Raw genomic sequence first — 72089 nt, 5'->3', positions numbered from 1 at the left:
GCAGGTACCATCACGAATTTGTCATGCTCAAAATTTTTTAGATGTATTTTTTTTTGTTTCTTACTTTTTCAAAGTCACTGTGCATTTGGAATATGTTTTAATGGGCAGGTACCATCACGAATTTGTTTATCGAATTTGTTTATGTTTCCTTACTTTTTCAAAGTCACTGTGCATTTGCAATATGTTTCAATGGGCAGGTACCATCACGAATTTGTCATGCTCAAAAAATTTTAGATGTATTTTTTTTTGTTTCTTACTTTTTCAAAGTCACTGTGCATTTGGAATATGTTTTAATGGGCAGGTACCATCACGAATTTGTTTATCGAATTTGTTTATGTTTCCTTACTTTTTCAAAGTCACTGTGCATTTGCAATATGTTTCAATGGGCAGGTACCATCACGAATTTGTCATGCTCAAAATTTTTTAGATGTATTTTTTTTTGTTTCCTTACTTTTTCAAAGTCACTGTGCATTTGGAATATGTTTTAATGGGCAGGTACCATCACGAATTTGTTTATCGAATTTGTTTATGTTTCCTTACTTTTTCAAAGTCACTGTGCATTTGCAATATGTTTCAATGGGCAGGTACCATCACGAATTTGTTTATCGAATTTGTTTATGTTTCCTTACTTTTTCAAAGTCACTGTGCATTTGCAATATGTTTCAATGGGCAGGTACCATCACGAATTTGTCATGCTCAAAATTTTTTAGATGTATTTTTTTTTGTTTCTTACTTTTTCAAAGTCACTGTGCATTTGGAATATGTTTTAATGGGCAGGTACCATCACGAATTTGTTTATCGAATTTGTTTATGTTTCCTTACTTTTTCAAAGTCACTGTGCATTTGCAATATGTTTCAATGGGCAGGTACCATCACGAATTTGTCATGCTCAAAAAATTTTAGATGTATTTTTTTTTGTTTCTTACTTTTTCAAAGTCACTGTGCATTTGGAATATGTTTTAATGGGCAGGTACCATCACGAATTTGTTTATCGAATTTGTTTATGTTTCCTTACTTTTTCAAAGTCACTGTGCATTTGCAATATGTTTCAATGGGCAGGTACCATCACGAATTTGTCATGCTCAAAATTTTTTAGATGTATTTTTTTTTGTTTCCTTACTTTTTCAAAGTCACTGTGCATTTGGAATATGTTTTAATGGGCAGGTACCATCACGAATTTGTTTATCGAATTTGTTTATGTTTCCTTACTTTTTCAAAGTCACTGTGCATTTGCAATATGTTTTAATGGGCAGGTACCATCACGAATTTGTTTATCGAATTTGTTTATGTTTCCTTACTTTTTCAAAGTCACTGTGCATTTGCAATATGTTTCAATGGGCAGGTACCATCACGAATTTGTCATGCTCAAAATTTTTTAGATGTATTTTTTTTTGTTTCTTACTTTTTCAAAGTCACTGTGCATTTGGAATATGTTTTAATGGGCAGGTACCATCACGAATTTGTTTATCGAATTTGTTTATGTTTCCTTACTTTTTCAAAGTCACTGTGCATTTGCAATATGTTTCAATGGGCAGGTACCATCACGAATTTGTCATGCTATAAAAATCTTGCAGGAATGTGAAATTGACTGGCCCGATGAACTCGGGATGGCTTTGCAGTGATTCTGGGTCATCTCAATCGCTCGTTTGGGTTGATTTCAGAATGTCGCTTTTGGTGATGTTTTTTCACTATAGGATCATATTGCAAATGTACAAGAGTCAAGTGGACAAGAGTCCATCAGTCAATTAGATATCATTCTGACCACCAAACTGATACAAACTGACACCAAACCCACTTTTTCCAACTCGTTTAGTAGCCAACTATTACATACTTCAGAGCTGGCCCAAAATTCACAACGCCTTCGGTTCAAACCATAAAAAAACCATAAAACACGTAGTTACGTTCTAGCTGCGGGTCCATTTCTTATGTTATGTGTTGGCCTAGCTGAGGCGACCCCGAATCCCAAGTTTCGGCTCGATAGGTCATTTGGTGTCCGAGAAAAACCCTAATTGGTGCTGAAAATCCACTATTTTCCATGACTTGCTACGGGGTCCTTGAATGAGCTATCGGACAGAAACGTTGGGGTCTGTCTATATGGGCCGAGACGTTCGCAATGCACCTAGTCTTGCGACTCTGGGACATTTCTAAATGTCGTCATTTTCGTGATGCAAAAATGAATTGAAGTTATTTCAAATGTACGAGGCTGTTTCTCGGTCCGAGAACCTTCTAGAGCCACGTAACTCACCACGCACCATCTACGGGAGGTCTAGAACAGGTTTCTAAAGTTTCGGAACTCTTGGTCCGACGGTTCTTTTTTAGCTCCAACAAAGCTAACTATTGGAGCCACTGTCTGTCTCTACGCACCCCAATACGTCCCTCCATCCAAGTTGTGTTTTAGTGCAATTTTTTTTTCCTTTGATTTTTTTTGGGAAAAATGACTGATTTACAGTTCATGGGGGTTGCCTAATCACACATATGAAGTTTTGGAAAGATCAGACTTTTTTAACCCTTCGAAACAGCCCCTGAGACACCAATTATGGCACTTCCGGTTGGCACAGGAAGTTATAAATCAACACATATCCTCATTGGGGTATGCTGTTACAGAATCCTGAGTTTTAAGTCCTTACGTTAAGAATTGACTGATCTACACAGGGTTGAATGCACTATGTCTATCAAACTGCATGCAGTGTATGGGTAAACACTTTTAGGGGCATTTTAACCACTTCCGGTTGGTCCAGGAAGCTTAGAATCAACACAGGTAGACCTCATAGTGGCCTGATGGACTGGTACCGAAGACAGGTTCATACGGCATTCATAACCCACATAGGCCTCAGGTTGAAATTAGGGGTGCAGGCAATGTATTCCTATGGGGAGAGATGACACTGTAATCTGTGAGATCAAAAAACACTGTTTTACTGTGAAGGGTTAATGCCACACGGTCAAGGTTAGGCTTGTTGAGATCGGGAGGACCTTAGGAACATTCAAGTGGTGGAATTTTTCTTCTCACCCTAACGGTTCTCTCACTGTCACTCAAAAGCAAATGACATTGTGGTGCAGGCTTCATTTTGGGCCTTCTATTCTAATGGTTGCTGCGCCTAGACCGAGCGAGCTACGGTCAAGCGGGATAGCTCGTTGAACTCAGAACAGTCTGGAGACTATGGTGATGCCATTTTTTGTGTTGATTTCAGAATGCCATTTTGGTGATGGTCCCTCTCCGTTTAAACATATTGCAAATGTACAAAAGTCAACTAGCAAGTCAGTGTCCATCAGTCAATTAGATGTCATTATGACACCAAATGGATATCAATTGACACCAAACCCACTTTTTCCTACTCATTTAGTAGCCAACTATCACATATGTCAGAGCAGGCCCATAATTCACAGCGCCTCTAGTTGAAAACATAATAAAAAGGTAAAACACATAGTTACGTTCTAGCTGCGGGTCCAGTTCGGACATTATGTGAAGTCCTATGTGAGGCGACCCCGAATCCCGAGTTTCGGCTCGATAGGTCATTTGGTGTCCGAGAAAAACCCTAATTGGTGCTGAAAATCCACTATTTTCCATGACTTGCTACGGGGTCCTTGAATGAGCTATCGGACAGAAACTTTGGGGTCCGTCTCTATGGGCCGAGCCGGTTTCAACGCACCTAGCCTTGCGTCTCTGAGACTTTTCTAAACGTCGTCATTTTCGTGATGCAAAAATGAATTGAAGTTATTCCAAATGTACGAGGCTGTTTCTCGGTCCGAGAACCGTCTAGAGCCACGTAACTCGCCACGCACCATGGCCCGGAGGTCTAGAACAGGTTTCTAAAGTTTCGGAACTCTAGGTCCGACCGTTCTTTTTTAGCTCCAACAAAGCTAACTATTGCGGCCACTGTCTGTCTCTACGCACCCCAATACGTCCCTCCATCCAAGTTGTGTTTTAGTGCAATTTTTTTTTCCTTTGATTTTTTTGGGGAAAAATGACTGATTTACAGTTCATGGGGGTTGCCTAATCACATATATGAAGTTTTGGACAGATCTGACTTTTTTAACCCTTCGAAACAGCCCCTGAGATACCAATTATGGCACTTCCGGTTGGCACAGGAAGCTATAAATCACCACATGTCTTGATTGACATGGCCACTTACAGAATCCCGAGTTTTAAGTCTTTACGTTAAGAATTGACTGATCTACACAGGGTTGAATGCACTATGTCTATCAAACTGCATGCAATGTATGGGTAAACACTTTTAGGGTGTTTTGAACCACTTCCGGTTGGTCCAGGAAGCTTAGAATCAACACAGGTAGACCTCATAGTGGCCTGATGGACTGGTACCGAAGACAGGTTCATACGGCATTCATAACCCACATAGGCCTCAGGTTGAATTTTGTGGTGCAGGCTATGTATTCCTATGGGGAGAGATGACACTGTAATCTGTGAGATCAAAAAACACTGTTTTACTGTGAAGGGTTAATGCCACACGGTCAAGGTTAGGCTTGTTGAGATCGGGAGGACCTTAGGAACATTCATGTGGTGGAATTTTTCTTCTCACCCTAACGGTTCTCTCACTGTCACTCAAAAGCAAATGACATTGTGGGGCAGGCTTCATTTTGGGCCTAATATTCTAATGGTTGCTGCGCCTAGACCGAGCGAGCTACGGTCAAGCGGGATAGCTCGTTGAACTCAGCACAGTCTGGAGACTATGGTGATGCCATTTTTTGTGTTGATTTCAGAATGCCATTTTGGTGATGGTCCCTCTCTGTTTAAACATATTGCAAATGTACAAAAGTCAACTAGCAAGTCAGTGTCCATCAGTCAATTAGATGTCATTATGACACCAAACCCACTGTTTCCTACTCATTTAGATGCCAACTATCATATATGTCAGAGCAGTCCCATAATTCACAGCGCCTCTAGTTTAAAACATAATAAAAAGGTAAAACACATAGTTACGTTCTAGCTGCGGGTCCAGTTCGGACATTATGCGAAGTCCTATGTGAGGCGACCCCGAATCCCGAGTTTCGGCTCGATAGGTCATTTGGTGTCCGAGAAAAACCCTAATTGGTGCTGAAAATCCACTATTTTCCATGACTTGCTACGGGGTCCTTGAACGAGCTATCGGACAGAAACTTTGGGGTCCGTCTCTATGGGCCGAGCCGGTTTCAACGCACCTAGCCTTGCGTCTCTGAGACTTTTCTAAACGTCGTCATTTTCGTGATGCAAAAATGAATTGAAGTTATTGCGAATGTACGAGGCTGTTTCTCGGTCCGAGAACCATCTAGAGCCACGTAACTCGCCACGCACCATGGCCCGGAGGTCTAGAACAGGTTTCTAAAGTTTCGGAACTCTAGGTCCGACCGTTCTTTTTTAGCTCGAACAAAGCTAACTATTGCGGCCACTGTCTGTCTCTACGCACCCCAATACGTCCCTCCATCCAAGTTGTGTTTTAGTGCAATTTTTTTTTCCTTTGATTTTTTTTGGGAAAAATGACTGATTTACAGTTCATGGGGGTTGCCTAATCACATATATGAAGTTTTGGACAGATCTGAATTTTTTAACCCTTCGAAACAGCCCCTGAGACACCAATTATGGCACTTCCGGTTGGCACAGGAAGCTATAAGTCACCACATATCCTCATTGGGGTATGCTGTTACAGAATCCTGAGTTTTAAGTCCTTACGTTAAGAATTGACTGATCTACACAGGGTTGAATGCACTATGTCTATCAAACTGCATGCAGTGTATGGGTAAACACTTTTAGGGGCATTTGAACCACTTCCGGTTGGTCCAGGAAGCTTAGAATCGACACAGGTAGACCTCATAGTGGCCTGATGGACTGGTACCGAAGACAGGTTCATACGGCATTCATAACCCACATAGGCCTCAGGTTGAAATTAGGGGTGCAGGCAATGTATTCCTATGGGGAGAGATGACACTGTAATCTGTGAGATCAAAAAACCCTGTTTTACTGTGAAGGGTTAATGCCACACGGTCAAGGTTAGGCTTGTTGAGATCGGGAGGACCTTAGGAACATTCATGTGGTGGAATTTTTCTTCTCACCCTAACGGTTCTCTCACTGTCACTCAAAAGCAAATGACATTGTGGGGCAGGCTTCATTTTGGGCCTACTATTCTAATGGTCGGTTATTGTGTTATTTCAGAAAATCATAGAAAATCACAGAAATGTCGCAGAGCTCCGCAGCACACTTTAAAAAGATTCGTATGAACACCCTGCAACTGGATCTGTAACCGTTGAAAAAAAAAAAAGCCTATTTGTGACCATCACCAATTTGTCATTGTTCCGTTTCTCTTAAATGACGATAGATAAATGGCTGGTTCTTTTTTTATTGACACCGGAGGCTCCTTGGCTTTGACCCGAAGTGGAAAAATAATTTCTCTACTTCCATTTTAAGCCTTTAATCCCAGAAAAATGGCCGTAGCTCAAAAACCGTCGAGGCCTAGACGCCATCCCGTTCGGGGCCAACTGCCCCTTGAGCCAAACCTACGCTCGCCAAGTTTCGGCTTCGAAATATTTTCAGTTTTTGAGATAAGGCCCCGTCGCGATTCGTGATGTTTTGCCAAATTGCCATATGATTCCGTATGCCATCTGGTGGGAGTGTCCGGGACGGCGGAAAAACGGTCCGAAACTTGTTTTTTTTTTTAAACGGGAACCGAAAGTCCGACAAAGTTCATTCGACGACTTCCCGGTAGGTCCGGCCCTACCGCACGTCCCGACGCCGACCGCGAATTTTACAAACGATTTCGGACGTCGGGTAAGGGACCGTACATTTGCAATATGGACTTTCTCACTGATCATACACGAAATGCCGAAATGTTCCCTTAATGTATGATGACGTGGTTGTCCTGACAAGCAGCACATGGCTGAGTTCTTTAATCATCACTTCATTAAGTCAGGATTCCTATTTGACTCCTTGCCCTTCCAACATTTTCTCATCTCCCATCCCTTCTAATGCGACTAGCCCCGATGCGTTTTCCGCTTTTTCCCCTGCCCCACTACAAAGTTTCTCTATGCAGTCACTGAGTCCGCAGTCACTGAGTCCGAGGTGCTAAAGGAGCTCCTTAAACTTGACCCCCCAAAAGCATCTGGGTCAGATGGTTTAGACCCTTTCTTCTTTAAGATTGCAGCCCCTATCATCACCAAGCCTATCTCTGAACTTTTTAACCTGTTTCTCTTGTCTGGGGAGGTTCCCATTGCTTGAAATGCAGCCACGGTCGTCCTTTATTTAAAGAGGGAGATCAAGCTGATCCTAACTGTTATAGGCAAATTTCTATTTTAACCTGTTTATCAAAAGTGTTTGAAAAGCTTGTCAATATCCTGGCTTTCCTAATGTCTATAATAGTCTCTCTGGTATGCAATCTGGTTTTCCGCTCAGGTTATGGATATGTCATTGGAACCTTAAAGGTCGTCAATGATGTCACCATTGCCCTTGATTCTAAGCAATGTTCTGCTGTTATTTTTATTGACATGGCCAAAGCTTTTGATACTGTAGACCATTCCATTCTTGTGGGCCAGCTAAGGAGTTTTGATGTCTCTGAGGGGTCTTTGAGCTGGTTTGCTAAATAAAGTCAGATCATCTGCTGTCTCAGCCACTGCCTGTCACCAAGGGAGTACCCCAAGGCTCGATCCTAGGCCCCACGCTCTTCTCAATTTACATCAACAACATAGCTCAGGTAGTAGGAAGCTCTCTCATCCATTTATATGCAGATGATATAGTCTTATACTCAGCTGGCCCCTCCCCGGATTTTGTGTTAAAACGCTCTACAACAAAGCTTACTTAGTTAACTAGTTAACTTAGTTAACTTAGTTAACTTACTTAACCTTGTTCTGAACATCTCCAAAACAAAGGTAATGTGGTTTGGTAAGAAGAATTCCCCTCTCCCCACCGGTGTGATAATGTATTGTTGTCTCTACCTTCTTGCCCTTTGTGCTGTTTTTTGTGCCCAATAATGTTTGTACCATGTTTTGTGTTGCTACAATGTTGTGCTGCTGCCATGTTGTGTTGCTAACATGTTGTTGTCATGTGGTGTTGTTACTATGCTGTGTTGTCATGTGTTGCTGCCATGCTATGTTATTGTCTTATGTCTCTCTTTATGTAGTGCTGTGGTGTCTCTCTTGTCGTGATGTGGGTTTTGTCCTATATATATTTTGTTAAATCCCAGCCCATCCCCGCGGGAGGCCTTTTGCCTAATCCTGCCCGTTATTGTAAATAAGAATTTGTTCTTAACTGGCTTGCCTGGTTAAATAAAGGTTGAATAAAAATAAATACAAATAAATAAATACGCCAAAGACAAGCTAACCTCAACATTTTGGAGGGAGTATGATATTTGTGTAAAGCCAAAACAACAAAAAATGTTTCACTGTCCCAATCGTTTTGGAGCTCACTGTAATTGTATCCAAGTCATTAGGATGGACCAGACAATTAATTATACTTGTGAGCAAACATTCCATAACTACAGGTTGCCACACCCTGATCTGTTTCACCTGTCTTTGTGCTTGTCTCCATCCCCCTCCAGGTGTCGCCCATCTTCCCCATTATCCCCAGTGTATTTATACCTGTGTTCTCTGTTTGTCTGTTGCCAGTTATTTTTTGCTTGTCAAGCCTACCAGCGTTTTACCCCTTGCTCCTCTCTTTTTCTAGGTCCTGTTTTCTATTTTTCCCGGTTTTGACCATTCTGCCTGCCCTGACCCTGAGCCTGCCTACCATTATGTACCTTATCACACCACCCTGGATTATTGACCTCTGCCTGCCCTGACTCCGAGACTGCCTGCCATTCTGTATCTTATGGACTCTAATCTGGATTACTGACCTTGACCTGTCATTTTGGCTGCCCCCTGTTCTAGTAATACACTTTTGTTACTCTGACACTGTCTGCATCTGGGTCTTCCCCTGAAACTTTATAGTACAAACAGGCACTGACTGAGCCAGCAGACTCAGACCAGCTCCTCAACACCATGTCTTCACAAGGAGTCACCATTGGAAGGCACGAGGAGTTGCTTCGTGGTCTTATGGAAGGTCCTAGACCTTGGCTGAAGGCCTTGACCGCGCGTTGAACACATAGCTAGAGCAATTCCGCAGGTTGTCTGTTAGACAGCCTTCCATGATGGTAACTTCCCAGCCCCTCAGTAACCCGGCTGTTAGCAGCACCGCCTCCCTGGCCACCCCGATTTCCCGGGAACCCCGCTTACCTCCCCCGGAACTCTTCGATGGAGAGTTGGGCACCTGTCGGGCATTTCTCGCTGAGTGTTCCCTCATCATCGAGCTGCAGCCCTCCTCCTTCCCCCTCGGACCACTCTAAAATTGCGTACCTCATCACGCGGATGTCCAGGAGGGCTCCCGCCTGGGCTATGGCAGTATGGGAACAACAATGCTTCATTCTGGATGAGTTTGTGGCGGAGGAGAAGAAAGTTTTCGATGCTCCAGTGTCTGGGAGAGAGGCTGCCCGGAAGTTACTCCAGCTTCGGCAAGACCGCCCACAGTGTGGCAGACCGTGGCAGCTGAGAGTGCCTGGAACACAGAATGCTGTTCGACATATTCCTGCACAGAGTATGGGAGGAAGTAGAGGACAAGCTTGCAGCCCGGGAACTTCCGACGGATCTCAACTCTCTCATCGCTTTGACCACTCGGATCCTGTGGGTGACTACGGGAGCGAAGGAAGGAGAGGAGGTTTCCACCTCGCCTCCGAGACATCCTGGAATTCCCCGACGGCTCCATTGCTGAGAGAACCCAAGGCTACCCGAGTTCCCCCGAGAGTCTCCAAAGTCTGCCAATTCACCTCTTCCCGAGCTGATGCAACTAGGCAGAGCTAAGTTGTCCCCAGCCAAATGGCTATACAGGATTCACTGTATTGTCTGTATTGTGGGACTACTGGTCATTTCGTGGCCACTTGTCCATTAACCTCACTAGAGTACGTGGGACACTAGCGTCCCACCTTGCCAACATCCCATGAAATTGCAGAGCACCAAATTCAAAAACAGAAATACTAATTATAAAAATTAATAAAACAGACAAGTGTTATGCATTGGTTTACAGATGAACTTCTTGTTAGTCCAACCACAATGTCAGATTTCAAAATGGCTTTACGGCAACAGCATACCATGCAACTATCTCAGAGCAGCGCCCAGCAGACAAATCATTACAAACAGTTACCAGCCAAGTAGAGGAGTTACACAAGTCAGAAATAGCAATAGAATTAATCAATTACCTTTGATCATCTTCATATGGTTGCACTCACAAGACTCCCATTTACTCAATAAATGTTAGTTTTGTTCGAAAGTCCCGGTTTATATCCAAAAACCTCAGTTTTGTTCAAGCGTTTTGTTCAGTAATCCACAGGCTCAAACGCAGTCACAACAGGCAGATGACAAATCCAAATAGTATCCATAAAGTTTGTATTAACATGTCAAACGATGTTTATAATAAATCCTCAGGTTGTTTTTAGCCTAAATAATCAATAATATTTCAACCGGACAATAACGTTGTCAATATAAAAGGTAAACAAGAAAGGTGCGCTCTCGGTCGTGCGCATGAAAAACCTCTGGGACACTGTAGGGTCCACTCATTCAGAATGGTCTTACTCTCTCATTTTTCAGAGTACAAGCCTGAAACAATTTGTAAAGACAGTTGACATCTAGTGGAAGCCATAGGAAGTGCAATTTGAGTCCTAAGTTAATGGATACTGTAATGGAATTCAATAGAAAACTACAAAGATAAAAAATCCCACTTTCTGGATGGATTTTTCTCAGGTTTTTGCCTGCCAAATCATTTCTGTTATACTCACATACATTATTTTAACAGCTTTGGAAACTTTAGAGTGTTTTCTATCCAAGTCTACCAATTATATGCATTTCCTTGCTTCTGAGCCTGAGTAGCAGGCAGTTTACTTTGAGCACGCTTTTCATCCGGAAGTGAAAATAGTGCCCCCTATCCTAGTGAAGTTAAAATGCCAAGCTCACCGGTAGGAGTGAGTACTCTGGTGGGCCATACGGATAACATTTCCTCTCCCCTTACTCGCACCCCTTTTCATGCCATCTTGCTGTGGGGGAACCAGTTGAAATCTCTCTGGGTACTCATCGACTCTGGGGCCGATGAGAGCTTTATGGACGCTACACTTGCGTCCGAGCTGGGCATACCCACTCAGCCCCTCTCCATTCCCATGAAAGTTAGAGCGCTGGACGGGTGCTCTATAGGCCGGTCCACTCACAATACCATCCCCATCAACCTATGTGTGTCAGGAAACCACAGCGAAACGATCCAATTGCCATCATGGGCTGGAGCCCGTTTTGCCACGCTCATTACCTGAAGTCAGCATAGCCTGCCCCGGGACATCATCCAGGGGCTCGGAAGTTTCCCCCGGAATTCTCTGCCATTCTCGGAGTACCATGACCTCCGGGAGATGTTCAGTAAGGCCCGCGCCACTTCGCTTCCACCGCACCGACCCTATGACTGTGGGCACGACCTTCTCCCAGGCACCACTCCGCCCTGGGGACGACTGTACTCTCTGTCAGGTCCGGAGACCAAGGCTATGGAGACCTACATTGAGGACTCCCTGACTGCAGGGTTCGTCAATCCTTCTGCCTCCTTTGCAAGCGCAGGTTTCTTCTTTGCGGAGAAGGACAAAACCCTGCGCCAGTGCATCGACTAACGGGGCCTCAATGATATCATGGTGAAGAACCGCTACCCGCTACCACTCATCTCCTCGGCCTTCGAGCAGCTCCAGGGGGCAGTGTGTTCTCCAAGCTGGACTTACGGAATGCCTACCACCTGGTGTGGAGACGGGAAAGGGACGCGTGGAAGACCTTATTCAACATGGCCAGCTGTCACAGCGAGTATGTGGTCATGCCATTTGGCCTTACCAATGCCCCTGCTGTGTCCAGGCTCTGATGAATGATGTTCTCCGCAAGATGTTGAACCGGTTCATCTTCGTCTACCTCAACGACATCCTCGTTTTTCTACCGCTCCGCGCAAGAACACGTGCGCCACGTCTGACAGGTTCTCCAACGCCTCCTGGAGAACCAGCTTTTTGTGAAAGCAGAAAAGTGCAAATTCCATTTCTCCACCATCCCCTTCCTGGATTACATCATTGCTGCAGGGAGTGTACAGATGGATCCCGGGAAGGTGAGAGCGGTGGGGGATTGACCCCGGCCTACGTCCAGAGTGCAACTGCAATGTTTCATGGGATTTGCCAACATTTATCACCGCTTTATCCGGGGTTACAGCACCCTGGCTTCTGCCCTGTCTGCACTCACCTCTCCCAAGGTTCCAGCTGGTCCCCAGCTACTGACCGGGAGTTCTGGAATCTCAAACACTGTTTCACCACAGCTCCCATCTTGGTTCATCCTTACCCGTCCCACCAGTTCGTGGTGGAGGCCGATGCTTCGGATCTCAGAGTGGGAGCTGTCCTGTCCCATCATTCTGCCCTGGATCTCAAGTTACATCCCTGCGCCTTCTTCTCCCATCACCCCAGAATACCGGATGTTTGTTCCTTTTTGATGTTTTGAGGATCTGGGGACCCATGCCAAATCTTTTCAGTCTCCTGAGGGGTCAAAAGTGTTGTCGTTCCCTCTTCACAACTGGCTTGGTGTGTTTGGACCATGATAGTTTATTGGCGATGTGGACACCAAGGAACATGAAACTCTCAACCCACTTCACATCAGTCAATGTTAATTGGGGCCTGTTTGGCCCTCCTTTCCCTATAGTTCACAATCTGCTCCTTTGTCTTGCTCACATTGAGAGAGAGGTTGTTGTCCTAGCACCACACTGCTGTGTCTCTGACCTCCTCCCTATAGGCTGTCTCATTGTTGCCGGTGATCAGGCCTACCACTGTTGTCCAGGATCCAGTTGCAGAGGAGGGTGTTTAGTCCCAGGGTCCTTAGCTTAGTGGTGAGCTTTGTGGGCACTATGGTGTTGAACACTGAGCTGTAGTCAATGAACAGCTTTCTCACATAGGTGTTCCTTTGGTCCAGGTGGGAAAGGCCAGTTTGATTGAGATTGCATCATTTGTGGATCTGTTGGGATGGTATGCAAATTGGAGTGGGTCTAGGGTTTCTGGCATGATAATGTTCATGTGAGCCATGCCCAGCCTTTCAAAGCACTTCATTGCTACCGACGTGAGTGCTACAGGGCCGTAATCACTTAGGCAGATTACTTTCGCTATATTGGGCACAGGGTCTGTTTGAAACGTGTAGGTATTACAGACTCAGCCAGGGAGAGTCAGTGTCAGTGGTACTTGCCAGTTGGTCCGCGTATGCTTTGAGTACAAGTCCTGGTAATCCGTCTGAACTCAGGGCTTTGTGAATGTTGACCTGTTCAAAAGTCTTGCTCACATTGGCTATGGAGAGCGTGGTCACACAGTCATCCGCAACAGCTGGTGCTCTCATGCATGCTTCAGTGTTTCCTGCCTCAAAGCGAGCATAAAAGGCATTTAGCTCATCTGGTAGGCTCGAGTCACTGGGCAGCTCTCCGTAGCCTTGTAGTCTGTAATAGTTTTCAAGCCCTGACACATCTGACGAGCATCAGAGCCGATGTAGTAGGATTCAATCTTAGTCCTGTATTGACGGCTTGCCTGTTTAATGGTTCACCTGAGGGTACAGAGCGATTTCTTATAAGCGTCCGGATTAGTGTCCCACTCCATGAAAATGGAAGCTCTAGCCTTTAGCTTGGTGCAGATGTTGCCTGTAATCCATGGCTTCTGGTTGGGAAATGTACGTACGGTGTCATGACTCTCCTGTGAGGATCCAAGGATCAGGTTACGGTGGATCAGCTCTACAGAGCTCTCTCTCCCGTAGGGGGGGGGGGGGGGGGGGATTGAAATTTATGACATCTAGTGACTGTCGTAAATTGAAATGTAGCCGATTGACTGCATTTGGTTTCTAGTTTGAGTGATTGGAATGCATTTGTGTATGTTGAAGAGTTTGCCACCCAAATTACAACATCAAGCAACTGACACTGTGACAATATTCGAATGTTGGGAATGATGAGAGATGGAATAGTCATTAAAATAGTTATAAAGATGTTATAACAGAAACATTGTAACTTGAAGAGCTTTTACACTGTGTATATCAATTTTACATACTTTATGTTGTCTGGCAAAGTCCTCTGGAGTCCGGGGCAACTTCCGAGTCCCCAGTAAGATGTCCCGGGGCAGGCTGCTTTGACTTCAGGCAACGAGCGTGGTAGAACGGGCTTCAGCCCATGATGGCATCAGCAGACCAGTCAATAAGGGGATTGTATCGCTGGAGCCAAGACAATCCCAATACCACGAGAACCTGAGGAGACTTAACTTCTTATGGTATAGGGGACGCTTGCGTTCCACTTGGCCAAAAACCAGGGAAAATGCAGCGCGGCAAATTCAAATAAATTGATTTAAAAATCAAACTTTCATTAAATCACACATGTAAGATACTCAATTAAAGCTACGCTCGTTGTGAATCCAGATTTTAAAAAGGCTTTTCGGCGAAAGCATAAGAAGCTATTATCTGATGATAGCACAATAGTAAACAAAGAGGGTAGCATATTTCAACCCTGCAGGCGCTACACATAACATAGAAATAAAATATAAAAATGCCTTATCTTTGATGAGCTTCTTTTGTTGGCACTCCACAATTGGTCCTTTTGTTCGATTAATTCCGTCCATATATATCCAAAATGTCAATTTATTTGGCCCGTTTGATCCAGAAAAAAACAGCTTCCAAAATGTGCAACGTCACTCCAAAATATTTCAAACTACTTGTGTAATACAACTTTAGGTATTTTAAAACGTTAATAATCGATCAAATTGAAGACGTGTCTATCTGTTTTCAATAGAGTACGAGAGGAAACTAATGCTACTTTTCAAGTCTTGCGCAACTCTCAACAGTGTTACGCAGTTCCTAGTTGGCCCTACTTCTTCATTGCAAAATTAATAACCTCAACCAAATTCCAAAGACTGCTGACATCCAGTGGAAGCGGTAGGAACTGAAAACAAGTTCCTAAGAAATATTGTTTGTCAATGAGAACACAGTGAACAGACAGAAAAAGAAATAGATTCTGAATGGTTAGTCCTCTGGGTTTGTTGTCATCGTTTTAAGTTTCTAATCAATAACCTATACCATGTGTGTGTGTGTGTGTGTGTGTGTGTGTGTGTGTGTGTGTGTGTGTGTGTGTGTGTATATATATATATATCTTATCATTTAGCTTGGTAGTAAATACATAATCAAATCAATTTGTGTGGAACGGAATGATCCTAGAGACCCGGAATTGTGCAGATGTACAAGGTCTACGACGTTCAGAATGAGACTGATATGAGGAAATGCTTAATTAGTGTCTGTTATGATGAACAACGTAACTTGTTAAGACAAACTTTTCCCGTGGTGCCCCAAATTCCTAATGAATTAATTGTTACATGACTAATTTAATTGAGTAATAATTAAACATAGTAGGTAAAAATAGCAGTCATCACATTAATGATAGTTACGTCACGGCAATGGCATCTGTGAGAGCATGGGCAGTGCCATTAAGGCCAACTCCATTTTGTAGTAGTCAATTTTCTTCTACTACTACTTCTATGAGTTGGCAAACAAACTGAAATGGTGCATAGTGCCACGTGGAGTGTGTTCTTTGAACAGGTATAAAGCCAATGTTGGCAATTTACTGCCACCTATTAAGACACAAGGTTAGACCCAGATGCAGACACAGGAGGCAGATGGTGTGAGTCTTACAATGTTTAATAATCCAAAGGGGAAGGCAAGAGAATGGTCGTGGACAGGCAAAAAGGTCAAAACCAGATCAGAGTCCAGGAGGTGCAGAGTGACAGAAAGGCTCGTGGTCAAGGCAGGCAGAATGGTCAGGCAGCTGGGTACAGAGTCCAGAAACAGGCAAGGGTCAAAACCGGGAGGACTAGAAAAAGGAGAATAGTAAAAGGAGTATGTAAAAAACAAGCTGGTTGACTTGACTAACATACAAGACGAACTGGCATTAAGAGACAAGAAACATAGGGATAAATACACTGGGGAAAATAAGCGACACCTGGAGGGGGTGGAGACAATCACAGGAACAGGTGAAACAGATCAGGGCGTGACACCACCTGTATCATGTTTCAGGAGAAGACCCAGATGCAGACAGTGTCAAAGTAACAAAAGTTATTACTAGAACAGGTCAAGGGCAGGAATAGGTCAGTAATCGAGATCAGAGTCCATAAGTTACAGAATGGCAGGCAGTCTCGAGGTCAGGGTAGAATGGTGTGACAACGTACAGAACGGCAGACAGTTACTAGGTAAACAGAAGAAACTGACAATGGACCAGTTGTTAAGATCATCAGTCATAGCACACTCTATACGTGCAATAAATAGATTCAAATAAGGAGGCTTAGACAACCACATTGCCTGCATTTAGACAGGCAGCCCAATTCTAATGTATTTCAAAATAATAATTTGTCCTTTGATCAATCACATTAGATCTTCTCACATCCGATCTTTTTCAGAGCTGATCTGATTGGTCAATTAGTTTAAAAAAAATCTGAATTGGGCCTCCTGTATGAATGCAGCCAAATGATAAACTACAGGACTGCTTTGCTATCACAGACTGGAACATGTTCCGCGATTCTTCCGATGACATTGAGGAATACACCACATCAGTCACTGGCTTTATCAATAAGTGCATTGAGGACGTCGTCCCCACAGTGACTGAACGTACATACCCCAACCAGAAGCCATGCTAAAGGGTAGAGATGCCGCTTTCAAGGTGCGGGACTCTAACCCGAAACTTACAAGAAATCTCGCTATGCCCTGCTACGAACCATCAAACAGGCAAAGCGTCAATACAGGGCTAAGATTTAATCATACTACACCGGCTCCGACGCTCGTCGGATGTGGCAGGGCTGGCAAACTATTACAGACTACAAAGGGAAGCACAGCCGCGAGCTGCTCAGTGACACGAGCATACCAGACGAGCTAAATCACTTCTATGCTCGCTTCGAGGCAAGCAACACTGAAGCATGCATGAGAGCATCAGCTGTTCCGGACGACTGTGTGATCACGCTCTCCATAGCTGACGTGAGTAAGACCTTTAAACAGGTCAACATACACAAGGCTGCGGGGCCAGATGGATTACCGGGACATGTGCTCTGGGCATGTGCTGACCAACTGGCAGGTGTCTTCACTGACATTTTCAACATGTCCCTGATTAAGTCTGTAATACCAACATGCTTCAAGCAGACCACCATAGTCCCTGTGTCCAAGAACACAAAGGCAACCTGCCTCAATGACTGCAGACCCATAGCACTCACGTTCGTAGCCATGAAGTGCTTTGAAAGGCTGGTAATGGCTCATATTAACACAATTATCCCAGGAACCCTAGACCCACTACAATTTGCATACCGCCCAAACAGATCCACAGATGATGCAATCTCTGATGATGCACTCCACACTGCCCTTTCCCACCTGGACAAAAGGAACACTTATGTGAGAATGCTGTTCATTGACTACAGCTCAGCGTTCAACACCATAATAACCTCAAAGCTCATCACCAAGCTAAACACCTCCCTCTGCAACTGGATCCTGGACTTCCTGACAGGCCGCCCCCAGGTGGTGAGGGTAGGTAACAACACATCTGCCACGCTAATCCTCAACACTGGAGCTCCCCAGGGGTGGGTGCTCAGTCCCCTCCTGTACTCCCTGTTCACTCACGACTGCATGGCCAGGCACGACTCCAACACCATCATTAAGTTTGCTGACGACACAACAGTGGTAGGCCTGATCACTGACAACGACGAGACAGCCTATAGGGAGGAGGTCAGAGACCTGGGGGTGCCAGAATAACAACCTATCCATCAACGTAACCAAGACTAAGGAGATGATTGTGGACTACAGGAAAAGGAGCACCGAGCACGCCCCCATTCTCATCAACGGGGCTGTAGTGGAGCAGGTTGAGAGCTTCAAATTCCTTGGTGTCCACATCAACAACAAACTAGATTGGTCCAAACACACCAAGACAGTCGTGAAGCGGGCACGACAAAGCCTATTCCCCCTCAGGAAACTAAAAAGATTTGGCATGGGTCCTGTGATCCTCAAAAGGTTCTACAGCTGCAACATCGAGAGCATCCTGACCGGTTGCATCACTGCCTGGTACGGCAATTGCTCAGCCTCCGACCGCAAGGCACTTCAGAGGGTAATGCGTACTGCCCAGTACATCACTAGGGCAAAGCTGCCTGCCATCCAGGAACTCTACACCAGGCGGTGTCAGAGGAAGGCCCTAAAAATTGTCAAAGACCCCAGCCACCCCAGTCATAGACTGTTCTCTCTACTACCGCATGGCAACCGGTACAGGAGTGCCAAGTCTAGGACAAAAATGCTTCTCAACAGTTTTTACCCCCAAGCCATAAGACTCCTGAACAGGTAACCAAATGGTTACCCGGACTATTTGCATTGTGTCCCCCCCCCCAACCCCTCTTTTATGCTGCTGCTGCTCTCTGTTTATCTTATATGCATGGTCACTTTAACTATTCATTCATGTACATACTACCTAAATTGGCCCGACCAACCAGTGCTCCCGCACATTGGCTAACCGGGCTATCTGCATTGTGTCCCACCACCCGCCAACCCCTCTTTTTACGCTTCTGCTACTCTCTGTTCATCATATATGCATAGTCACTTTAACGATACCTACGTGTACACACTACCTCAATAAGCCTGACTAACAGGTGTCTGTATATAGCCTTGCTACTCTTTTTTCAAATGTCTTTTTACTGTTGTTTAATTTCTTTACTTACCTACACACACACACACACACACACACACACACACACACACACACACACACACACACACACACACACACACACACACACACACACACACAGTACCTTTTTTTCCGCACCATTGGTTAGAGCCTGTAAGTAAGCATTTCACTGTAAGGTCTACAGTGTTGTAGTCAGCACACGTGACAAATAAACTTATTTGATTTGATTTGAGAAGCATTGTAAATAAAAACCATATAAAAAAGGTAATATGAAGACAGTGTTCACATTTGCACTTATAGTATAACTTTTGATAGAACTCACAGTTACTGCTTTGGGTTCCTTAAAAATGTCAAGCCCTCCTAGTGATGAGGCCTAATCAGTGTGTCAGTGGTACTGTATGTGGGGTGAACAGTACAGTATAGTAGGGAGCTGAGCTGTCTGTCGGGGTGCCAGGCAATCAGGCAGGCAGGCTGTGTGTGGGGTAGACTGGATCCCACCCCTGAGCTCCAGCTCTCAAATCAACGCACAGAAAATAAAACCGCACTGCCAAAGGAACTCGTTTACCAAATCTGAAATTGCACTCATAGCCCAAATTACCTACAATTACAAGCCCAGCTAGAAATGTACGTTTCAGTCAGCCATCCAGAAAAAGATCATAGGATATACTACAAATGGGATTTCTTGTGCACCCCTAGCCTCCCCTTCCACACCCCTATACCTTCCAACAACTCCCCATTTACTTAGATGGTCACTAACCTGCAGTCCCATAAAAGTAGAGTTTAAGAGGCTAGTTGCAGATTCTACAGGCAGTAGCAGGATGTGTTGGTTGGGGTGTGTGTGTGTGTGTGTGTGTGTGTGTGTGTGTGTGTGTGTGTGTGTGTGTGTGTGTGTGTGTGTGTGTGTGTGTGTGTGTGTGTGTGTGTGAATCCCTTGACGCTTTTATCTGAAAGTTTTCCTCCCAAACAACTTCAACAGACCCCATACTTACACGGAGAGCTCTGTTGCTACCAGTTTCGCCAAGATATTCCGACCACTCCCAAAACCTTTAGCTGTTCCAGCAAAAGCAATTACGTGTTTCTGGCCCAAAGTAAAGTGGAGAGGGACTCTCTTAAAAAACGTGTGTAAAATTCCCTCCTTGTTTAATTATGTAGTGCTGGGTGGAACCTGGGGGCCCAGTCCTCCATTCTAGCTGCAGTGTTTTTTCCATGGCACACATATGCAAAGCATTGGTTCCCACCGAGAGATCGGAAGCAAAGCGGATCCCAAGCGGGAAGTTATTGTGTTCCCAAAGCCCGGAGCTGCACTGTGACCTCATCGCCTGACCACCTACAACTCCACAAAATCCTAAGCATGAGGTCGGGGCACCCCGAGTGTGGCATCCGTCTACAAACTGTGATGTCACGTGTGAGTCATCCTCAGCTGAGGCCTGGCTATGGGGACTTTACACCCTGACAAACACATGTCCCTTTCTCATGGTAGATTAAGGCTTTCCATTTAATTATTTTGGGGAAGAATAGCTGACTTCTAGCTGACTTGACGGTACAACATCATTTTCTTCTTATGATAACGGTACAGTTAGAGAACATGCAGTATCTAATGAAACGCACCCCGTAACAGTCCTGCATGTACACACATATACACTTTACACAGTATATGACATACTTTTCCTTTTCCGTCTTTCAAATGAAGATGTTTTTCAATGTTGACATTACAAACACATTTGATTAAACAAATATCCAAGCTGGAGACCACAAGTTTGATAAACAACTGCTTATAAATTAATAAATGTATTGCTTTTACTACTGTTTTGATATATCCATCTCGCCGATTAATCATCTCTAGCTGCGTACACACCAACTCTGTTGACAGATAACGGTACATGAGATTTACAGATTTATGGTTGACGGAAAAAAATAATGATCTGTAACTAAATAGAAACTTGAATACATATTTTCCATGCAGTTTTGTCAATATTTATTTTCACATAAACACATTCCATGATCATCTTACGGAAAAGTTAGACATATCAGGAATGTTATAAGCATACAAAAATGCATTTTACACTGGGAGCCAAGCCACAGTTGTATCCATCAGCAGTGTCTTGCTAACTTTGCTCACAGAACCAGAACAAAGGGTGATGACACAGATGTCATACACCATCAGCATTCATCTCTTCAACTATTCAAAATTTGAAGGTCACTGAATCTGATGTTGAGTCCTGAATAGGCTGTTGCGGTGACCGTATTACCGCCACACCGGCAGTCGTGAGTCATGACCGCAGTAAAATTCCATGTGAATGTTGAGTCACGGTAATTTATTTTTATGCCCTCTGGACATGCTTTGGTAGTACCCAGCTTGATAACTACCATCAGGTCTTAATGGCCTGGTACTCAGGGCTCTATTGTAACCTCTAACCATTCTAACATCAATGCAAATGCTATCAAAAATCACATCAAATACTTATCAAAACAGTAGGCCATATCATTCTTTTAAAACTCAACCCACTGTGATCATCAATTTGAAGAAAGAAGTTCAACAGCAGGTTGAAACAGTGTAAAACATGGTTGTTTCAAAGCCTAACACAATGAAATGGGCAGCGCTTTTTAAGGTGACTAATTCAAAACACCCATATGCATATTTGACATTTTAGGCTCTCCTGCTAACTCAAATCAAATCAAATCAAATTTTATTTGTCACATACACATGGTTAGCAGATGTTAATGCGAGTGTAGCGAAATGCTTGTGCTTCTAGTTCCGACAATGCAGTAATAACAAGTAATCTAACTAACAATTCCAAAACTACTGTCTTGTACACAGTGTAAGGGGATAAAGAATATGTACATAAGGGTATATGAATGAGTGATGGTACAGAGCAGCATAGGCAAGATACAGTAGATGGTATCGAGTACAGTATATACATATGAGATGAGTATGTAAACAAAGTGGCATAGTTAAAGTGGCTAGTGATACATGTATTACATAAGGATACAGTCGATGATATAGAGTACAGTATATACGTATGCATATGAGATTAATAATGTAGGGTAAGTAACATTATATAAGGTAGCATTGTTTAAAGTGGCTAGTGATATATTTACATCATTTCCCATCAATTCCCATTATTAAAGTGGCTGGAGTTGAGTCAGTGTCAGTGTGTTGGCAGCAGCCACTCAATGTTAGTGGTGGCTGTTTAACAGTCTGATGGCCTTGAGATAGAAGCTGTTTTTCAGTCTCTCGGTCCCAGCTTTGATGCCCCGGTACTGACCTCGCCTTCTGGATGATAGCGGGGTGAACAGGCAGTGGCTCGGGTGGTTGATGTCCTTGATGATCTTTATGGCCTTCCTGTGACATCGGGTGGTGTAGGTGTCCTGGAGGGCAGGTAGTTTGCCCCCGGTGATGCGTTGTGCAGACCTCACTACCCTCTGGAGAGCCTTACGGTTGAGGGCGGAGCAGTTGCCGTACCAGGCGGTGATACAGCCCGCCAGGATGCTCTCGATTGTGCATCTGTAGAAGTTTGTGAGTGCTTTTGGTGACAAGCCGAATTTCTTCAGCCTCCTGAGGTTGAAGAGGCGCTGCTGCGCCTTCTTCACAATGCTGTCTGTGTGAGTGGACCAATTCAGTTTGTCTGTGATGTGTATGCCGAGGAACTTAAAACTTGCTACCCTCTCCACTACTGTTCCATCGATGTGGATAGGGGGGTGTTCCCTCTGCTGTTTCCTGAAGTCCACAATCATCTCCTTAGTTTTGTTGACGTTGAGTGTGAGGTTATTTTCCTGACACCACACTCCGAGGGCCCTCAACTCCTCCCTGTAGGCCGTTGTTGGTTGTTGTTGTCGTTGTTGTCGTTGTTGGTAATCAAGCCTACCACTGTAGTGTCGTCCGCAAACTTGATGATTGAGTTGGAGGCGTGCGTGGCCACGCAGTCGTGGGTGAACAGGGAGTACAGGAGAGGGCTCAGAACACACCCTTGTGGGGCCCCAGTGTTGAGGATCAGCGGGGAGGAGATGTTGTTGCCTACCCTCACCACCTGGGGGCGGCCCGTCAGGAAGTCTAGTACCCAGTTGCACAGGGCGGGGTCGAGACCCAGGGTCTCGAGCTTGATGACGAGCTTGGAGGGCACTATGGTGTTGAATGCCAAGCTGTAGTCAATGAACAGCATTCTCACATAGGTATTCCTCTTGTCCAGATGGGTTAGGGCAGTGTGCAGTGTGGTTGAGATTGCATCGTCTGTGGACCTATTTGGGCGGTAAGCAAATTGGAGTGGGTCTAGGGTGTCAGGTAGGGTGGAGGTGATATGGTCCTTGACTAGTCTCTCAAAGCACTTCATGACGACGGAAATGAGTGCTACGGGGTGGTAGTCGTTTAGCTCAGTTACCTTAGCTTTCTTGGGAACAGGAACAATGGTGGCCCTCTTGAGCATGTGGGAACAGCAGACTGGTATAGGGATTGATTGAATATGTCCGTAAACACACCGGCCAGCTGGTCTGCACATGCTCTGAGGGCGAGGCTGGGGATGCCGTCTGGGCCTGCAGCCTTGCGAGGGTTAACACGTTTAAATGTCTTACTCACCTCGGCTGCAGTGAAGGAGAGACCGCATGTTTTCGTTGCAGGCCGTGTCAGTGGCACTGTATTGTCCTCAAAGCGGGCAAAAAAGTTATTTAGTCTGCCTGGGAGCAGGACATCCTGGTCCGTGACTGGGCTGGATTTCTTCCTGTAGTCCGTGATTGATTGTAGACCCTGCCACATGCCTCTTGTGTCTGAGCCGTTGAATTGAGACTGAAGCTCATAAAAATATAAATGAAACCATCCCTGGTGCTGGCCTTAAATTTGACAGGCCCTGTTTAGATTGAAGGGGGTAGTATCCCCTACAAATGGAAGGAGCAAGTGTATGACCAGTCCTTCATATACTATCCCAACATCCATGCTGACCACCTTGCTCTTCTTCTCCTCTCCTCTGCTCTCCTCTCTTCTCTTCTCCTCTGCCCTCCTCTCCTTTCTCCCCTCTCTTCGCTTCTCTTCTCTTATCGTCTCCTTTTTTCCCTGTCCTTTCTGCTTTGAGTCCCATCTTCCTGCCCAAGATACATCCGTTGTTTTGTTATTTTTGTTTTACTCTGTCTGCAAAAACGCTGGATGATTCAGAATCCATTGAAGAGCTTGAACGATTCATTGAGGAGAGATACTTAAAGAAACATGTTTCTGGTTTTGGAGGATTCAAGCACTGTTAAGGACAACAAACTTAATCAACAAAACAAGCCAAAGCCAAGTTTGCCAAGCGATATCAATGATGGCATCAACCCATCCCCAAGCAAGAGGGTATGCGAGGAGAGTGGGGAGAGGTATACGGATATTTATTTATTTCACCTTTATTTAACCAGATAGGCTAGTTGAGAACACCTTTATTTAACCAGGTAGGCTAGTTGAGAACAAGTTCTAATTTGCAACTGCGACCTGGCCAAGATAAAGCAAAGCAGTTAGACACAAACAACACAGAGTTACACATGGAATAATCAAACATACAGTCAATAACACAGTCGAAACAGTCTATATACAGTATGTGCAAATGAGGTAGGATAAGGGAGGTAAGGCAATAAATAGGCCATTGCGATTAAACACTGGAATGGTAGATGTGCAGCAGATGAATGTGCAAGTAGAGATACTGGAGCAAGATAAATAAGGAGCAAGGAGCAAAATAAATAAATAAATACAGTATGGGGATGAGGTAGTTGGATGGGCTATTTACAAATGGGCTATGTACAGGTGGAGTGATCTGTGAGCTGCTCTGACAGCTGGTGCTTAAAGCTAGTGAGGGAGATATGAGTCTCCAGCTTCAGTGATTTTTGCAGTTCGTTCCAGTCATTGGCAGCAGAGAACTGGAAGGAGAGGTGGCCAAAGGAAGAATTGGCTTTGGGGGTGACCAGTGAGATATACCTGCTGGAGCGTGTGCTACGGGTGGGTGCTGCTATGGTGACCAGTGAGCTGAGATAAGGCTGGCCTTTACCTAGCAGAGACTTGTAGATGACCTGGAGCCAGTGGGTTTGGCGACGAGTATGAAGCGAGGGCCAGCCAACGAGAGCGTACAGGTCGCAATGGTGGGTAGTATATGGGGCATTGGTGACAAAACGGATGGCACTGTGATAGACTGCATCCAATTTGTTGAGTAGAGTGTTGGAGGCTATTTTGTAAATGACATCGCCGAAGTCGAGGATCGGTAGGATGGTCAGTTTTACGAGGGTATGTTTGGCAGCATGAGTGAAGGATGCTTTGTTGCGAAACAGGAAGCCGATTCTAGATTTAATTTTGGATTGGAGATGCTTAATGTGAGTCTGGAAGGAGAGTTGACAGTCTAACCAGACACCTAGGTATTTGTAGTTGTCCACATATTCTAAGTCAGAACCGTCCAGAGTAGGGATGCTGGACGGGCGGGCAGGTACGGGTAGTGATTGGTTGAAGAGCATGCATTTAGTTTTACTGAAATTCAACAAAATGAAAGGCTTGCCAGACTTGATATCTTGGATATGCTACGAGAGGACATCAATGGGGGAGTGATGAGCTCTACAGCAGAGTCTCACAACTCAAACGCTGGTTGAAAACAGTTTTTTGCCCCTCCCAAAAGGCCGGCCCGTCAGGCTCGCCCAGGTGTCACACCTGCTCTCGCTACCGCTCCCCTCCCTGGCGCCTACAGGCGCCAGGCTCCCCAGCATTACGCACTCCTGCCACCATCAGTACGCACACCTGCCTTCCACCGTCATGCGCATAAGCGATTATTGGACTCATCTGGACTCAATCACCTGTGTCATTACCTCCCTTATATCTGTCTGTTCCCAAGCTCTGTTCCCTGCTTTTGGATTTATGTTAGTTTGGCTTTGCATACCCGGTTCTGATACTGTCTCTGTTTTGTTTGATGTCTATTCCATATTAAATGTTCTACTCCCCGTATCTGCTTCTCTTCTCCAGCATCGGTTCTTACACTTTAAGTAATTTGATTGGTTGACTGACTAGGACACTCCAGAGATCCTCCACTGTGTGCAGGGCCATGGTCACATGATAGAAAGGTCAACCTGTGTTGTAAAATATGCTAGCTACTCCATTCTAACCGACTCCACCAGTCTATTCTTCTCCACAGTAGACTAGAACACAGTGGCCCCTAATCACAGAACAGTAGGATTCACTGGAGGGCTGCTTGCTCCACTCCCTCCTGGCCTGGCTCTTAGGACCCCAAGTCCATGTCAAGTACACTCTCTCATTAAAGGAGTATCTTAAAGTGCCAAACCAAGGCCCCGATTATTATGATTTTTTATCCATTTAGAAAGTCCCCCTGTGTAACCCTCCAAAGCTCTCTACAGCTCTGGTATCAGGCATTGCCCCTCTCAGCCAGGGTCTGGACAGTGCTGTGGAAAGTGTCTCATCCCTTGGAACTGAGAAACCAGCCATCAGTACATGGGTCAAATCACTGGGGAAGCCAAGCCACACCCCGCCCCCAAGCTAGCCCCACCCAAAAAAAAGCCATATTACAACCTGTGTTGTGATAATTGCATTGTTTGCTCTATAACCTTTTAATTTATATGCCTGCCGGCCATGATCTATAGGCCTAAAGGAAGAGACGATAAGAAGACACAGTGGCAGAATAAATTCAACCACACCTTTGTTTTATCACAAAACCGGATAGTCCAGTGAAGTCCACCAAGCATATTGCATGTACAGTAACAGTCATGACCTACAGCATGGTCAAGCAAGTTAATGTTTGACATTTTGAAATCCACTAAAAAACATTGAGCAAGTTGCAAAGAAAACCGGAGCTGCCCACTATTCCAGCACCATTTCAACATTTAAACATCATCAAATCACCTCTGCTTAGTCTAATACAGTGACAACTAAAAAATACCCATGTGATGTGGCTGTCCATGGGTCTAATTTCTGTGTGGTGTATGCATTTTTGTGGGTGTGTCTGCGTGCGCATTGTGCAAGTATAAAAACATGTTGACTCAACCTTTCATGTTGATGAAACGGTCTATCACTCTGTCATACAGTTCACACTTTTATTTTTTGTTGTCTTAGGCTACCAGGCTAAAATGCTTGCTCGCCAGGCTAACTTCCATTCATGGGAAACATTAGCTAGTCTTCTACATCTAGCTACATATTTGTTTTACCTTTATTTAACTAGGCAAGTCAGTTAAGAACGAATTCTTATTTTCAATGACAGCCTAGGAACAACTGACTGTTCAGGTGCAGAACAACAGATTTGTACATGGTCAGCTCAGGGATTTGAACTCCGGTTACTAGTCCACCGCTCTAACCACTAGGCTACCCTTCTGTCCTCTCAGGCCAGGGGCACAACAATGTATGAGTTAATGGTTGGATCAGAATTGCCGTTATAATCATTGGCCAGTACAGAGAATTAAGTAAAACCACAAGTCCAAATCCCTATCTCCATCCATGTTAAGTCAGTTAAGAACAAATTCTTATTTTCAATGACGGCCTAGGAACAACTGACTGTTCAGAACAACAGATTTGTACATGGTCAGCTCAGGGATTTGAACTTGTAACCATCCGGTTACTAGTCCACCGTTCTAACCACTAGGCTACCCTGCCGTCCTCTAACCACTAGGCTACCCTGCCGTCCTCTAACCACTAGGCTACCCTTCTGTCCTCTCAGGCCAGGGGCACACCAATGTATGAGTTAATGGTTGGATCAGAATTGCCGTTATAATCATTGGCCAGTACAGAGAATTAAGTAAAACCACAAGTCCAAATCCCTATCTCCATCCATGGCTAATTTAGGAACGGGGCAATTTTAGCTAGCTAGCTGGCCACCGGAGGACAACAACACAACAAGATGCAACAATTCAAGTTTTTATCTAATTACATATGCTCTCAATGGGATTTGATAGGAGTGGAGCCAAAATCCAAGCTGGTTTACATTGACATTTTTTGGGGTGCGCCAGGACCATTCACTGTTGAGCTCACTCAGTTTAGCGCAACGCTGATTGGCAATTTTTTTAATACTTTTTTTTTATCAAGGGAGGCCAAATGCTCACTGGCTTCCCTTGCCTTCAATGCTACGGGCAGCAACAATGTCATACTCCTTTTGAACAGAAACACATTAGATAGATGGCCTACACGAAGAGAGACAGAGGGGCGCTGTTTCGCTCGCACGAATGCTTTCTCCTGTGAGATACATTCTACCTCTTGCAAATTGAAGGAAAATATGAAACACAGACAAAAGAGAAATTATTTCATGCTTTTGTATTGGTTAAAAATATATAATTTCAACAAAACAATTCTATGTGATGACGTATAATCAATGTGGGAAACTAATTGGATTTGAAAAAGTAATCAACTTAAGGGAATTAAGTGTTTTTCACCCAACCTTTAACCTAAATCAAATGTCATGGTGGCCTTTTTTTGTTGATTTCACGTTGAATTCACTTTCGTTGACAATTCAACCAAAAGTAAATCACAAATTGACCTGACGTCCCAGTGGGAAGTGTCACTGATGATGTTTCTAATGGAGCCTGCAGTACCCGTGTTGAACAGATATTCCGGGGTATTTTGGTAAACACTTCAATACTTAACATTATTTTTTAACAATACAATACACCAAGCATCTGTTGGATTTTCCACATTTTTGTACAGCTTTATTTAGACTTGCATGTCATCCCTTTAGGATTTCAAAATTCCAATTACTGATCAGTGCAAGTGATGTCAAGGGGAAAATCTATTCCTCTTTAGCTCCACCATGGGAAAATGTTTTATCAAAATAAGGCTTTATTGCTAGAACTATAGCTTCAACTGTATATACATGTGGACTAAAGACCCCAGAAAAAAACCATTACACAGTGACTATTTAATCAACATCGTGGAAATTCAGATTTACAGCATGATTGAAATTTAAAGTCAATGATCCCGCTTTAGCGTAGACTGCATTAACGATAATGCTGCATATGTCTGCTTAATCGGAAATTACCTTAACATTTATATTACGGAATCTGTTATGCTTCGACTTTAGAGATTTTATAGAGCCCTTAATACTTCAGCATTCCTTGTAAAAGCAAATTGATGGTGTTTATTAAAGCGTGTTTCCGGCTGAAGCAGACAGGCCCGGAAGAGGCAGTGACCTCTCTTTGTTCTATCAGAGGCGAGGAGGAGGGGTGAAATGTGAATTTCGGCATAGTGCCCCTCCGGAAGAGCTCAACCAATCCAAAATCCATCCCTCTTCATTTTCTTTGTGTTTACTTCTACGTTCATGAGTTTACATGCCAATTCCATTAAGGATTAAAATGGTTTCTGCAATCCCTCCTCAACTTCTCACCACCCCCCTCTGTCCCTCCTTTTAACCCCTCCCGCCACTTACAGGCTTTGAGATCCATGGGCTGAGTTAAGGGATTACTGGCCAAACTCGCTGCTGCACAGACCATTACCGAGAAACGAGAGGCAGCTGGGTTGTAGAATGTTCCAGCGAGAAGTCTGGGACCTATAGTGAAAGCTATATTTGATCAATGGCCATGGCGCGTGTCTGCACTAATGAATAATTCTGTCTGAAAAAAATAAGAGAAAACGAAGGGTGTTATATGACACCAGGCCGGGGGTTTTCACTCCAAGTTCCCCTTTGAGCTGCTATTGAATCATAGGTGAGCGGTTCCAAGCAGGATTTAGTGACTCACAGCCGTGGAGGTGAAATCATCCACTCTCTCACCAAATGCACCGGCACAGGACTGTTGACCTTCTCAATTGCTCAGTGACAGATGTCACCTGAGGATTCAGCTCAGCATGCTCACAAGAAAACGACGAATGCTACTGCAATAACATAACAACACCCACCTGTAGCACACGCTCCAGCAGGTACAGTGCATTGCGAAAGTATTCGGCCCCCTTGAACTTTGCGACCTTTTGCCACATTTCAGGCTTCAAACATAAAGATATAAAACTGTATTTTTTTTGTGAAGAATCAACAACAAGTGGGACACAATCATGAAGTGGAACGACATTTATTGGATATTTCAAACTTTTTTAACAAATCAAAAACTGAAAAATTGGGCGTGCAAAATTATTCAGCCCCTTTACTTTCAGTGCAGCAAACTCTCTCCAGAAGTTCAGTGAGGATCTCTGAATGATCCAATGTTGACCTAAATGACTAATGATGATAAATACAATCCACCTGTGTGTAATCAAGTCTCCGTATAAATGCACCTGCACTGTGATAGTCTCAGAGGTCCGTCAAAAGCGCAGAGAGCATCATGAAGAACAAGGAACACACCAGGCAGGTCCGAGATACTGTTGTGAAGAAGTTTAAAGCCGGATTTGGATACAAAAAGATTTCCCAAGCTTTAAACATCCCAAGGAGCACTGTGCAAGCGATAATATTGAAATGGAAGGAGTATCAGACCACTGCAAATCTACCAAGACCTGGCCGTCCCTCTAAACTTTCAGCTCATACAAGGAGAAGACTGATCAGAGATGCAGCCAAGAGGCCCATGATCACTCTGGATGAACTGCAGAGATCTACAGCTGAGGTGGGAGACTCTGTCCATAGGACAACAATCAGTCGTATATTGCACAAATCTGGCCTTTATGGAAGAGTGGCAAGAAGAAAGCCATTTCTTAAAGATATCCATAAAAAGTGTTGTTTAAAGTTTGCCACAAGCCACCTGGGAGACACACCAAACATGTGGAAGAAGGTGCTCTGGTCAGATGAAACCAAAATTGAACTTTTTGGCAACAATGCAAAACGTTATGTTTGGCGTAAAAGCAACACAGCTCATCACTCTAAACACACCATCCCCACTGTCAAACATGGTGGTGGCAGCATCATGGTTTGGGCCTGCTTTTCTTCAGCAGGGACAGGGAAGATGGTTAAAATTGATGGGAAGATGGATGGAGCCAAATACAGGACCATTCTGGAAGAAAACCTGATGGAGTCTGCAAAAGACCTGAGACTGGGACGGAGATTTGTCTTCCAACAAGACAATGATCCAAAACATAAAGCAAAATCTACAATGGAATGGTTAAAAAATAAACATATCCAGGTGTTAGAATGGCCAAGTCAAAGTCCAGACCTGAATCCAATCGAGAATCTGTGGAAAGAACTGAAAACTGCTGTTCACAAATGCTCTCCATCCAACCTCACTGAGCTCGAGCTGTTTTGCAAGGAGGAATGGGAAAAAATTTCAGTCTCTCGATGTGCAAAACTGATAGAGACATACCCCAAGCGACTTACAGCTGTAATCGCAGCAAAAGGTGGCGCTACAAAGTATTAACTTAAGGGGGCTGAATAATTTTGCACGCCCAATTTTTCAGTTTTTGATTTGTTAAAAAAGTTTGAAATATCCAATAAATGTCGTTCCACTTCATGATTGTGTCCCACTTGTTGTTGATTCTTCACAAAAAAATACAGTTTTATATCTTTATGTTTGAAGCCTGAAATGTGGCAAAAGGTCGCAAAGTTCAAGGGGGCCGAATACTTTCGCAAGGCACTGTATATCTCACTGGTCATCCCCAAAGCCAACACCTGCTTTGGCCGCCTTTCCTTACAGTTCTCTGCTTCCAATGACTGGAACGAATTGCAAAAATTGCTGAAGTTGGAGACATATATCTCCCTCACTAACTTTAAGCATCAGCTATCTGAGCAGCTCACCGATCGCTGCAGCTGTACACAGCCCATCTGTAAATAGCCCATCCAACTACCTACCTCATCCCCATATTGTTTTTGCATTTTTTGCTCTTTTGCACACCAGTATTTCTACTTGCACATCATCATATGCACATCTATCCCTCCAGTGTTAACTTGCTAAATTGTAATTACTTCACTATTATGGCCTATTTATTGCCTTACCTCCTTTCTCCATTTGCACACACTGTATACAGATGTTTCTATTGTTATTGACTGTAGTTTTGTTTATCCCATGTGTAACACTTTGTTGTTGTTTTTTGTCGCACTGCTTTGCTTTATCTTGGCCAGGTCACAGTTGTAAATGAGAACTTGCTATCAACTGGCCTACCTGGTTAAATAAAGGTGAAATAAAAAAATAAAATAAAAAAATAAGCAAAAAGTTAAATATATCAGTTTGGGAGAATAAATTGACATGGCCCTCTCTCTGACAGTAGGACGGGTGGTGGTGGTGCAGCCAGTGTCTGTAGTGCTAAACCACCCAGGGTTGGTAATCTCAGAGGGATCTGAGGGAGCTAAGTGGGGCTAAGCCTGGTCAACGCCTGGGAGTGGACCTCCATTAGAGACCCAAAGCCAGGTGCCCTCAGCCACAGCCCGACCAGGCCTGCACCGTATCCCATGCCAGCAAAGCTCTCATCTCTCCAGAGTGGGAGGATTGAGTATCTCCATTGGCCCAAGAGGGTCTTCTGAAGGCCTCTGTGGAACCAGAACAACTACTCCCTCCACTTCCCTCTACTCTCCCTTCCAACTGAGGGAATGGGGTTATTTTATTTTCTTTTGTCTCCCCCTTTCCATGCATATTTGTCTGCATTTCATCAGCCGTCTTTCCATGTTATTGTGTAATACACTTGATTGACTCATCAAGCTGAAATGTTTTGGAGATGGGATTGATCCCAAACAGGCCAAATGTTCTGGAAGAGCCAGTGGATAAGGAGGAAATCATTCACAAATATCTGAGGGAGTCTGGCGGAAACCACGGACAGCCTGAAGAAGATATTTAATAGCAACCCTTGAGAGGGAAATGCTTTTTATTTGTTCAGATTACTGGTATTGCTGACCACTCTGTTGCAGCCAGTTGAATTGGTTCCAGAGGAGCCCTTCACTTTATATATCAATTTCTGCGTGCCAATGTGAGATCAGAACCCGAGATGCTCGCACAGCCAAAATGTTTTTCCTCCCAAATCTTCCATCTCCAGCCATCACCTTGTGGCCTACGATAGACCCTCCCGACATCTCCTTGCTCACTCTGCTGATGTCTTCATTGGCTGGGCTGCTTGCCACGGCTAGTGTGGAGGGAAAGGACCGTGAGTGTGTCGCACTCTGATGACACGGGCTGGCTGAGTGTACAGCTGCTGTGGGATAAAGAGTTCAAGAGCTAAGCTGCTTCCTCCAGACCTGATGGATCTGGGGGTCCGGTCCTCCAGTAGCCTTTCTACTTCACACTATGTGTTGTCTGTTGGCATATTTACCACAAGTTATTTACCCTAATCTTTTAAAAGCCCTGTCCTACTCTTCCTATTCTATGTGCTATTTGTGAACATCAACTTATTAAACTGTTAAAAAAACAACATTAAAACATAGACACCTTCAAATATGTTGTTGCATTCCTGCTTATGCCAGACTGAATATATTGCAGAAGACTCATATCCTACAGGTTACCAGTTGCTGTTACCAGTAATAGATGTACAATAGCATTATATTTTTACACAGTCAACTAACTATTAAATAAAAACAGCTGGCGATCAACAGATGTCTCAGTCTATAAAAAACCCAGAGACAGAGACAAAGCATTTAGTAATGTCACGTGATAAGAGTCAGTCACAGTCACAGATCTGTGTAGCCTTTGTCCAGCCAGTGGCTTTGTCATGCAGAAGAAATGCATTAGAAGGTGATGTACTGTATATTAGGCCATCGGAGTCTTTAAAGAATGCCCCCAAAACACAGATGCTCCACCATTTAGCTGCAGCTTTTGCATAACCACTATGCATGGAGATGTATGTCTGAGGCAAGACTGTCATTAACTAACTTAACTAACAGTCATTCACTAGCTTTCCATACAAAGCCAGAAGACACTCTGGATGCCTATGAGGCACATATAACTAGGCAAAAGTCAACGCCAAGCAAACGGGAACCACTGGATGGACTAATGTCGGGGTAAAGTGGAACCGAAAGTTAATACAGCGTGAGAAACAACAGCGGCCATTTGCTTTAGGTTCCCCTGCCAGCCTACAACGCTTCCTGTTTAGACCACTGTTCAGTCTCAGGCTAATCCCCTCCATAGGAGTGCATTTCTCAGGACACTTACGTGACCCTGGCCAGAGAGATCCAGAGCAGATTTAAGGCTTCATTGAAGCCAATTTCTCTGCACTGCAGTCTTGAAAAATGTGTCTTAAAGACTTAACTGGTCCTAAAGGCCAAGGGGTAAAGTGAAGCAGAAATGCTTGTTTAACCATTACTAGGGATTTTTTAACTGTGGAGTGTATAGTGTGGGGTACATAATTTTTGTACTATCACTCGATCATCTTACAAGCTTTCATTAATGTAGTCTGATGGTTGCTTGATATGTAAAATAATTCAGAAGTAGATTTAGAGAGGAACATTCAGGTAAATATGCAGGTGAAAATGTAGTAAGACACTTCCTATTCCACTGTCCATGGCATGCACATATGTCACACCACATGGTACTGTAGTCCTATATACTGTATTAATTTTAACCAGAGACCTCTGAAAAAGAAAAGCTGAACTCTTCCTTGAACCCCAGAGGATCGTTTCCATAGAAACACAATAAACAGAGAGGGTGAGGAATGGGAACAGAGAGTTTATCCATTATCAATAAAAGGCATTGAGGAGGCATTAATGGAGGCGTAATTATGTCATTATTAGCTATGTAATGGATATAATGTGGGACAGAGGTATATGCATGCAGCTCTGCGTACATCAGTCCAAAAATACAGTCTGGCATATTTATGTGGGGACCTTAAAATGCAGATGCACGCAGTCAAAATACAAGAACACGCGCGCGCTCTATGACAGAACGGGCAAAAAAGTTTGGCTTTAAAATGGATTTATATTAATTAGTTGCAGAGTAGCAATAGTAGCAATGTAGTATTACATATTTTATACAAATTACATTTTCAAATACAAATATGGAAGTGTCATATCTAAAAATAACATTTAATATTTCAATAATGTACAGAATAATATTATAAAGTTTACATGTATTTATAGGCTCAAATTGCGCACAACGTGTGTCTCTTCTTTTAAGTCGAGAAGAGAGGGGAGGGGTTTATCTAAGGTGTTTGAGACAGCGGGATGGGGTTGGAGAGGGGTAGGAGGAAGCAGGAAGGCTAAATAGGGCGGACACATAAAAACGGCAAGGGGCAATAGATGCTTGATCAGTTGGAGAGTCCGCCTGTTCGCGCAGTGTGCCGCCCCCATGAACTTCTGGAAATGGGAACCCCGCTGCAAACCTACGCTGCTTCAAACCGCCTCCGTCTCCGGCCATCGTCTCTCTCGCCTCTTGTTTTTTAGAGGGGTCGTTAAGGAATTAATGATCCGAAGGAACCACCGTACTTCTCCATAAGTTCATTCGGCGTTTTCAGTACATGCTTTACACCTGGACTTCCATTGCATGGGGAGAGCTCGCACTTTCTTTTTGTCATATGTACTTTTCTCGAGGATACTTACCTGTACCCCTACTAATGGTAAGCGACGCTCAACTTCATGTCTGTGGCATATTCGAATCCGATTAAATTGACAAAACAATTATAGCCTATTAAATGACGGCAACTCTATACAAGTAGTCTACAAGATTAGCCTACATAGTTCTTCCGTATCCAGTTTAGGCTCCGATGAGCTACATTAGGCTGATATATTCTTCCCATGAAATGTAAATGATTGAAATTGCATAGGTAATAAATAATATTAGCCTAACGACAGCGGCTCATGTTCATGATACTGAGCATTAAATGTAGCCCATTGCATTTAATTCGATTACTGAAGCTACTTCATTATTCTTTTTTTTGCCCCCAAGTGAAATAAAGTGAGCACCGACTATCCTAACGCATGCCTGGACATGGAAAAAATAATAAGATACTTTTCTGCAAAAGAATGTTAACAGTACTCGCTTTGGGAGTTTATAACTGTTGCATGAGTAGACATTTTTTAGAGGAGGGGGGGGGGCGGGGGGCACTCGGGTTTTTAGACACCTGCACGCACAGTAACTAGTGCGCATATTTCCCATAACCGTTTGGGATGGCAACCCTCACTTTTCACCTTTCCAAACATTAATCGCCAGGTCGTTACAGATTTGTCAGATTATGGATTTAATCCTTATAGTTGAAGTTTACATTCAATTAATAGACACCCTAGGACAGAGACTGGTCTCATGCGTAAATGTAGCTGTGCTCTGTAGTTCAATTAGGTGATTTTGGATTTCTCAAATGTCAAAGCCTATTTCTTTAAAAATGTAATATAATTTAGATGCCTAATGGTAATTTAAGAATAAATGACTGGGGTTTACAACGTCATGGAAACACAATTATCTCAAACGTGTTATAAGAACAAATAAGGACGCACTGTACACTACAAACTGCTACTACAAACAAACAAATGGCTCACATACACAAAATATCAAGATCTATGTATCGAATTTAGACATTATTAAAGAAAATCTTATGAATACAATAAAGGGAGAGTAAATATGTATTAATTCTGGCCTCCCCGACGCATGTACCCTGGGACTTTTCAACCTGCAGCCACTAACACTAGCATATTCAAATTTGTTAAATCATTACATTACTCGTTTGTTTAAATAAATGATTTGATGACTAATGATTCCACCACAATTCCACAGTTTACAGCAAGTTAATTATAAGAAAGGATTTGGGCATGCAGCTGACAGTTAGAGTAAACGTCTCTGTTCTTAATTTTGAGAAGTTGGCCTCCTTGCTAAGTGCAAACAGACCCATGCTTACAGTTTAGGGAGAATAAAAAAAAGCACAGCAAAAAGGGGGAAAAAAAGCTGAATTTAAAATTGGATCATAAGGGGTTATACATATCAGAACAAACTGCCGGGAGCGCCGAGAGAATAGGCTATTGTGTAAATCAACGTAGAGTACTTGACATTGCCAAACCCAATTGTTTTGTTTGTCTATTTTCGTTCCTTATTATAGGGAGCATATACAACATGTTGAGAGCAACATTAATTAATCTGAAGATATATTATGAATGATTGTATAGATAGGGCCTACCCAATTATTTACAAGGCATTGTAAAACAACGATAAGGTTGAATTTCAGTGTTTTAACGACTGAACGTTCATGCTGTATTTTATTTGTCTGTTTTTAAACCACATTCAGCAATTAACTACCAACCTGCTTTGGCACACGCTTCAATAACTTTGATGTCACGTCAAACTGTTGTTTGGCCTTGAAGATATAGCCATTTACTTTTACTATAACTTCAAATGGAAGAAGATCACTAAATCATTTATAATTAACTGATGAGGTTAAAACATAAAACACATTTTTTTGCCCTTGACATAACAACTAGACAGACAATCAACTGATGATTGATTACGATTAGAAACATCCATTTGTAGTCTCAGAACTGTCTTCAAAACCACCTTGCTGTTGTTTTTGTACCCTACTTATTGTCAGAAATAAGTTAAGATATCATGCTTTATTTTTCATTAAAAAAAACGATAGAGCATACAAGTTGTATTTTTAAAATGAATACTAAACTTTCACAGTAGACAAAAAAAAAGCATGGAATATGAATGCTGCTGGAATACTTCCTCAAAATAAGGAAATACCTGCCTGGGAAGTTTGAGCTAAAACAGTACAATTGGGCCCTGGACTATTGTCTGTTCCCGTGGTAACCTGCTCCCCTCCCACCATCCCTGTCAAATTCCTCAGGAAACACATCTAAAGCACCATGTGCATAGTCTGATCACATTATCTCTGGTTAGAGAGAGGGGGGAGGGAGGAGGAGACAGAGGGAAGAGGGAAGTCAAATACAGGGAGGCCTAGGGAGGAGGAGGACTAGGCCAAACCAGAGGAAGCTAACTGCCAGGCCTAATTGCACCCTGGGCTACAGTACATTCATTGCAAAATATGGCACTGTCTCTTGTTTCGGTTCAAAACTCAGACTGTGGATATTACGCTTTCTTCCTTACTGTCCCTCTCCTCTACTTTAGGCCTGATCACAGCTGGTGAGCTGAATAACGCAGAATAACCCAATAAAAGGAAGAGTTATGTACATCTGTAATTGTTCAAACATAATGTTATTTATCCTTCTAGACATCCTCCTATACATTGGTTATTACAATATAATAGGAGACGAGGAAGAAATATGATGAGCATTATTGTTGGTTACATCCCTATATACTGTAGACGGTTAGTACTGTCATCAACCTACTTGGTGAATCCATCAACTTATAGTAAGTGGCTCTGTCAGTCATTACTGTAAGAAGTTCTGTAGTCACTGTTTTGAGCGGTTTGAATCGCTGTAATCATGGGAGAGGCCCTCTCGGCACAATGAGCGTTTGTTGTCAGGGATGCACACACGTTATCCCCCCACCCCCACCCTATGGGTAATAGAGCTGATCATGTTCAGAACCCTACTGCCTCTTCACCATGGTTCTCACACACACACACGCACACAACCTTGTGTCACGACCGAGAACATGAGGTCACACAAAGGTCAACATCTAATTCTGCTACAAAAAATGACAAATATCTCCTTGATTGCATGTACAGTGACGCATGGAGGGAAAAAGATAAACACAGAGATATGAACCCAGACAAACACACAGTTCAATCAAATCAATCAATCAATCAAGTGTATTATTAAAGCCCTTTTTACATCAGCCAGTTCCAGTGGAACACATTCCAGTTATAATGGAATGGGCTCAAATGAAGTGTTGAAATGTCTTATCTGCGGTACTGTTGTTTGCCCAGGACCTATTTCACAAACACTCTTCATTTTATTAGTGTGATTCAGCAATGTGTGTAAAAGCAAGATATTCATTAGGGCCAAGTCCCTCTGTTTGTGATGTCGTAGATCCACAGAATGGGCGTAAACCATCTACAGGACAGAACGCTGTGTGTATAGGCATTGGATAGGATTGTCTCAGTTCTAGAACTGCCTTGCCATGACACTCAAGTGAATTGTATTGCATAACAACTTGTGATTAATAGACTTGTGGTTTTATTCTTGTTGGCATACTGCAGTGGTGAATTTGTGTGTCTGGTCTGGTCTGGTCTGGAAAAACAAGGTTCTATTCAATTCAATAGATCTATATTGTGCCCGAAAGGCAATTATTTTGCAGTGTAAAAAATAACAAAGAAATACACAAATAAAAACAAACACACATTATGCTTTTGACCAGGGTTGAAAGACACCCCTCCGGGTTCAACAAACTCAGATCACACAGGTTTGAGACTAGAGTATATATATACTATATATACTATGTACTGTAGCATGAAATATGTTGTTAGTAAATATGTATGCACTATACTGGGCAGGACAGGAGGACAGCATATAGAGATGCATTAGTACTTGTCTGAGTCCATGGAGGTTGGGTTTAGGCTTATTGATGCCAGTATGGTCAAAGAGCAGAGCAGCAGGCTTGTCATCAGCGGCTCCACAGATCTCAGGACAACAGAGGGGAGGAGGGGAAGAGGAAGGTCCCTTTTTGATGGGTGCAGTGCACTTAGATGGGTGATCACGGGTCGGAGGGGGGGGGGGGGGGTACTCTTTAAGTTTCTAGAAAACGTAGTTTGGCCCCCCTTTAACCCAATGCAGATTGATCCCCCACTAATCAATACAGAGCAGTCATGAACCATCTGATAGCTGGCCTTAATGAGGAGGGAGGACAAGTGAGTGTCCATCTACACTGTCTGTCTGTTCTGCATAGGCAAGGCAGTGTTTACGTAAAGCCATGCTCTCTACAGTGACTTTGGTCTACTTTTAATTGACAGACGAATTGCTTATAGAGGGATGCTATGTCACGATCTCTGAAATACTGTATGTCTGCTTGAGTCAAAAAATTGTATTTGAAGTAACAAATATTGAATTTGAATATTTCTCACTTAATTGTTCCATGATATGTTTTGGCTGCTTCATTTTCTGTCCTATTTAATGTGTGGTGTCTACAAGGGCTGCTCTTTGAAGGGTGGTCGGTTTCCTTACTCTTCACATACCAGATACACTATAGAGAACAGGAATGTAACCTTTCGCCCCACTTCAAATCAAATCAAACTTTATTTGTCACATGTGCCGAATACAACAGGTGTACTAGACCTTACAGTGAAATGCTGAATACAACAAGTGTAGTAGACCTTACAGTGAAATGCTGAATACAATAGGTGTAGTAGACCTTACAGTGAAATGCTCACTTACAAGACCTTAACTGACAATGCAGTTGAAATAAATAAATAAATAAAAAAATTAAATAAGAATAAGAAATAAAACTAACAAATAATTAAAGAGCAGCAGTAAAATAACAATAGCGAGGCTATATACAGGGGGTACCGTACAGAGTCAATGTGCGGGGGCACCGGTTAGTCAAGGTAATTGAGGTAACATATACATGTAGGTAGAGTTATTAAAGTGACTATGCATAGATAATAAACAGAGTAGCAGCAGTATAAAGGGAAGGGGCAAATAGTCTGGGTAGCCATTTGATTAAATGTTGAAATGTCTATGTGATAAGCCTTAATGAAGAGAGACCGGGTTACACACACACACACACACACACACACACACACACACACACACACACACACACACACACACACACACACACACACTACATTGTCAGGAAGGAGCTTGTAAGTATGCATTTTCACGGTAAAGTCTACACCTGTTGTGTTCGGTACATGTGACATGTGACAAATAAAAAGCCAGAAGTATTTGCCTCTAAGCTAGACTACAATGACTACAATGTCCTTTTTCTCTTATGTACATTTCAGGAACAGGGTCACTCCAACACTCTCGAGCAGCCCCCCAGCACCACGTAACATTTCCTTGAGGAACGCGACCATTGCCGGCTCCCAACAAACATGGACTGTTTTCCCATGCTTTATTTTCTGTCGGTAAGTGGACCAGGCAAAATCAATTTATGACATGTGACACCATTGCCCCATCTTTCTGTATTTCTCCCTGTTGTTTTCTCAGGAGTTTGTCATATTTTACATTTAAATGACTAGATTAATAAAATGGAAGAGCGTCTGGTCTGACTTTTGCAGAGGAATTGTTGGTGAAATGTGTGGCACATGGTCCTTTGTTTGTCTTTGATTGGTTGAGGTAGACTGAGGGACTGGGCTCCTTATCGAGTTAAGAATTGGCTTTGACCCCTTGGCTGTTTCTCCTATTTGTCTAATCATAGTGGAGGAGGGAAAGAGAGGAAGAGAGAGAGAGAAGGAGGTAGAGGGAGGAAGAGAGAGGGAAGAGGAGGGATAAAAGGAATGGCCCTCAGATTCCGTTCAAAAAGCTGTGTTCTTCAACCAGCTGTTTACTCTTGGAGGATGTTGCAACAGATAAACTGCATAGGGGGTCCTATCTGATCGTAGGCCATTTTACTGTAAACAAGTCAGACAGGACAATTATAACCAATTAGAGAACATTTACAGTGAAAACACTAGTGAAGGGTCCAATAGGGTGGAGGTTATGTTGGAAAAGAAGGAGATGTAGGAAGGGTAGACAAATATAGAATGTCACTTAAAACAGAGGTTTCTTTATTTCTTTATCCTCTCTCTCTCACACTCCCCACTTATCTCTTTTTGCTCTGTTTTTGCCGTCCCAGAGACATCATGATTCCTGGTAATCGAATGCTGATGGTCATTTTATTATGCCAAGTCCTGCTGGGAGAGAGCAACCATGCTAGTCTGATACCTGAGGAAGGAAAGAAGAAAGCCCCGGGCCTGCAGAGCCGGACTGCTGGTCAGAGCCATGAACTTCTGCGGGACTTTGAGGCCACGCTGCTGCACATGTTTGGACTGCAGAGGCGACCGCGGCCCAGTCGCTCGGCCACTGTGCCACGCTACCTGCTGGACCTCTACCGGCTGCAATCGGGCGAGGCTGAGGAGGCCGGCACCCACGACACCGCCTTTGAGTACCCCGAGAGGTCGGCTAGCCGCGCCAACACCGTGAGGGGCTTCCACCACGAAGGTAAAGAGAGAGATAGAGAAAAAGAGAGCATGAGAGAGGGAGGGAGGGAAAGAGGGAGATAGAAGGAGAGTGAAGTAACTGTCTGTACACTCTTAGAAAAAAGGTGCCATCTCGAACCTAAAAGGTTTCTTTGGCTGGCCCCATAGGAGAAGCCTTTGAATATCCCTTTTTGGTTCCAGGTAGGGCTGGGCGATATCTCAAATTAATGATATATTTTTCTCTCGCAATGTTCCAAATGCCTGTATCGCAAGAATCAAGGTTATTACTGTATGTCCCTTACAACAACAAAGACGAAAGATCACTTCTTCCTCTCTGCCAACAAGTAGTTTCAACTCACTATTTGCATTTGAAGTTTGGTCCAACAGAATCGGTCATATGGGCACCAAAACACATTGAGACATATTACTGTGACAGAGGAGAACTTAAACTTTCTAAAAGGCGATTTATGCTTGATCCGACACTGCAGTCCGGAGGCTCCGTAGAGAGTGTGACGCAATTGCGGAGCCTCAGGAGGCTTGCATCACTGTGCACCTTCCAGATTTTGTAACAAAATAGCACGTATAACTCCACGTTGACATGATTGGTTGATGGGGTGATACGTCCTATATAAACACAAACTCACTTCCTTGACAACTTCCTTCACACCAGCTCTGCTCCGTGAAGCGCAAGAAGTATGAATGCTTCAGCCATGCTACAGCCAGTGCTGTACGGCCAATGCAGACGACGGAATGACCGTAAATCAGCTTTTACGATAACTTTTATGTCTCAATGTCCAAAATGTAGAACAGAACAGACCCTACTAAAACGGAAATATCAATGAACATGATTGTGGAAAATTAGTGCTCAAGTTCTGGTGCTCGCGGCATTGCGATACCACGTACCGCTAGCAGCATTTGTACAGGCGACGTCAACAAAGTGAACAGGCTATGTTGTTCAAACAGTTGGAGACGGACAGGAGGGTGTATTCATAACAGTTCAACTGTACTACCTTGTTAGCAAGCAAATAGATCAACGTTGGCTACTCACTAGCAGGTGGGCTTGTGCATGGTTCTGGTTAAATTTGTAACAAAAAGAAAATGTCCATAGACAGACTTGAAAGCTAGATCAGTGATTATTGCAAAAAAGCAGGTTAAACTATTTTGATCAAATAACAAAATGAGGAAGTCTTTACTTTATAACTATGTAAGTCAGTGGCCTACCCCGGCCGACTGTGCGCCGCCCTATGGGACTCACAGCCGGATGTGATACAGCCTGGATTCGAACCAGGGACAGTAGTGACACCTCTTGAGATAAAGTGCCTTAGACCGCCGCGCCACTCGGGAGGCGTATATTTAGCCTAGGTATAATTCAGTCAATTATTCCAGACTGTTTGAAATGTAGTTTATTGACCTATAATTGTGTACCAAAGCTTATTTAGAGAACTTTTTAAAAATGGCGAATCACCCATAAGTTAGAAACACATTTAGAGGAGTTTTAGGCCATATCGCTCAGTCCTAGTTCCAGGTAGAACCCTTTTGGTTCCAGGGGACAGCCGAAGAATCCTTTTGGAACCCTTTTCTCTAAGTGTGTACAGAGGACCACAGCAGTTGTGTAGTACTTTCATGCCTTATCCTCCGGGGACCAGGCCTACTGTATGTGCTCCCATGTGGCTTAGTTGGTAGAGCATGGCGTTTGCAATGCTGCGGTTGTGGATTCGATTCCATGGGGGGACCAGTATTAAAGAAGTATGAAAATATATATACTCACTACTATAAGTCACTCTGGATGAACTGTCTAAATGTAAAGCCAATAAATGAATCAGAGAGAAATGCATGGATTTTGAGAACTTGGGGAAATCCAGAGGTGATGTGACCTTGCCTCTGGTAAGTGTGAGAAAAGTACATATTTCCTGGAGTGTACAGTTAATTATACATTGCATGTTTATGACATAAACTACCGTTCAAAAGTTTGGGGTCACTTAGAAATGTCCTTATTTTTGGAAGAAAAGCACATTTTTTGTCCATTAAAATAACATCAAATTGATAAGAAATACAGTGTAGACATTGCTAATGTTGTAAATGACTATTGTAGCTGGACACGGCAAATTTTTTAATGGAATATCTACATAGGCGTACAGAGGCCCATTATGAGCAACCATCACTCCTGTGTTCCAATGGTACGTTGTGTTAGCTAATCCAAGTTTATCATTTTAAAACGCTAATTGATCATTAGTAAACCCTTTTGCAATTATGTTAGCACAGCTGAAAACTGTTGTTCTGATTAAAGATGCAATAAAGCTGTCCTTCTTTAGACTAGTTGAGTATCTGGAGCATCAAGATTTGTGGGTTCAATTACAGCCCAAAATGGCCAGAAACAAAGCACTCTCTTCTGAAACTCATCAGTCTGTTCTTTGCCAAGAAACTGAAGATCTCATACAACACTGTGTACTACTCCCTTCACAGAACAGCGCAAACTGTCTCTAACCAGAATAGAAAGAAGAGTGGGAGGCCCCGGTGCACAACTGAGCAAGAGGACAAGTACATTAGAGTGTATAGTTTGAGAAACAGACACCTCACAAGTCCTCAACTGGCAGATTCATTAAATAGTACCCGCAAAACACCAGTCTCAATGTCAACAGTGAAGAGGCAACTCCGGGATGCTGGCCTTCTAGGCAAAGTTCCTCTGTCCAGTGTGTGTTCTTTTGCCCATCTTAATCTTTTCTTTTTATTTTCCAGTTTGAGATACGTCTTTTTCTTGCAACTCTGCCTAGAAGGCCAGCATCCCAGAGTCTCCTCTTCACTGTTGACGTTGAGACTGGCTTTATATTTCAAAAACAAGGACAATTCTTGGTGACCCCAAACCTTTGAACGGTAGTGCATGCCCCGTTACAGAATCCATGAGCCAAAGTCAAGCTAATTGGCCAACCAGCACCTGAAACAGCAATGGTTTAGAATGAAGCACTCACTGCCTTCCCTAAAACAAAGCATTTTCTAGACATCAACAGTCCATCTCCATTTGATAATATTCCAATGGCGATGGCAGCAACACATATGTCTCACCACCTACCTCATTAGCCTGGGTGTGGACCCATAAGCCCAACAATCCCTGTCTCATCGAAACAAATTCAAATGCAACATTTCCTACACCACTTAAACATGAATATAAGACATCCCCCTCCCACCTTCAACATAAATTATGAAATCTAAGGATGTGGTCACAAAATGGTGGCCAAAGAAGTGGCAAGAATTCAGTCAGACAAATTCCCCTCCTGAAAGAATCTGCAGTCCGACAAAGCCTACAGCGTGTTTGGTTAGCAGCTCAAGGAAAAGCATACCTTCATATTATTGAGTTACACTTCTCACCCCACCCAGTACAAGGGCTTAAAAAAGCCTTTGGCCAGCAGTAGTGTGCCTCTCTCTCATGTCTCCAGTTTAAATGGAGCTAGGGACCTTTTACAGGGACCTTCCTCAACATGCAATTATCTTTAATGCTACTCTGCAGCCTTCTATATAAAGTCCCGCCTGCCAACAATGTGGGCACTGGGAGCAGAGCAGACTCAACCAGAAGCACTGTGGAAAGTTGGAATATAGACTAACTCTAGAGTGATAGAGAAACAGTAATATGCAGGAGAACGTGCGAGGTAGCCTGTATACAACTATACAAGTGTGTCATGGAGAGCCAGTCAGAAACAACAGTTCTGTAATAGGCTTCATGTACTACTGAGATCAACAGAGGTAAAGAACATAAGAACATTTGTATAACATATGTGGCTCAAGTATGTGCTCTAAAACAGAGATGTGTATTGTGTAATCCAGAGATCATACACAGTGTGACAGTAGTGTATTATAGTGGAGGGAGTGCTGGACAGAAAGGCAGAGCTGGAGGGCTGAAGAAAAACATGTCTGCCCTCGGGGGAGGAGGGATGAGTCAGCCTTAATTAATGGGGCCTGTCTAACACACTGTCTAAGACGGCACAGCACCGCACCAAGGCCACTCAGGAAGAAGGAGGCTCAGCCGCCTGTCTATGATGCGATGTGTGTGTTTAACTATGCTAATAACATGCTTGGAGCATTTTGTTGAGATCAAACTAGGTTCTCTGTTTTCATGTAAAATTCCATTGTATAACAATTCAAATGAGTTACTTTTTCAGGAAACACTACACGGTAATAAGATATTTAGTCAAGGCACCAAGTTCAAGTTGACAACGACAGAGCTAAGGGAAACTATGTGAAAAGGGAACTGTGTTGGTTTCAAGCAGGGAGAAACTGTACAGGGAACAATGCAAGGCATCAAAGACAACTCTTGAGGTTAAAGATGCAATTACCCACTAAATCCTCCAGGAATTCAAGCTATGGGAAATGCTGTGTTTTCCAGGCCTCCACTTAGTCTTAGCCCTGGATTAAATCAAATCGAGCGTTAACCAGCTTTGGCCGACTTCCGCATAGCAGATGTTTTGGCGGTGTTGGAGGTGTAACTGTGGTATGAGCTGACATATTGGTGAACGGCTGCTCTTGTGTGTCACAAACCACTCCCTTCCTTATTATCCCTACAGAGTTAGAAATTCTAAACGGAGCTAGAAAGTTTAGGCTATATCAATGTTAGAAATAATCACTCTGAAATGTCAAACCATTCATGTTAGGCTAATGCATGTTTTCATGTTCATTTGGATAGGTGAATTTATGAGACTTATCAGTCTAATTAGAGGTTTGAACTTGTAACGTGGCTGCATGAACTTCTAACGCAGCTGCATGGGATTTGTGTGGTGTGGATTCGTTGCATTTAATGGCAGAGTCCGCAATAAGGTAAAGTAACGACCCGCTTGTGGATTTAACAGCTCTAATGCAGTTCCACCTCGGACACCACCAAAACAACACTATGCAGCACGTAGCTCTCTTGCTGCTCCTCCACCAAAGGATTGTCTGTGGGAATCCGTAATGATTATTCATGATGAAAATGACAAATGTCCCTAGTTAACAAACTGTAGAGCCAATCAAAAACACAGAAGGTTTGAATAATGACAACCACCTGAATAAGATTAAAGCCTGAGTGTGAAATAACAGGGCCGGATTGAGCAGGAAAATAGTAGACACAACATTCCTTTCCCAACAATGGTGGTCTTGCCAGAAATCTGCAGACTGTGCATGGAATAGTTACCCTCCACTATGTTTATATGGTAGCTGCGGTACGTTAATCACCACCCTCTAAGTAATGCATGTTTCAGCAAAGTGCTCAGAGAAAGGCATTGTGGGAAGTCCTGGATGATCCTTATGGATAGATAAAGAAGTATGGACGATGTACACTCAGTCCCCGGAGGCTATCCCAAGTGAACGTGGACATTCTTGTGTGTCAATTAAGGCATGTTAGACTGCAGAGGTATGTGTTTTTGTACAGTGGAAAGCTGTCTTCCAAAACATAACTGCAGGCCAAAATTGTGTGGTTGCAATCATGAAGATTGACACAAAGGGTACTGTTAAACAACCAACGGTGTAATAGTTTTGGAGGGAACTAATTAATAGTAATATGAGGGAAGTGAACGGAACTCAGAGGCAACGATAAAATATGAAAATACTCAGTGATAAACTCTTAAATCAAATCTATACAGGCTGTCATTAGTCAAGATGGCAGCCCATACAGACTCCCTTGGTAAAAGTGATGACATTGACTGTGTCCTGTTGTCTTTCACAGAGCACATGGAGCCGGTTCATCCGGGCGAGCCTCAGACGAAGAACGGCGAGGCCATCCCACTGCGCTTCCTCTTCAACCTCAGCAACATCCCAGAGGATGAGCTGCTCTCGTCGGCTGAGCTGCGTCTGTTCCGGCAGCAGATCGACGAGGTCATTACGGAAAGCGAGGGGGACAAGGATCAGCTCCACCGGATAAACGTGTACGAGGTGCTGAAGCCCCCGCGGGCCGGACAGCTAATCACGCGGCTTTTAGACACACGGCTGGTGCGCCATAACGCCTCGCGCTGGGAGAGCTTTGACGTGAGCCCCGCTGTACTGCGCTGGACACGGGAGCGCCTGCCCAACTATGGGCTGGCCGTGGAGGTCCAGCACCTCAACCAGACACCGCGCCACCAGGGCCGCCACCTGCGCATCAGCCGCTCGCTGCACCAGGAGCCCGGGGAGGACTGGGAACAGCTACGCCCCCTGTTGGTCACCTTCGGCCATGACGGCAAGGGCCACCCGTTGACGCGTCGGGCTAAGCGTAGCCCAAAGCAGCGGGGGCGTAAGCGTAACCGCAACTGTCGCCGTCACGCTCTCTACGTGGACTTCAGCGATGTGGGCTGGAATGACTGGATAGTGGCGCCCCCAGGGTACCAGGCATACTACTGCCATGGGGAATGCCCCTTCCCCCTGGCAGACCACCTGAACTCTACCAACCACGCCATCGTTCAGACGTTGGTGAACTCGGTGAACACCAACATTCCCAAGGCCTGCTGCGTGCCCACGGAGCTCAGTGCCATCTCTATGCTCTACCTGGACGAACACGACAAGGTGGTCCTAAAAAACTACCAGGAAATGGTTGTGGAAGGGTGCGGCTGCCGCTAACACTGACCATGGGCAACTTGAGGCAGGCCGCACGGACGCTATGAAAATTCTTAAGGCCCCACCTTACTCCCAAAATCTTCACTTGGACCCTTATTTATAACTTTTCTGTTGAGACGTATGTTCGTCATTTTTTTTTCTCTCTTGACAATATGATCATATATTTTGACAATATACATATATATATATATATATTTATATCTACATATAAAAAACAAGTGAGTCCTTATTTTAAACATAAATAAAAAGCTGTACAACTTTTCATAATGTATATTAGATTGTATAAGGGTTTTTTAAATGAGAAAATAGTTTTTAAAAAATCTAAAAAGTAAAGTTTATTTACTGGTAATATTTATTGCTTTGATATTATACACATACAAAAAAATAAAAACAAATTGCGTTCCAATATTACATTGTAGCAGATCACAAGAAACACCAATTGTGTACTTAAATTAGAGCACTGTGTGAAATGATCACTTAGCTGATTTGTTATGAATCAGTTGAAGTATCAGAAATGTACATTGATTTTAATGAACCTTTATACATTGATCTTTAAACCAGTTATTTTATTAGATAGGTCCCTTGAGTTGGAATCAGTTTTTTATTCTTGTGAAAAAATCTGATAACATGGGTTGTGAAAAATGAAACTTTGACAGAAAAGGTCCTCATGACTGTTTTATATGAATTTGGATTGAACACATCTGCATCTGATACTTAGCCCGATGGCTATTTGAAAAGTACTCAAGTAATTGTTGCAATTCATGATAACAGAGGAATATTTCTCATGCTCTGTTGCTTCCAAATAAAACAATGTTCGGTTTCATATCTGGCATCATCCAGCTTAGAGTGATTCACGCTTGAGTAACGGACTTACACTATATACAGTGCCTTCGGAAAGTATTCAGACCCCTTGACTTTCCACATTTTGTTACTTTACAGCCTTATTCTAAAATGGATTTTTAAAAAAGAAAAAAGAATCCTCAGCTGTCTATACACAATACCCCAGAAAGACAAAGCGAAAACAGGTTTAGACATTTTGGCAAATGTATTAAAAATAAAAAACAGAAATAGCTTATTTACATAAGTATTCAGACCCTTAACTATGAGACTCAAAATTGAGCTCTGGTGCAACCTGTTTCCATTGATCAGCCTTGAGATGTTTCTTCAACTTGATTGGAGTCCACCTGTGGTAAATTCAATTGACTGGACATGATTTTGAAAGGCACAACCTGTCCATATAATAAGGTCCCACTCTTGACAGTACATGTCAGAGCAAAAACTAAGCCATGAGGTGGAAGGAATTGTCCGTTGTGACCCTGAGACAGAATTGTGTCGAGGTACAGATCTGGGGAAGAGTACCAAAACATGTCTGCAGCATTGAAGGTTTGGAACCACCAAGACTCTTCCTAGAGCTGGCTTCCCTGCCAAACTGAGCAGTCAGGGGAAAAGGTTCTGGGCCAGGGAGGTGACCAAGAACCCGATGGTCACTCTGACAGAGCTCTAGAGTTCCTCTGTGGAGATGGGAGAACCTTCCAGAAGGACAACCATCTCTGCATCACTCCACCAATCAGGCATTTATGGTAGAGTGGCCAGACGGAAGCTACTCCTCAGTAAAAGGCACATGACAGCCCACTTGGAGTTTGCCAAAAAGCACCTAAAGACTCAACAAGATTCTCTGGTCTGATGAAACTCTTTGGCCTGAATGCCAAGCATCCCGTTTGGAGGAAACCTGGCATCATCCCTACGGTGAAGCATGGTGGTGGTAGCAAAAATGTATATAAATTAGCAAAAATGTCAAAAAATATGTTTTTGCTTTGTCATTATGAGTTTTGTGTGTTGCTTGATGAGAAGGAAAAACACGATTGAATATTTTTTAGAATAAGGCTGTAACGTAACAAAATGTGGAAAATGTCAAGCAGTCTGAATACTTTTAGAAGACACTACAAAGTCTACAAAGGTATGTATCAAATTAGTGGATTTGGCTATTTCAGCCACACCTGTTCCTGACAGGTGTATAAAATCGAGCACACAGCCATGCAATCTCCATAGACAAACATTGGCAGTAGAATGGCCTTACTGAAGATCTCAATGACTTACACAGTGGCATGTTAAAGGATGCCACCTTTCCAACAGTTTTACTTTCACGTTTTGAAAGATTATCACTTTTTACAGTTTATCAGGAGAACACATATGCCTATTCATTGGGTACTTGGGGATAAGCTAACATGTGGTGGTTAGTCACTCACTAATCCAATTGCCATATGGGCGGATAGTTGAAATTGATTGTTGGAGACACTTGAGGAGTGATCCTATTGTTTATGATGGTTTAGCATTGGGGCACGACTGAACAACTCGTCATGGTGATACCCTTCCTCTGAAGATTCAAAGGTTAGACCGTCTGTCTCCTGCCTTTATCTTTTGCGGCTCATCCAGACAGAATAAAGACGCCTGTCTCCAACCTGTGCTCCATTATACAATAGACTTTTACATCACTTATTTAATCAGACGACTGCGCTAAATTATATGAGAGCGTTTGGAGAGGGGAGTCCTCTGAACTTTTCAGGACATTACACTGTAGCATTTCCCCACGCCCCTGCATTAGTTTAGAATAGTGGACATGTGATAAGATAAATATATATGGCTTTTTTGGAAAAAGATATTTTAGCTTCACCTTGGAAATCTTCTAGGCCTGTGTGGTTGGAGAGAGTAGAAATAATCAACTTTTTAAATGTACAACAGGCGCAGAAAAAGCCATGTCTCCATTCCGCGCCAAAGGGCATCTCCGCAGTCGTCACCCACGTTTTGTTTGTGTTATTTAGTCTTTCCATCTTAGATCATGATTTCTGCTCACCTAAGAGAAGTTACCACAGCCAGCCTCAGGATCCCAAAACTGCTGTCAGGTTTCCCTTTGATGCCCACATATCAGGCGTAGCCTTGTCAAAAAAAGTGGGGGGTTGGTTAGAGAATACATTCATTTTGAAGAGGCTGAATGAAGGCAGGGAGAAGGGACTTATTTTATCCAGCGGTTTAACAGTGCAACTACACACATTTGAATTGATCTCCCGAGTTTAGATAACATCAGCGAGTTATGGTAATTATCTGCCCGATTGACCTTCCACAAAGACATTTATTAAAATGCCCGGAAAGTAGAGCAAAGTTTATGCAATTTTACCACTCCCAATGAGCCAGTAGGCAATAGCAATGACTGGGCTATAGCCTACCATTAGAAACCAGTGTAGGACTTTAAAAGTCTGAGCTGGGGAGGGGGTATTGGAATATTGGGGAATTATGTTAAGGTTACGCATCAGTTGTAATGGTTACGCATGCTTGCTAATGCAGACAATAGATAACTTTCGACCATATTTGGCTTGGAGTTACAAAATTAATATTTATCTTAGTGCTGACCAGTGTCACGCGAGAGGCCATTCTTACGCAATTACAGGCAAGTCATTATGCGCAGAGTCTGTTGACAAGGGAGAACAAATTGACTTGGAGACATCTTCAACAAGCTTTTCATTCGGACGTTTTGCAGTAAAAGCTTCACGTTTATAGACAATAAACCATCTCACTTTGCTTGGCCTTGTTAGCATCTATATAAATCAGGGATTCACAGGTAGACATTTTGTCAACACATAGACCAGTGAGCAAAATAATGTGAAATGAAATTAGGGTAATTTCAGTGAAAGATAAAAAAAATGTATTTTCCCATTCATGCGAGCTTTTCCCAAAGTTATTACATTGTAACGATCATGTTCAATATGCTCAGCTCTACAGAAAAACATTACACTTCAACTTCAATAACATTCTCTATTTTGGATACAGAAAGGTTTTTCTTGCTATGACTGTAATATGTGGTTGTTTATCTACCTTAGTTGAATGCACTGACTGTAAGTTGCTCTGGATAAAAGTGTTTGCTAAAAGCCCAAAATGTACATGTAAAAGGAACACTTGCAAAGCATGGTGGGTAATTATTCTAATGAGCTCCACCCCAAACAAGACCAAATTTAGTCGGCCCATGTCTCACAAGTTTGGACAGCACAGTAGAGTTTGGTTCAGTAGAGTATAGTACAGTAGAGAACAGTACAGTAGGGTACAGTACAATATAGTACATTTTACTGTACTTTACTGTGTTCTACTGAACTGTAATGAACTATACTTTACTGTACTGTACTCTGATGTGCTCTACTGTACTCTACTGTACTCTACTGTATCAAACTATACTGAACTATACTGTAATGTACTCTGCTGTGATGTACTGTGCTGTCAAATTTGTGAAACATAGACATCTATGATTGGTTCAGATTTGACCTGACCAAAAAAATGAAATCTGTGGACGCTGAAATCAAGGTCAAAATGGACCAAAAATGGACCAAATTTTAACGTCCATAGACGTTGGTGTCTGACGGTTCTCACTTGGAGGCCTATTAGTCTAGCTTTCCTGGAAGACAGTTTATATGGCTGACGACCACTCTGCAGTAGCTTTTTAAATAGCTATTACAGGTACTAGGCTAATGGGAATATGTTGTAGTATTACTGAAATGTATCCAGGGCAGCAGCAGACCACCAAGGCAGAAATTCCTATTCTGAACCCTGGGGTATAACTTTGTTTAGTTTCTGTTGCTTTGGGGAAGTAAACATTACTTTTAACAGCTATCGTGGACTGAATTCCTGTAGGGCCCACAAACAACCTTATGGAGAGCTCTCCCTCCCTCCCCTTTTCCTTCCCATTCGTATTATCACATTTTAATGGCAGCCCTTGTGCACCTTGCCTGGCTGGACATAGTAAGTCCTTCGATTGATTTGAAAGTGGTCGGTTCAGATAAAAAAAGTGGCGATTGGGTGCTTAAAACCCCTGTTGTTGGAAGGGGGCATCACCCTGTGCGGCCGGTCCCCCGGCTCCAACCTGTTCCATGGTGCATCCTCGCCCACTACCAGGGATTGGGTGGGGGAGTGATGAGAGCTGATGTCAGTGCAGCTGGAGGTCAGGGCCTCTCGTTTCACTCTCCCACTCATGGAACACACAGACACACAGACACACACACACAGACAAACACACATGCTCTCTTATGGTATGGAAAGGCTTGACTCAAACACACCTCCATGCATGTACATACACACCAAGCTGAGAGGGTGGAAACACTAGATTATGGCTGTTGCCCAACTGTATGAATTATCTATGTCACACACAATCCCTGCCTGTACCTCATCTCCACTCATCATACACACCTCTGCTCTGACACATGGTACCAGGACAGGCCCTTGTATACTGAGGGGATGAGACTGTCATCAGGGGAATAAATGTAGGATAATCTGCGACACACACTCTCACAGGTGTGAAAAAAGTTGGCGCTTATGGATGTAAAGGGAAGAGTGGATACAGTAGGTGGAATAATTTTGAGGTTCAAACACAGGTGAATTTGTCCTGTGCAGAAGTTCAGGAGTCCTTCAGTGGTAACTCTGGTGTCAATGGTTACTGTAACGAAAATAGATACAATTCCCATTTTCTTTGTTCTGTAGTGTAAAGACCCTACTTTTTCCTCCACTTGACTATCAGATATTCCAAAAATATTTTGAAAAACAGCTTAATGACAGTCTTCTCACTTATACATACTGAGAGGGGGATTGAAGTGGAAATTTCCACTTGTTGAGGAAACAACTGTTTTGAAATTTGGTTTCAAGTGCCGACGGAATGTGTCTTTTGCCTAATTTTCAGCAGGACAGGGTGTCCTGTGCCGGTCCTGTGCACTTTCATTATATATATATGCGGTAGTACTTTCTTCCTCTGCCCCGGTCCTGTGCACTTTTATTGTATATATGCAGTAGGCCTTTCTTCCCCTGCCCCGGTCCTGTGCACTTTTATTGTATATATGCAGTAGGCCTTTCTTCCCCTGCCCCGGTCCTGTGCACTTTTATTGTATATATGCAGTAGGCCTTTCTTCCCCTGCCCCGGTCCTGTGCACTTTTATTGTATATATGCAGTAGGCCTTTCTTCCCCTGCCCCGGTCCTGTGCACTTTTATTGTATATATGCAGTAGGCCTTTCTTCCTCTGCCCCGGTCCTGTGCACTTTTATTGTATATATGCAGTAGGCCTTTCTTCCCCTGCCCCGGTCCTGTGCACTTTTATTGTATATATGCAGTAGGCCTTTCTTCCCCTGCCCCGGTCCTGTGCACTTTTATTATATATATCCGGTAGGCCTTTCTTCCCCTGCCCCAGTCCTGTGTACTTTTATTATATATATCCGGTAGGCATTTGTTCCCCTGCCCCGGTCCTGTGCACTTTTATTATATATATCCGGTAGGCCTTTCTTCCCCTGCCCCAGTCCTGTGTACTTTTATTATATATATCCGGTATGCCTTTCTTCCCCTGCCCCGGTCCTGTGCACTTTTATTGTATATATGCAGTAGGCCTTTCTTCCCCTGCCCCGGTCCTGTATACTTTTATTATATATATCCGGTAGGCCTTTCTTCCCCTGCCCCGGTCCTGTGCACTTTTATTATATATATGCGGTAGTACTTTCTTCCCCTGCCCCGGTCCTGTGCACTTTTATTATATATATGCGGTAGTACTTTCTTCCCCTGCCCCGGTCCTGTGCACTTTTATTATATATGTCCGGTAGGCCTTTCTTCCCCTGCCCCGGTCCTGTGCACTTTTATTATATATATCCGGTATGCCTTTCTTCCCCTGCCCCGGTCCTGTGCATTTTTGTTATATATATGCAGTAGGCCTTTCTTCCCCTGCCCCAGTCCTGTATACTTTTATTGTATATATGCAGTAGGCCTTTCTTCCCCTGCCCCGGTCCTGTGCACTTTTATTATATATATCCGGTATGCCTTTCTTTTTCTGCCCCGGTCCTGTGCACTTTTATTGCATATATGCAGTAGGCCTTTCTTCCCCTGCCCCGGTCCTGTGCACTTTTATTGTATATATGCAGTAGGCCTTTCTCCCCTGCCCCGGTCCTGTGCACTTTTATTGTATATATGCAGTAGGCCTTTCTTCCCCTGCCCCGGTCCTGTGCACTTTTATTATATATATCCGGTAGGCCTTTCTTCCCCTGCCCCGGCCCTGTGCACTATTAAATATATAAATCCTGTAGGCCTTTCTTCCCCTGCCCCGGTCCTGTGCACTTTTATTATATATATCTGGTAGGCCTTTCTTCCCCGGCCCCAGTCCTGTGCACTTTTATTATATATATCCGGTAGGCCTTTCTTCCCCTGCCCCAGTCCTGTGCACTTCTATTATATATATCCGGTAGGCCTTTCTTCCCCTGCCCCGGCCCTGTGCACTATTAAATATATAAATCCTGTAGGCCTTTCTTCCTCTGCCCCGGTCCTGTGCACTTTTATTATATATATCCGGTAGGCCTTTCTTCCCCTGCCCCGGTCCTGTGCACTTTTATTGTATATATGCAGTAGGCCTTTCTTCCCCTGCCCCGGTCCTGTGCACTTTTATTATATATATCCGGTATGCCTTTCTTCCCCTGCCCCAGTCCTGTGTACTTTTATTATATATATCCGGTATGCCTTTCTTCCTCTGCCCCGTCCTGTGCACTTTTATTGTATATGTCCGGTAGGCCTTTCTTCCTCTGCCCCGGTCCTGTGTACTTTTATTATATATATCCGGTATGCCTTTCTTCCCCTGCCCCAGTCCTGTGCACTTTTATTGTATATATGCAGTAGGCCTTTCTTCCCCTGCCCCGGTCCTGTGCACTTTTATTATATATGTCCGGTAGGCCTTTCTTCCCCTGCCCCGGTCCTGTGCACTTTTATTATATATATCCGGTAGGCCTTTCTTCCTCTGCCCCGGTCCTGTGCACTTTTATTGTATATATGCAGTAGGCCTTTCTTCCCCTGCCCCGGTCCTGTGCACTTTTATTATATATGTCCGGTAGGCCTTTCTTCCCCTGCCCCGGTCCAGTGCACTTTCATTATATATATCCAGTAGGCCTTTCTTCCCCTGCCCCAGTCCTGTGCACTTTTATTATATATATCCGGTAGGCCTTTCTTCCTCTGCCCCGGTCCTGTGCACTTTCATTATATATGTCCGGTAGGCCTTTCTTCCCCTGCCCCAGTCCTGTGCACTTTCATTATATATGTCCGGTAGGCCTTTCTTCCCCTGCCCCGGTCCTGTACACTTTTATTATATATATCCAGTAGGCCTTTCTTCCCCTGCCCCGGTCCTGTGCACTTTCATTATATATATCCGGTAGGCCTTTCTTCCCCTGCCCCGGTCCTGTGCACTTTTATTATATATATCCGGTAGGCCTTTCTTCCCCTGCCCCGGTCCTGTGCACTTTCATTATATATATCCAGTAGGCCTTTCTTCCCCTGCCCCGGTCCTGTGCACTTTCATTATATATATCCGGTAGGCCTTTCTTCCTCTGCCCCGGTCCTGTGCACTTTCATTATATATATCCGGTAGGCCTTTCTTCCCCTGCCCCGGTCCTGTGCACTTTTATTATATATATCCAGTAGGCCTTTCTTCCCCTGCCCCGGTCCTGTGCACTTTCATTATATATATCCAGTAGGCCTTTCTTCCCCTGCCCCGGTCCTGTGCACTTTCATTATATATATCCGGTAGGCCTTTCTTCCCCTGCCCCGGTCCTGTGCACTTTTATTATATATATCCGGTAGGCCTTTCTTCCTCTGCCCCAGTCCTGTGCACTTTTATTATATATATCCGGTAGGCCTTTCTTCCTCTGCCCCAGTCCTGTGCACTTTTATTATATATATCCGGTAGGCCTTTCTTCCTCTGCCCCGGTCCTGTGCACTTTTATTGTATATATCCGGTAGGCCTTTCTTCCTCTGCCCCAGTCCTGTGCACTTTTATTATATATATCCGGTAGGCCTTTCTTCCTCTGCCCCGGTCCTGTGCACTTTTATTGTATATATCCGGTAGGCCTTTCTTCCTCTGCCCCAGTCCTGTGCACTTTTATTATATATATCCAGTAGGCCTTTCTTCCCCTGCCCCGGTCCTGTGCACTTTTATTATATATATCCGGTAGGCCTTTCTTCCTCTGCCCCAGTCCTGTGCACTTTTATTATATATATCCGGTAGGCCTTTCTTCCTCTGCCCCGGTCCTGTGCACTTTTATTGTATATATGCAGTAGGCCTTTCTTCCCCTGCCCCAGTCCTGTGCACTTTCATTATATATGTCCGGTAGGCCTTTCTTCCCCTGCCCCGGTCCTGTGCACTTTCATTATATATGTCCGGTAGGCCTTTCTTCCCCTGCCCCAGTCCTGTGCACTTTCATTATATATATCCGGTAGGCCTTTCTTCCCCTGCCCCAGTCCTGTGCACTTTCATTATATATGTCCGGTAGGCCTTTCTTCCCCTGCCCCAGTCCTGTGCACTTTCATTATATATGTCCGGTAGGCCTTTCTTCCCCTGCCCCAGTCCTGTGCACTTTCATTATATATGTCCGGTAGGCCTTTCTTCCCCTGCCCCGGTCCTGTGCACTTTTATTGTATATATGCAGTAGGCCTTTCTTCCCCTGCCCCAGTCCTGTGCACTTTTATTATATATATCCGGTAGGCCTTTCTTCCTCTGCCCCGGTCCTGTGCACTTTTATTGTATATATGCAGTAGGCCTTTCTTCCCCTGCCCCAGTCCTGTGCACTTTCATTATATATGTCCGGTAGGCCTTTCTTCCCCTGCCCCGGTCCTGTGCACTTTCATTATATATGTCCGGTAGGCCTTTCTTCCCCTGCCCCAGTCCTGTGCACTTTCATTATATATATCCGGTAGGCCTTTCTTCCCCTGCCCCAGTCCTGTGCACTTTCATTATATATGTCCGGTAGGCCTTTCTTCCCCTGCCCCAGTCCTGTGCACTTTCATTATATATGTCCGGTAGGCCTTTCTTCCCCTGCCCCAGTCCTGTGCACTTTCATTATATATGTCCGGTAGGCCTTTCTTCCCCTGCCCCGGTCCTGTGCACTTTTATTGTATATATGCAGTAGGCCTTTCTTCCCCTGCCCCAGTCCTGTGCACTTTTATTATATATATCCGGTAGGCCTTTCTTCCCCTGCCCCGGTCCTGTGCACTTTTATTGTATATATGCAGTAGGCCTTTCTTCCCCTGCCCCAGTCCTGTGCACTTTTATTATATATATCCGGTAGGCCTTTCTTCCCCTGCCCCGGTCCTGTGCACTTTCATTATATACGCCTAATGAAAAGATGGTCGCTGGACAGCACAGCCAACCAACTGTCTCCCGGCCTATAGTTAAGGCAGTGGCCCAGCTCCCAGCTCCCCGCTACCCCCAGCTCTTCTGGAATCCGTGAAAGCAATACAGTTGCGTCCCAATAACTATCTGAGCATCCTTTACTTGGGTCGTTCAACTCAAGATCACGGATAGATAGGTGGCAGTATTGCTTTCACCTATAAACTTGTTTGAAAATCATTGGGAAGGAGATGAGGGTGATAGGCTCAGGTTTTGCCACCTTTCTTCCTTCAGTCTTCCTGTGGCAAGAAGTTTACCAAAAGCTATGTAGCACTGTAAGTATAACTCAGTGTAAAGTGAGTCCACCAAGGCCCTAGCTAACTGTTGCAAACTTGTCTGTTGTAAACACGCTCCTTTAAAGAGACAAAGCAGCTCACAAAGCTGAAGGGCTCTGTCCCATCTACCTCCACCCACTTCAATGGACTAATCCACCTTTCAGAGGTCAGGTTCAGGTTTCAGAGGTCAGGTTCATAATCAGACATGCAACCATATGCATGCAACCTCGTCCACTAACAGAATAGTGTTTAAATCGGAACAGTTTCTCTTTGTGAATTAGGTTACCAGACCTTTCTCATTCAGAGTGCGAAAACATAGGGAAACAGTGCTAAGTTCTGAGCTACAGCTCGACCGAGGGCGGCCTGCCGGCGTTGGATCTGGGTGCTTATTTGCTAACAGACTCCCTCTGTGTTGGTAAGCAGAGCCTTTGTGTGGGCCCTCGGAGAGGCAGGTGGATTGTGCCCAAGGTTTTTGTGGGCTACAGTTTGAAAGCAACAACGTGAAACCGGAGCTGTAATGCGACCTTGAGGCAATTAGGCTAACAATAGGCCCATTTTTTCTTCTACTTCTTTTGTGCTGCTAAACACCATTTAAGGGGGAAAATACAAATAGTTGAGGGGTGGGGGGCATGAGGCAGGGTGCAGTCGTCCCTTTCCCATGCAGACTGACAGAGAGGGCTAGTAAGAGGAGAGAGAAGGAAGGAAGGAGGGAGGGGCAGATAGAGACCTGCGCCTCTTCACCCTCCTCCCTCCCTCCCTTTGCCGCCGTATTCTTCCCTGAATGGAGTGTGTCCACCGGATCTGCCTGGGATGAAATGTCATATCTCAGACTGATCCTTATCTCTTAATCGCTTCCTTTGTCTCTCATGATTCCCCAGGCCCTCCCTTACTTCCCTCCATGGATCAAGGCCTTTGATGTGTCAGCCACGGTTAGGGACACTGGGGATGGGATGTGTGCTGTACTGGCTCTTCTCTAAACTGAACTAAACAAGAGCTGCAGGGTTTATCAAGCAACAAGATCTCACGGTTTTACCAATTTGACTTCAGATTCGGGTGTTTAGCAATGTTCATCCAAACGTCTAATTTTGAAGTGTTTTAATATTTTAAAAAATTGGTACTTTTTACCCCTTTTTCTCGGCAATTTCGTGACATCCATTTGGTAGTTACAGTCTTGTCACATCGCTACAACTCCCGATACGGACTCGGGAGAGGCAAAGGTCGAGAGCCATTCGTCCTCCGAAACGCGACCCCTGCCAAGCCACACTGCTTCTTGACACACTGCTCGCTTAACCCAGAAGCTGGTGTGATGCCACAGGAGTCGCTAGAGCACAATGGGACAAGAACATCCCGACCGGCCAAACCCTCCCCTAACCCGGATGACGTTGGGCCAATTGTGCTCCACCTCATGGGTCTCCTGGTCGCGGCCGGCTGCGACACAGCCCGGTATCAAACCCAGTCTGTAGTGACGCCGCTAACGCTGCGATGTAGTGCTTTAGTCTGCTGCGTCACTTTGTTTCTGCAAACATAACGTCTCAAAGTTAAGCCTTAAAATTTTGGAAAGGGTTAAAACATTACGTTTAGGCATTCATTCCCAGTGTAGCAGAGTAACAGATGACAAAAAAACTAACTGTAATCCAATATTTTACCAGCAAAAATATTGTAATCAGATTACAGATACTTTTGAAAAACTAGATGATTACTTCTGGGATTAATTTTGCACAAAAATCAGCATTGAAAAAAGGTGCAAGTTTAATTAAGTTTGTTCTGCCTGAGCGAGTCTGACAACAAATCAGAGACCACTAGGGTGACACACCAAATGCGTTTGCTGGATCATGGGAAAAGAGCAGGATTAGGCATTTTTAGGCTACAGTCGAAGCTATGTCTTCCAATATTGATATCTAGGCTACATAGCGCATTTATGTGATTCACACTGCTGCTCTCTCATTCAGTTGCACCTCATGGATTGTGGTTATTGTGGATGGCTGTTCACGGATGTGTATTTTAACCCAATAAGGATTGAATTGAAGAAGTTCAGGGGTTTTATTTTCTTAGTGGAAAATTACCATCTAGTTTTTCACATGCAAATAGTACTTTTCAGAAGTGCTCAAAGCATGCCATTCCCGAGACCAACATTTATTTTTAGACTTGAAGCCATGAGCCCAATCAATACTTCAATTGGTACTTGATTGATAATTTTAGGACCCATTTAGCTATTGGAAACCGTCACGCCCTGGTCTTAGTATTTTGTGTTTTCTTTATTATTTTGTTCAGGCCAGGGTGTGACATGGGTTATTTATGTGGTGTGTTTTGTCTAGGGTTTTTTTGTAGGTTATGGGATTGTGGTTAGTGGGGTTGTCTAGAAAAGTCTATGGTTGCCTGGAGTGGTTCTCAATCAGAGGCAGGTGTTTATCGTTGTCTCTGATTGGGAACCCTATTTAGGCAGCCATATTCTTTGAGTGTTTCGTGAGTTATTGTTCCTGTCTCTGTGTTTGTTTGCACCAGATAGGGCTGTTTCGGGTTTTTCATGTTACGGTTCTTGTTTTTGTATTGTTTGTTATCATCTTTATTAAAGATGTTTAATAATAACCACGCTGCATTTTGGTCCTCCTCTCCTTCGACGGAAGAAAACCTTAACAGAATCACCCACCACAACAGGACCAAGCGGCGTGGTGACAGGCAGCGGCAGCAGGAGCAGCGAAATCCAGATTTCTGGACATGGGAGGAAATCTTGGTCGGTAAAGGACCCTGGGCACAGCCAGGAGAATATCGCCGCCCCAAAGAAGAGCTGGAGGCGGCGAAGGCGGAGAGGCGCTGGTATGTGGAGGCAGCACGGCGACGCGGATGGAAGCCCAAGAGTCAGCCCCAAACATTTCTTGGGGGGGAACACAGGGAGTATGGCTAAGCCAGGTAGGAGACCTGCGCCAACTTCCTGTGCTTACCGGTGGGCTAGAGAGACCGGGCAGGCACCGTGTTATGCTGTGGAGCGCACGGTGTTTCCAGTGCGGGTGCATAGCCCGGTGCGGTACATACCAGCTCCTCGTATCGGCCGGGCTAGAGTAGGCATCGAGCCAAGTGTCATGAAGCCGGCTCTACGCATCTGGTCTCCAGTGCGTCTCCTTGGGCCGGCTTACATGGCACCAGCCTTGCGCACGGTGTCCCCGGTTCGCCTGCATAGCCCAATGCGGGCTATTCCACCTCGCCAAACTGGCAGGGCGACCGGGAGCATTCAACCAGGTAAGGTTGGGCAGGCTCGGTGCTCAAGAGCTCCAGTGCGCATGCACAGTCTGGTCTATCCAGTACCACCTCCACGCACCAGCCCTCCGGTGGCAGCTCCCCGCACCAGGCTTCCTGTGCATGTCCTCGGCCCAGTACCACCAGTGCCAGAACCACGCACCAGGCCTACAGTGCGCTTCGCCTGTCCAGCGCTGCCAGAGCCTTCCTCCTCTCCAGCGCTGCCGGAGTCTCCCGCCTGTCCAGCGCTGCCGGAGCCTTCCTCCTCGCCAGCGCTACCGGAGTCTCCCGCCTGTCCAGCGCTGCCGGAGCCTTCCTCCTCGCCAGCGCTGCCGGATTCTCCCGCCTGTCCAGCGCTGCCGGAGCCTTCCTCCTCTACAGCGCTGCCGGAGTCTCCCGCCTGTTCAGCGCTGTCAGAATCTCCCGCCTGGCCAGCGCTGCCAGAACCGTCAGTCTGCAAGGAGCCGCCTGAGCTGCCAGTCTGCAAGGAGCCGCCAGAGCCGCCAGTCTGCAAGGAGCTGCCAGAGCCGCAAGTCTGCAAGGAGCCGCCGGAGCCGCCAGTCTGCAAGGAGCCGCCAGAGCCGCCAGTCTGCATGGAGCAGCCAGAGCCGCCAGTCTGCATGGAGCAGCCAGAGCCGCCAGTCAGCATGGAGCAGCCAGAGCCGCCAGTCAGCATGGAGCAGCGAGAACCGCCAGTCATTATGGAGCAGCGAGAACCGCCAGTCAGCATGGAGCAGCCAGAGCCGCCAGTCAGCATGGAGCAGCCAGAGCCGCCAGTCAGCATGGAGCAGCCAGAGCCGCCAGTCAGCATGGAGCAGCCAGAGCCGCCAGTCAGCATGGAGCAGCCAGAGCCGCCAGTCAGCATGGAGCAGCCAGAGCCGCCAGTCAGCATGGAGCAGCCAGAGCCGCCAGTCAGCATGGAGCAGCCAGAGCCGCCAGTCAGTATGGAGCAGCCAGAGCCGCCAGTCAGCATGGAGCAGCCAGAGCCGTCAGTCAGCATGGAGCAGCCAGAGCCGCCAGTCAGCCAGGATCTGCAAGAGCCGCCAGTCAGCCAGGATCTGCCAGAGTCATCAACTTGCCTGAGCTTCCTCTCAGTCCCGAGCTTCCTCTCAGTCCCGAGCTTCCTCTCAGTCCCGAGCTACCCCTCAGTCCCGAGCTACCCCTCAGTCCCGAGCTACCCCTAAGTCCCGAGGTACCCCTCAGTCCCGAGCTGTCCCTCAGTCCGGAGCTGACCCTCAGTCCAGTGGGGCCCTTGGTTAGGGCTACTAGGCCAAGGTCGGCGGCGAGGGTCGCCAATCTAGGGACGCGATGTAAGTGGACTAAGACTATGTTGGAGTGGGGTCCACGTCCCGCGCCGGAGCCGCCACTGTGGACAGACGCCCACCCGGACCCTCCCCTGTCTCTGTGTTTGTTTGCACCAGATAGGGCTGTTTCGGTTTTTCACGTTACGGTTCTTGTTTTTGTATTGTTCGTTATCATCTTTATTAAAGATGTTTAATAATAACCACGCTGCATTTTGGTCCTCCTCTCCTTCGACGGAAGAAAACTTTAACAGAAACAATACCTGTATGTACACACAACACACAACTATTGAATTTGGCCTTACTGTTATTAGCCCATAGAAGGCATTGTTGGAGCTAAAAACACAAGCATTTCACTAAACCTGCAATAACATCTACTAAATATGTGGATGTGACCAATAAAATTGGATTTGATTTTCATTTGAATAACAGATTCATACATGTAAAAACAGTCAAATAAATTAAAAGGAAGTTGTTTTCCAGTGTCTGTCCTACCGTTGAAGTCTGAAGTTTACATACACCTACATACATTTAAACTCAGTTTTTCACAATTCCTGACAATCAATCCTAGTAAACAATTCCTGTCTTATGTCAGATAAGATCACCAATTTATTTTAAGAATGTGAAACGTCAGAATAATAGTAGAGAGTGATTTATTTCAGCTTTTATTTCATCACATTTCCAGTGGGTCAGAGGTTTACATACACTCAATTAGTATTTGGCAATATTGCCTTTAAATTGTTTAACTTGGGTCAAACGGTTCAGGTAGGAAACGGTTCAGGTAGCCCATTCCTCCTGACAGAGCTGGTGTAACTGAGTCAGGTTTGTAGGCCTCCTTGCTCACACATGCTTTTTCAGATCTGCCCACACATTTTCTATAGGATTGAGGTCAGGGCTTTCCAATACCTTGACTTTGTTGTCCTTAAGGCATTTTGCCACAACTTTGGAAGTATGTTTGGAGTTGTTGTCCATTTGGAAGACTCATTTGCGACCAAGCTTTAACTTCCTGACTGATGTCTTGAGATGCTGCTTGAATATATCCACATAATATCCTCCTGTCTAAGCCTCCAGTATTTATGCTGCAGTAGTTTATGTGTCAGGGGGCTAGGGTCAGTTTGTTATATCTGGAGTACTTCTCCTGTCTTATCTGGTGTCCTGTGTGAATTTAAGTATGCTCTCTCTAATTCTCTCTTTCTCTCTTTCTTTCTCTCTCTCGGAGGACCTGAGCCGTAGGACCATGCCTCAGGACTACCTGGCGTGATGACTCCTTGCTGTCCCCAGTCCACCTGGCCATGCTGCTGCTCCAGTTTCAACTGTTCTGCCTGCAGCTATGGAATCCTGACCTGTTCACCGGACGTGCTACCTGTCCCAGACCTATTATTTGACCATGCTGGTAATTTATGAACATTTGAACATCTTGGCCATGTTCTGTTATAATCTCCACCCGGCACAGCCAGAAGAGGACTGGCCACCCCTCATAGCTTGGTTCCTCTCTAGGTTCTTCCTAGGTTTTGGCCTTTCTAGTGAGTTTTTCCTAGCCAACGTGCTTCAACACCTGCATTGCTTGCTGTTTGGGGTTTTAGGCTGGGTTTCTGTACAGCACTTTGAGATATCAGCTGATGTACGGAGGGTTTGTCCCCATGTGCATTTGCAAACCGTAGTCTGGCTTTTTTATTTGTTATTATTATTATTATTATTTTTTATATTTTTAAAATATTTTTTATATTTTTGGAGCAGTGTCTACTTCCTTGCTGAGCGGCCTTTCAGGTTATGTTGTTATAGGACTAATTTTACTCTGGATGTAGATACTTCTGTACCTGTTTCCTCCAGCATCTTCACAATGTCCTTTGCTGTTGTTCTGGGATTGATTTGCACTTTTCACACCAAAATACGTTCATCCCTAGGAGACAGAACGTGTCTCCTTCCTGAGCAGTATGATGGCTGCGTGGTCCCATGGTGTTTATACTTGCGTACTATTATTTATACAAATGAACGTGGTACCTTCAGGCATTTGGAAATTACTCCAATGTCACGCCCTGACCGTAGAGATCCTTTTATTCTCTATGTTTGTTTGGTCAGGGTGTGACTCGGGTGGGAAAGTCTATGCTTTCTGGTTCTTTGTTTTTGGCCGGGAATGATTCTCAATCAGGGACAGCTATCTATCATTGTCTCTGATTAGGAATCACACTTAGGCAGACTTTTTCCTTTTCTCATTTGTGGGTTGTTGTCTTCGTTTAATGCATGTATAGCCTTACGGAACTTCACATTCGTTTTTGTTGTTTAATGTTTTGTTGGCGACATTTAGAAATAAAGAAACATGTACGCTCACCACGCTGCACCTTGGTCCGGTCATTTTCAAGACAACGTTCGTGACATAACAACCCACCACAAACGGACCAAGTGGCGTGGCCGGAAGGAGCAGACAGAATGGACATGGGAGGACATTCTGGAAGGAAAAGGATCGTGGATGTGGGAGGAGATCCTGGCTGGAAGGTATTGCCTGCCGTGGAAGCAGGTGGAAGCATCGAGGAAGGCGGAGGCAGCTAGTAAAGGGGCCCAGCGTTACACAGGGTTACATCTGGTAAGGAAGACCGGGAGACCACACCAACCCCAAAAAATTTGGGGGCACACGGGGAGGTTGGCGGAGCTAACTCCCCATGCTCATGGTAGGGAGTGTGGTACTGGTCAGCCACCGTGTTATGAGGTGATGCGCACGGTGTCTCCAGTGCGCGTTCACAGCCCGGTGCGCTATATTCCAGCTCCTCGCATTGGCCGGGCTAGAATGGGCATCCAGCCAGGACGGATGGTGCCGGCTCAACGCTCCTGCGTCTCTTCGGCCCAGGATATCCTGCGCCGGCTCTGCGCACTGTGTCTCCGGTGCATCTGCACAGCCCAGTTGCTCCTGTGCTAGCACCCCGCATTTGCCGGGCGAAAGTAACCATCCAGCCAGGACGGGATATGCCAGCTCTATGCTTGAGACCTCCAGTGCGCCTCCACAGCCCAGTGTATCCAGTGCCTGCTCCACGCACCAGGCTTCCAGTGCATCTCCCCAGTCTGCTGAGACCTGTTCCGGCTCCACGTTCGAAGTCTCCAGTGTTGATCCATGGCCCGAAGCCTCCAGTGATGATCCATGGCGCGAAGCCTCCAGTGATGATCCATGGCACGAAGCCTGCAGTGAGGATCCATGGCACGAAGCCTCCAGCATTGATCCGCGGTCCGGAGCCTGCAGCGAGGGTCCCCAATCCGGTGCCTACAGCGAGGGTCCCCAGTCCGGGGCCTGCGGGGTCTGCGTCCCACACCGGAGCCACCACCAAGATAGATGCCCACCCGGACCCTCCCCTATAGTGTCAGGTTTGTGGCCAGAGTCCGCACCTTTTGGGGGGGGGGGGGGGGTACTGTACTTAAGAGGTGAGTAGGGAGAAGTCAGACTGTGCAGCTCTGCAGCTGCACAATATGGCAGGAAAAAGGGAGTGAAATAAAGATGGAGACGTGGGAAAGAGTAGGTAGAGGGGAGTGGAGAAGGGACAAGAGTTGGTAGAGTGGAGTGGAGAAGGGACAAGAGTAGGTAGAGTGGAGTGGAGAAGGGACAAGAGTAGGTAGAGTGGAGTTTAGAAGGGACAAGGTAAGGAATTTAAATTAGCAATGGACAAGTGAGAGGAGAGTGGTGGAGAGAGAAAGGACTGGAAGGAGCGGTAAAGAGAGAGCATAAGAATGGGAACACAGCCAGGCCTTTTGGGTCTCATTTGGGGCGACTGGAGTATGGCTGCTTCAGGATCGTCATAAATGTGCTGCTGCTGCTTTCCACAGGGGAACGCATGTGTACGAACATGCATGCGTGTGTGGATGTGTGTGTGAACGTGTACGTGTGCATATATATCTATATCAGCTTGCACATAAAAGACACGTTAGATGTATCAGGGACAATTGTTCTCATTTTGATTCATGTGATGGTCACAACAATAGATGTGAAGCCAAAGCCAGGTTGGTAGGGGTACATTGTGTGCCCCCTCTGCTGGCGGGAGACAACATGACACTGTGTGTGTCTGGCCACAAAAAGTGGGCTCACACACACATCACACACACAGGGACGCTTCGCAACTTCGGGTGAAAGAACAATATCATATTTCTCTGTAGGGAGGCCACCCAGACACTGCTTTCCTAGTGCGACAGAGACAGGAGACCTGACTCAGAATAAGAGGTTTTGACTTTGCCAAAAGCAACAAATGCAATTGTTTGTTTCACAGGGAGTGGGGGTACGCAAGGGCCCCGCCACCTCCCTTGAGGCACAGACTTCTCGTTGAAATGATATGGAAACAACGTTGATTCAAGCAGTAGGCTGATTGAGGGTGAAGACTTGGTGGAAAAATAATTTTAAAAAATTAAATGTCACCACAAGAACAGGCCCATCAAACTACATAAAACCTAATAGATGTTTTGAAGACTATTACTATCTCCTTTCTGATTTGGACTATTCTAAACCCTAGATTTCCAAATTGTGGAGAGACACATTGTTTCATCCACCAGTGTATCAGTGTGTGTATTTGTACATGTACAAGTAGCATTGTGAAAATAAGCTTGTACTTTTCCCCAGATTTATTCCTAAGCTTGAACAAACGTTGACACTCCCTCCATTGCAAGAATTTGTCAAGAGTCTGCTTGTTGCTTTTGGCATGGACATACACAACTGTATACATTTAGCAATGAACATTAGGACATAGTAGGGTGAGATCATGGACATATGGGCGAAGCACTTAAGGGCCCTGCACTGAACCCTGGGGTACACCCTGGCTGTGTTAGTGAACGCTTGACTTGTAATATACTGCATACATATTATTACTCCTCCCTGTGGGCGAAACATGTCCACACAATGAAGAGGAATCCAAACGGGAATGAGATTGGTGAAATTAATATGAATGGTGTACATCGTCCAACCAAATGCTTACTTGCAGGTTCCTTCTAGACAACGCAATAACATTACGAAATAATGAAAAAATAAGAATATGAACATAAAGTAGATGGTAGTATAATGGAATAAACATTTTAGCATAAGTATAATGACAGAAAGGCTAAATGTATAGTACGATATTTACATGTGTATGTGGAATGGGGGGGTGTGTGTATAAATTGTGTGCTAAGGTGCAGAGAATTAGAGCAGGTGGTCAGTGGTCAATCCAGTTCAAGTGTTTATGTCTGGATTCATGTTCGACAGATGACTATGTTCAGCTTTTCATTTTACTAGTTAGCCATGTCCAGCCTACTCAGCTAACTTCCCGGAGGAAGTGAAAAGTCTGACTGGTAGCACATTAGAGCTTTTAATCTCTATTCTGTATCCGTCACTAACGGTATCATAGTGGTAAGGGTTGGGAAGGTTGTGTTAGTATTGGTGCATTCTTCTCTGTGTTGCACATTTTGAATGGCTTTGTTTTTCTTGCGAGTGAATACTTCCTCTGGGGCCAGCAGACATTTGAAGAGGGGGAAAAACAGCAACACAAACTTTCAATTAAACCATTCCGTCTTGTCATAAAACGTTATAATTAATGAACGAGGCAGACTAAACAAACAGGGCCGTTGCCATAGCAACGGAAGGGACCTGCTGAGGTGTTGCCCTCAGGATTTTGGGGATGGCTACGATCAGAGAGGAAGAGGCGAAGCTAGAGGTTGCCCTGTCCATTATAAGCCCAATGTGTTTCTATGGGTTTATTGTGGACCTGCTTGTTGCCTGCCTTCCCGCCTTTGGGACAACGACTCCCATTGTTATGGCGGAGACATGAGCCTCGCATCATTATATACAAATCTCTGGTACAATCCAGGTGTGAGGTTGTGACCTTTTTTACGTGCTACTGGCATAGCCTTGGCACGATGGATTATAGGCACCAAGCCTATGAGTTGGGTAAAATTTAGGCATAAGGGTGGGGAGGCCTATTTTTGCCTCTATTCTCTCTTGTGTTCTAATATGCCTTAAAAACACTAGGAGGGAACTGAAAAGAAAAGCAACTTAATGAAGACCAGGCTGGCTATGCCAACGAATAGGAGCCTTCCATTGGATACACTGAGGGCACAAATTATTTGTCTTGTGGCAAGGAGAGGATGTGTGCACCTGGTAGCAGTTCTCTCTTGTTGCTCTGTTTCAACAAACACTACACTACTTTAAGTCATTGTTGATGAAGACTGCACCGTCTTGCCAGTTAGCTATCAGGGCTTCAGTGGCTGGAAGAGAGAGAAAGAGGAAAGGACAGAGAATAGGAGAGATAGATGATTGGAAAAGGGAGGGGGAGAGGACATCCTGTCTAACTGCATTGCTACAGAGGAAGATAGAAGGATGACAAATAGAGGAAGAGAGAGAGGGAAACACGGTGAGAGATGAGAGAGAAAGAAAGGGGGACAGGATGGGACAGGCGCTCACGTGTGTGTGTGTGTGTGTGTGTGTGTGTGTGTGTGTGTGTGTGTGTGTGTGTGTGTGTGTGTGTGTGTGTGTGTGTGTGTGTGTGTGTGTGTGTGTGTGTGTGTGTGTGTGTGTGTGTGTGTGTGTGTGTGTGTGTGTGTGTGTGTGTGTGTGTGTGTGTGTGTGTGTGTGTGTGTGTGTGTGTGTGTGTGTGTGTGTGTGTGTGTGTGTGTGTGTGTGTGTGTGTGTGTGTGTGTGTGTGTGTGTAGGGTGGCTGGCGGCCACAGCCGTGCCGCCCGGAAAGGCTCGGAGCACAACCAGTCATTAGGAAGTCAGGGCCGTCTGGAGTGCATTACAGACAGGGTACTATAACTCTTACAAGCACAGGCTGGTATCAATTCAACCCTGAATACAAGGGAGGGAGGGATGAAGGAAGAGGCAAGGAAAGATTGAGGAGAGGCAGAGCAAGAGTGAGGAAAGAAGGAGAGGAGAGGCAGAGAGAGTGAGGAGAGAAGGAGAGGCAGAGAGAGAGAGTGAGGAGAGAAGGAGAGATAGAGAGAGTGAGGAGAGAAGGAGAGTTTGAGAGAGAGTGAGGAGAGAAGGAGAGACAGAGAGAGAGAGGAGAGAAGGAGAGGCAGAGAGAGAGAGGAGAGAAGGAGAGAGTGAGGAGAGAAGGCAGAGAGAGAGTGAGGAGAGGAGAGAAGGAGAGAAGGAGAGATTGAGGAGAGAAGGAGAGACAGAGAGAGTGAGGAGAGAAGGAGAGGCAGAGCGAGTGAGGAGAGAAGGAGAGGCACAGAGAGAGTGAGGAGAGAAGGAGAGACAGAGAGAGGAGAGAAGGAGAGGCAGAGAGAGAGGAGAGAAGGCAGAGAGAGAGTGAGGAGAGAAGGAGAGGCAGAGAGAGAGTGAGGAGAGGAGAGAAGGAGATGCAGAGAGAGAGTGAGGAGAGAAGGAGAGGCAGAGAGAGAGAGGAGAGAAGGAGAGGCAGAGAGAGTGAGGATAGAAGGAGAGACAGAGAGATTGAGGAGAGAAGGAGAGGCAGAGATAGAGTGAGAACAGAAGGCAGAGAGAGAGTGATGAGAGAAGGAGAGGCAGAGAGAGAGTGAGGAGAGGAGAGAAGGAGAGGCATAGAGAGAGTGAGGAGAGAAGGAGAGGCAGAGAGAGTGAGGATAGAAGGAGAGGCAGAGAGAGAGTCAGGAGAGAAGGAGAGGCAGAGAGAGAGATGAGAGGAGAGAGAGAGAGTGAGGAGAGAAGTAGAGAGAGCGAGTAAGGAAAGATGTCGAGGCAGAGAGAGAGTGAGGAGAGAAGGAGACAGAGAGAGTGAAGAGAGAAGGAGAGGCAGAGAGAGTGAGGAGAGAAGAAGAGACAGAGACAGTGAGGAGAGAAGGAGAGAGAGAGAGCGAGAGAGTGAGAGAGAGTGAGTGAGGAGAGAAGGAGAGAGAGAGTGAGGAGAGAAGGAGAGGCAGAGAGAGAGTAAGGAGAGAAGGCATAGAGAGATTGAGGAGAGAAAGAGAGAAGGAGACAGAGAGTGAGGAGAGAAGGAGAGGCAGAGAGAGTGAGGAGAGAAGGAGAGACCGAGAGAGAGTGAGGAGAGAAGGAGAGACAGAGAGAGTGAGGAGAGAAGGAAAGGCAGAGAGAGTGAGGAGAGAAGGAGAGGCAGAGAGAGTGAGGAAAGAAGGAGAGGCAGAGAGAGAGTGAGGAGAGAAGGAGAGACAGAGAGAGTGAGGAGAGAAGGAGAGGCAGAGATAGAGTGAGGAGAGAAGGGGAGGCAGAGAGAGTGTAAGGAAAGGAGGAGAGGCAGAGTGAGAGTGAGGAGAGAAGGAGAGCCATAGTGAGAGTGAGGAGAGAAGGAGAGGCAGAGTGAGTGTCCTGCATGAGACGAGCATGAGACAGTATTGAAAATCTTAGCCACATCTACCCCAGAAAAAGAGAGACGGTAAGTACTGAGGGAGAGGCAAGAAAATAGAGAAGATGGGAAGAAAGAGGAAGGAGTACAGGGAGGGAGAAATAGAGCTAATTCGTTCGACACAGCTGTCGTTTTGACTGCAGCCTTCAACAGTCTGACAGTTTTTGGTGTTTCTTGTCAAACCACTGCTTACATTGGCTCAGTCTGAGTTTCATCAAATGGACATGATTCACTCGAGACCAAAAAGAGGGATGGAGAGAGAGAAGCAGGGAGGGATGAGGAAAGAAGACAAATCCCAAATTCATCATGTCCTCTTCTGTGGCCTTCTTCACTCAAAGAGAAAAGCAGGAGAGAAGAGGGATGGATATGAGGAAGGGAGAGCTGAGTGAAACACATCAGCTGACATAAACAGAAGTTCACTCAGCCTGCATGAGTAGGCCAAACACCACAGCTGAAGGGTCAAAGGTCATATTAGCAACATCAGTGTTCAAACTGAACATGTGCAGTGTTCTTACCCCAAAATAAGAAATACCCACAATCCTCCATGGCTGCACTGTTTTATGAGCCAACCAGGGCACATTTTTAGGGCAATAAAGTCAACTCCTTTGTTCAAGTTCATGTTTTATTTGTCACATGCACAAGTACAGTGAAATGCTTAACTTACAAGACCTACCTAACAGTCCAGTAGAGGAAAATG

The 72089-nt window shown here is 44.7% G+C and overlaps 1 protein-coding gene across 1 annotated transcript; it reads left to right on the top strand.

Annotated features, from left to right (window-relative positions):
- The first annotated feature begins 34689 nt into the window (after positions 1–34689).
- Positions 34690–48743, top strand: LOC118936649 (bone morphogenetic protein 4). The gene is made up of 4 exons (XM_090221003.1): positions 34690–35084; positions 40359–40481; positions 41192–41556; positions 47221–48743. Exons 3-4 carry the CDS (start codon positions 41199–41201, stop codon positions 48084–48086), a joined length of 1224 nt encoding a protein of 407 aa, XP_090077129.1. The 5' UTR covers positions 34690–35084; positions 40359–40481; positions 41192–41198; the 3' UTR covers positions 48087–48743.
- The last annotated feature ends 23346 nt before the right edge of the window (positions 48744–72089 follow it).

This window comes from Oncorhynchus mykiss, chromosome 25, assembly GCF_057628025.1.
Source record: "Oncorhynchus mykiss isolate SJ-2025 chromosome 25, ASM5762802v1, whole genome shotgun sequence".
NCBI lineage: Eukaryota > Metazoa > Chordata > Actinopteri > Salmoniformes > Salmonidae > Oncorhynchus > Oncorhynchus mykiss.
Note: the sequence above shows the minus strand (reverse complement) of the source record. Positions and strands in the feature narration are given on the sequence as shown.

Excerpts from the sequence above, each read along its gene's own strand:
- LOC118936649 (XM_090221003.1), top strand. The coding sequence starts at position 41,199 with ATGATTCCTGGTAATCGAATGCTGATGGTCATTTTATTATGCCAAGTC. Across the intron at positions 41,557-47,220 it reads GAGGGGCTTCCACCACGAAG|AGCACATGGAGCCGGTTCAT; the intron begins GTAAAGAGAGAG and ends TGTCTTTCACAG.